Consider the following 72,089-nt stretch of genomic DNA (forward strand, 5'->3'; position numbering starts at 1 on the left):
AAAATATATTACCTATTAATAGGTAAATATATTTTATAATTAAAAACTTACACTGAAGCCAAAAGAACTAACTTGAAATATCTTATTTTACAGTTAAATAACTTACTAATTTTCTCTAGTAATTTATTAAAAACACTGACAGCAAAAGATTAACTTGCAATTTTTTTACCTCTAAGTTGTTCTCGAGTTTATAATTAATGAGCCTGAGGAAACAAACCTGTTTTGTTTTGCAGTATCAGTTGAGGTGTGAGCTATTAAAACGTGAACAATCAATCATTTAATTTATCATCTTTCTCACATTATGTTCCATAGATCACTGATGTGAGATCCTTCCATTCAAGCTTTAACAAATATTTATTGAATGATGCACAGAATGAATTTGAGTATTTAGAGGAGATATGTGTCAATGTCAAAACTCCCTCAACCATGTCCAATTGTTCTGGGTCCTCAACAATACTCACTTCATTTCTCTTCAAGACATCCATTTCAAGAAAATCAGAACTTTACTCTGCTCAGCAAACCTAATGGCTGGGTGTGTTATCTTTACCATTCCCATTTTGTTATTAACAGTTGATTCATCTCCACACATACAATTCACAGATTAATAAGGGAAAAGGCTGCCATTAATAATTAATGACATTTTCTTTATTTGCCAAAGACTGAAACTCAATGAGCTGAGAACTTTTCCTAATCTTTTTAAACAATATAGAGTACAATTCTCTGTGAGTTCCATTACCTTGTATTCCTATGATATTTGAAAGCTACATACATCTTGTCAAAATATTTTGAATAGGCTAATCAAATTCATCCAAATTTCATTAAGTCTCCACATTAAAAAAATCTGGGTAGACTACAGAAATGGAACATGTTATTTTTTTTTTTCTCCTCGGGAATTTCTTCAAGGAGCACATGCTGGTTTATTGCTTGTGTTCACTAATGTGTATGCTCAGCAAATGATTCTGTAGTTCTTACCTTCTGCTAGCACCCTTCTTGGACCTGAAGATGATACAGGTGTCTCTGTTGTTTAATTGTCCTCACACTAAACAACAACAACAACAACAACAACAACAACAACAACAACAAAGAAAATCTGAAGGTCAGATATGAGTTTTAATAATGAATAGATATTTTAGTTTGAAACAGGATATTTTTAAAATATAACATATCTGGAATTAAATGTCTTTGTATAGTTACAGTATTTGAATAGTTACAACATCTGATGATATAGCTAAATGATGAATCAGAGTCTGTTAAAATCAACAATAAAATAATTATTTAGCTTTTCAAGGTTCTATTTTGGACTAAGAAGAACTCTGGAAGTTTCTCCTCCCAAAATGACTATATAAACTTTTTGATTCATCAAGTACTATCAGAGCCTCATAAATAATTTTCATATGCAAGGAAAAACACTGGTTTGTGATTTTAAAAGTCACAGTGTAGCATACTTCCAGAAAATATGTATAAATGACAGTTTTAATACTCACTGGCTCTCTTAGGACAATCCCTTGGCTGTTCGTTCTGTCATTCTTCTGGATGGGTTTCTATGTGATTTTCCCTCTCTTCAAAAACTTCTTTAAGCTTCTATGAGCAAGTGATGGTTTTCTTTCCTGTCTTTCTGAAAAAAAAAAGCCAACGTCAGTATAAACGATATTTCCCAAGCATCCATCACCTCTACAGAGGCAGCTGTGAGCCTCTTTTTCTCTCTCTCTATCATGAACGAATGGCTTCTGTCTCTAGCTATGGTGTATCATCTTGCTCATGAGATCCTATCCTCCTGTGCTTGCTAGAGTGTATTCTATCAATAGCATTAGTTTTTAATCGTGAATGCTTATCTTTAACATCCGTGCATATACTCTATTCTCTCTACTGTATTTCCCTCTGGCCTTCTGGTCTTTTCCTTTCCCACAGAGCAAAGTGCTCAAGAGCCTTGCCTACATTTGATAATAATTCCTTTCTCTCCATATAGGTTAAACTGACTTAAGTGGAATTTCATTTCCAATGGTCTCCTGAAAGTACTTCTTTGCATACACAATAACTCTTTTGTAGGTTTCCTACATTAACCAATAACAGCTATACCCATATATTTGTAGAGACTCAACCAGGGAATTATCTTTGTCTTTATGCTTTCTCCTTTGCCACATGGTCTACCTATAGCAAATTGGTTTTCTTTGCTCTCACACTGAATGCACAATTTAGCTACATTTAGTACCCACACTGCTCAGCCTGCACCTGGTGACCATCACCACTTAATTGATCCTGTCAAGTGATTTGCCAGTATGAGACATTTCCACGAGCAATGTGTCTCGTATTCCCTGTGAGTTAGTATAATCAGTCTTTTATGGCAGACATGCAATGATATTTTATTACTATTTACTCTATATTACCTTGATTAGTAATACATTTTCACCAATTTGTGTCTTTTCCAATTGCATATATTATTTAAGTGAAGTTTTGTTGAACCTTGGTTGCATTTCAATATTTGTATATTTGCCCATTGATTTAAAGACTTTTTTAAATAAATTCAAGAAATAAAATTTGTTGTTTACATGAATGGATTTAGTTTTTATTATGATAATTATCTCTTTCAGGAGTGGTAGGTTTTCCCTTTGGCAGTCAAATTTACAGTTATTATTATCTACCTTGTTTTTCATGAGTTTACGTTATCTAAACAGTGGTCCTCATGTCTATAGGGCAAGTGTGTTATAGACTGCATCATCCTTCCATCCCTGCAAAGGATTTTTGCCCTCAGAATATTGGGTTATGAAGATGAGTGCAGCCTGGCTATCTCATATTCTATTGGCTATAACAGGAATGGCATACCGTTCAACATGCATATTTATTTTGTTCTGGTGTTTGGATATGCTTGACAAGTCCTGTGAAGATAGAGTTCATTATAATCCCAGGTAACTTATGATGTGAGTAAGACAAATATAAAGAGCATTACTTGCTAAAGATCAGAAGTAGTAAAATTTTTTTAAAGGCTGAAATTTGATCCTAGACAAACTGACTCCAAATGCCAGATAGCTCTTGACTAAATTTTACTGCCTTCTATGAATACCATTCATTGGCATAGTTTTATCAATACACTGTTAGAAATAACACAAATGCCATGGGATAGAGAAAAAATATTTTCGACTATCTTTCTGCAGGGGGAAAATCACCTAGAGAAGAAATCATTGGTGAAAGGAGCTACAGTCTGTAGATCAGTATCTATAAAGGCACATGAGACCTCATGGTCCTGAAGAACTCAGTGACATATCCTGAAAGCCTAAAGTCAGATGCAAACTTATTTTGCATCACCCTACACACAATCCAACCTGGCTTTGTTTTATTGTTTTATTTTTTGCCATAGGCACGTAAACCTAAAATTTTAAAAATGTGAAGCCACAGCTAACCAACTCTTACGGGGTCTGTGTCCACCCTTGGGGCTTATAGCAAATGTGGTGGTTGTAGAGGGAGTTCTCATCCATCCTTTGTGTGCCTTGGATGTAGACTCCTGAGAACTGTGCCCACGGGAGATGAGGTATGGGTACCAGGCTTTGCTTTACCTTTGTCACTGAGTTCTCAAGATAACAAGTGTAAATGTAATGATGTCCATGATGTTCCAGAGACAGCTGATGCAAGCGGCGCTGAGGGAGAGTGCTTACTGCCGGGGTCTGTCGTGCCTTCCAAGAGTTCTGATCATTCATTCCTCAAAAGAAATGTCAAGCTGCTCATGCTGTCAAGAGAGCAGATGCTCTGCTGACATCTTTGAGGAAGTGACTGGAAAACGGATGCCAAGCACCGACTAAAATTCTCTCCCTCATTCCAGCATCCCATGTTTGCTCTGTCCTGGTGTGAGGTTATCAGCCCCAAGCATCGGTGTGGGTAATGTCTTCAGTTGGGAGCAATGCAAACATATGATATGGAGTGTCTCAGTCACTTCTGCTGATGCTGTGATAGAGGACACTGAAAAAAAAATTAACTCATGGGAGAAAAGGTTTACTTCGGTTCGAAATTCCAAGGTACAGTACATCATGGTAGGAAAGGCAAAATGGCAGGAGGCTTAAGCAGTGGTCACATCATATCCACAGTCAAGCCATCAAAGAGCAATGCATGCTTGAGCTCAGCTCCCTTTCCTCTACTTCTGCATTCTAAGATCTACCCCTGGGGAATGTAATAACATTTCTACTTGTAGTGTGGATCTTTGTATATCAACTAACCTAATCAAATGATCCCTTACAGGAATACCTGGAAGCTAAATAATCTCTTGTAGGTGTACCTGGGGAATGTCTCCTAGGGGATTCTAGACCCTGTCCAGATAACAACGAACACCAACCATCACTCTGGGGCTGCAGAAGACTATGTGTTTCTGTTGTGTTGCTCTTCAGTTCAATGTTCTCTTTGATGATCAAGATTGGTCTGTGTCAGTTCTTCCCCTTTGCAAAGGTTATCTTCTTGTCTGAAGGCTTTTATTGTTTTCTTGTTGCTCAGACGACATACCTGACAAAAGCAATTTATAGAAGGAAGAGTTGATTTGTCCAGGTGGAGGGTACAGGCCATCATGTTGGGGGAAGGCGTGGCAGCAGGTCCTTAAGACTTCTCATCACAATGTAGCCACAGTCAGGCAGCAAAGAGGAATGACTGTTGGTACTCAATTCACTGTCTCCACTCTGTTGATTTTGGGAAACCAGCCCTAATTGTGGGGCCACCCACACTTAGGCTGCATCGTCCTATGTCAATTAACCTAATAAGAATCTTCCATACAAACATGCCCCGAATTTTTTTCCTATATGATTATGATTCTTGATTCTGGCAAGTTGGCCAAATTAGCCATCACCACATCTTCTTCCCACCCATATGTATTAAACAAGAATCCTGTATCTTATTTTTCTCTGCTTTGTTCTTTTTTTTTTTTTAAAGATTTATATTTTTCATAGAGGGCCTTCATTATGAAAAAATTAAATAGTTAAAAATCACAGAAAATCAAGTGAGAAAATAAAATCGAAAGTAATGCTGTCCTTAAAGCACAGAAAGAGGACTGGGCAGAGAGTTCAGTGGATAAAATGTTTCCTGTGTCAGCATAAAGACCAGAGCTCAGATTCTCAGAACTGATGTAAAAGGCAAGCAGGTGTGGCAGCCTTCTGTAATCCCAGCACTCGGCAAGTCAACACAGTGATTCCCAAGGCTATGCTGGCCTGGTAGATAGACTCTGCTTTAGTCACTAAAATGGACAGCAATCAGTACTTGTGATACAAACTTTGGGTTTCCATACATAACCAGATTAGTGTCCACACACTTTCAAACATGAATGCATATGTGCACTTCTACCACACATTTATACATTCTGGGAAATTAAAATGCAGAAAGGTAGGGGACATTTGTTCCATATATCTAATAAGTTCCAAGTAGAAGATTAACCTAAGATAAAGATATTTTCAACAAATCAAATAGTGGAAATATTGGATGACTAGGCGTGGTAGTGCAAACCTTTAGTCCCAGCACTCAGGGAGCAGATTATGTGGATTTCTCTGAGTTGAGGCCATCATGGTTCATATAGTGAGTTCTGGGAAAACCAGAACTACACAATAGACTGATTCAGTCTCAAAAAAGAAAAAAAGAATTGGTTCCATGTGTATATGTGTGTGTGTGTGTGTGTATGTATGTGTGTACATAGGTATGTATGTATTTACGTACACACACATATACAAAATTGTGTGTAAACGTTGTTCAAAGTATGCAATGCTAATCCTATGGAAGTTTTCTTAATATATGAAGAGTGAAATTGTCAATATATTAATAGCTAAAGACATTTTCTCACTTGATTCTTTTTCAAAGAGACCAGAGTTTATAAAGCAAGACAAAGGACTATCCACTTATTATGAAGTTTTCATTAGATATAAGATGTAAGATATTAATAGGGTAAAAAAGAGGAAGAGATATGCTGTTGTAATACTAGCCTCATAACCTGTGTAAACAATAGATGATAATAAACTCCAGTTCGCCAACATTTGGGCCAGTTCCCTCTCCCCCCAAAAAAAGATGATAGTGATTTAGGAGCCAATGGGAAAAATTATGAAATACTACAAATAGGATCAAATAATGGGGAAAGATGAATATAAGCTAAAGGAAGAGATGGAACAAGAGAAAATAATAACTGTGGGGATAGTAATTACCTTCAGCAGTAATCTTAAATATAAAAAAGCATTCAAAGTAAAGGAAAAACCACTGAAGTATGTAAGAAATGGGAACACAACTGTAAGTTTTTTTTAATGTAAATTCACATGTCTTCAGTGTTAAAAAATGAAAAAAAATAGACATACCATGGGAACAGTAGCCATAAAAAATGCTGTGTACAATAATATTGGATAAAGCAACTTCGCGATGAGGAAGATTTCCGTAAGCGTGCTATTATCTGAGGACAGTGAAGTGTCACATTCTTGAAGAATGCAGGATGCAGTGTAAGAAGAATGTATGAGCCAAGCAAAAGCTGAAGGTGAGCAAATGGACAATCATGTCTGAACATTTACACTTTCAACTTTTCAGTGGGTTGGAAAGTTAGAAAACCTAAACTGCATGGACTTACAATCATCCCTGCCAAACACTGCTTTACATGCAACAATGGCTGACACACTATTTTCACTTTATAGAGGACATTGCTAGGATTAATTCATGCTAGACCATAAAACATGCCTTTGAAAATTTAAGAATCAACATTTTTATAACTTCTTTGCTGTAAATGAATGAATCCAAGATTTTTCAAACATTGTAGAACTAAATAAAACATTATTAAATGGTTCCTAGATCAAAGGATGTATTTTAAGAGGGATTGTGAAATACATTAAATTGGAAATAATAGCAGCCATACATAAACATGATTTTCATAAAAATTACAGAGGATATTTTTAGACATTCTATAAGACTAAGCAATAACCACAACTATAAAGAATTAAAGTGTAGAAGTTATCACATGATCGTGGATGGGAAGACTCAATGCTGTTAAATCATCCATAGTATTCAAAGTGATCTACAGATTCAATGAAAAACCAAGGACATTCTTCATAAAACTGAAACCAAAAATCCTTAACTTTGTATAAAACTACAACACACACACACACACACACACACACACACACACTCTCACACACACTCACACATATGCACACTTACGCACATGCTTGCATGCACAAGCCCCAAATGCCAAGGCAAAGCAAAGTTGATAAAACAAACACACACAGACCAAAGCATGAGATACTGTGCTACCTGTGTGAAATCATGCTACAAAACCCTTATAATCCAAACAGCATGATACTGGCATTAAAACAGACACGAAAGAAAACTTAAGAGCCTAAAAGCCAAACCATGAATTCATACCCAGTTGAGTTTCCAGTTTTAGTATCCAGATATTAAAAATAGCCTCCTGTAAAAGGTCCTGAAGGGACTTGATAGAGACAAACATAATAGGAACCAGGAACCTATTTTTGCCAATTTAAAAAACTCTCATGGATTTAAGAGTTATGTGTAATCCCAGATACAAAAGCTAATAGCGAAAAGAAGGGTATATAAAGAATGCTCAAGTCACTAAGTATCATGGGAAGGCAAACCAAATTCACACTGAATAATGACAAGGGTGAAGAATAAGTCAGTCTGTCACTGTTGGTGGGTCTGGAGTTCATTGTAGTTATTATGGAAAACAATGCAAGTGTTCCTCAACAAAATAAAAAATAAACAAAACCTACCATATAATTCAACAATCTCAAATTAAATTGAGGATAAAGTGTTCCAACCAATGATGTTGAATTTACAAGTAGTCTATACAATAAAAAAAAAAATCAATACCATGGATGACTGGAATCACTAACCAGGGTCAATTCAAGAAAATTCATAGAGACACTAAAATGAATTTAGAGCAATCAAATTTCTAGAATTAAAAAAAAGGAAGATCGTATCCATGGCATTGGTAAGAGCAAAATTTTCTTACTGGAGGGACTAAAACATACTAACTAGAAAATAAAATTACGGTATAAAAAACTCATTGAAATGAAAAAATCTAAACAAAAGGCAATACATAAGTAGGGAAGTCAGAAAGTAACAGACTATATCCACATGTCTCTTGACAATGGTTTATTCCAGATATACAAATAATTACCTCACAAGAAGCAAAATGACAGCGTACAAAATTCTTTCATAAAAAGCTTAAACAAGCATTTTACAAAGGAAACCTTTGTAATATGGCTTATGCACAAAAATGTACTCAAAATCTTTAGTTATCAGAAATGTGCAAGTCAAAACAACAATGGAATATCACTCTATATTCAATTTAAATAGTATTGCTACACATTTTACCAAGAGTTCTGAGCTACAGAAACATGCATATACCCCGCAGGAGTATTCATACTACCTCCTACCAATCAGGCCGATTTATAAACCCCTACTCCAACAAATAAAAATGTAGGTATACCAGAGGGTGTGTCTGTCATAGGAGATTTGATAAATAATTGCGTTTCCCAACAATAGAATTCTATTACAAAATAGAATGAATAAGCTAATGTTTTATGCAAAAGCACAGAGTAAATCTCAGAAGCACTCCTCTGGATGAAAGAAGGCAACCACAACAGAGATACAGGCTGTATAATTTCACTTACATAAAATTTCAAAGCAAGCAAAACTAATATGTGGTAAGTAAAATCTCAGCAGAGCTTTATAGGATTAACCAGAAAATAGTACTTGGGCTCTTCTCAGGAATTTAGAAGACAAAGTTTTGACAAGGAGGAGTTATAGATTGTATGCAGTTCTCAAAACCAATGGATAAATACTTCTGACGTTGAATGTAAACAATTGCTCCTTTTTAGAACCAAAATATTTATTGTGCACTTACACACACACACACACACACACACACACACACACACACGTGGAAAATGATAGCAGTAGTCATTTCATGTAAATACCAATAATGGTGTTGTAGTTTTGTCTTCTGTTGCTATGGTAAAATACCCTGACAAAAACAAATCAAGGGAGAGGGGTTTATTCAGTTCAAATTTCAAGGGTGTAGTCCATCATGGTGGAGTAGCCAAGACGGCATGATCATCAAGCCCCTACTCACATTACATTCATGGTCAGGAATCAGAGAGGACTGAATATCTGCTGCTGTTGCCCTTTCTCCATCTGTATGGTCCACGACCCCAACCAGGGAATGAATAATCCCACCCACACTGGGCAGATCTTCCTACCTAAATTAAAGTGATCAAACCTAGATAATCCCTTAAAGGGATGCCTTTGAATAAGGTCTCCCATTGGTTCTAAATTCTGTAAATTGACAGTTAAAACTAAACATCACAAACTTGCATACATGTATTATATTCAGTTCATTGTTTTGAAATGTATATATTATGTAGTGGATAAGTGCATATAATTTACATATATATGTTACCTCAGGCACCATATATACTTGAGAATATTTAAATTTTATTCTGCAGTTTTTAAGGCATATAATACATTGTGATTGATTATACTTCTTTGTACTACATTTTATTTCTTGAACTTACTCATCTTATCTAACTGAAAATTAGTGGTTTTTGACTATCTTTATTTTATCTCTCAATAATTCCACTCTAGTCTTTATTACTGAAGTTTAATAGAGTCTACCCATAAAATATTTTTTAGTGCCTGGGAAATTTCCCTTAGGATAACTTCCTCCATATCCATCCGTATTGTTGCAAAGGAGTAGACATTTCATTTTGTAAGGCTTAAGGATATTCTGTTGCTTGTGACATCAACAAATTCATTCTCAGTTTACCTGTTGATACACAAGTGTCCCATATTGGCTACTCTGAATAGTGCTGCAATACACGAAGGCAAAAGTCTTTTTGATATAATGATATCACATCCTATGAAAATACATGTACCCATATGCCAATATATTATTGCTAGAGTTTGGTGATTTATTTGTGTGGTTTTTTTCCTGTGTTTATTTTGTTTTGTCTTGTTTTGTTATTGTTTTCCATAATAAATGGCTGTGCTAATTGGGGTTATCTTGCCACAGTGTGCAACGGCTTGTTTTTCATCATGGTCTTTACCATCCCTTTTTGCCTACGTCGTTTGAATAACGCTTCAGTTTTAAATCATTATTTTACTAATGATGAGTAATGTTGAAAGAGTTTGCTTTTTTTTTTTTTTTTTTTTTTTTTTTTTTTTTTTTTTTTTTTTTTTTCCTTTTCCGAGACAGGGTTTCTCTGTGTAGCTTTGCGCCTTTCCTGGAACTCACTTGGTAGCCCAGGCTGGCCTCGAACTCACAGAGATCCGCCTGCCTCTGCCTCCCGAGTGCTGGGATTAAAGGCGCTGTTTCATATGCCAGTTAGCCTCTTAAGCATGTCTTCTCCTCTTCTTCTTCCTCCTTAATCCCTTCCCCTTTTCTTTGAGACAAGCCTTCTCTGTGTAGCCCTGGCTGTCCTGAAAATAAGTATGTAGAGCAGGCTGGTCTTGAAGTTGGAGATCCACCTACCTCTGTCTCCCAAGTGCTGGAATTAAAGGGGTGAGTCGCCGCCGCCGCCACAACCGCTGCCACCCAACTAAGAGTCTATTCTTATCCTTTGCCAGTTTTTGTTCAGCTAATTTTCATGAGATGAGACAAATTTGAATTTCTTTTGTATTTTATACATTAATCTTTAATATGATGCACAGCTTGCAAATATTCTTTCTCATTCTCTACTTTTCTCATTTTATTTTGTTGATAATTACCTTTAATATGAAGATGATGTTTAATTAGATTCAATCCCGATTGTCTGTTTGCACTTTTAGTGCCTGTATTTTGGGGGTAAATTCAATAAAAGTTACTGATTTCCTAGACAAATGATGTAGAGATTCACATATTTTCTGTATGGGTTATTAAATGTTTTTTGAATTATTTAATGTTTTAAAGCTCATATTCAGCATTTGACACAACTTGATTCATTCCTCATAAGGTGCAAATTTTCATAGCTTTGTTGTTCTTGCAAAGAAGCTAAGTTTGATGCCCAAAACTTAACATCCAGAAGCCCACAATTCTCTTTCAACTCCAGGTCCAGTGAGTGGAGTATACTCTTCTGACCTCCTAGGGTAAAACACACATACACACACACACACACACACGCACACATGCACACATACACGCACACGCACATTTAAGAAGAAGGGAGAAGCTAGCATAGGATACTAAGAAAAAATAGCAAATAATATTTTTTAAATCAGTACTGAAGTACCACATCAAACATCTCTACCCAGCCTGATCTCCCACATTCTTCTCCAAGGTTTGATTGTGTGTGCGTGTGCGTGTGCGTGTGCGTGTGCGTGTGTGTGTGTGTGTGTATGTGTGTGTGAAAGAGAGTCTGTGTAGAATGTGATGGACAGAATCCTGACAACACATTGGATGTTGTCCAGCAATAACCAGTCATATCAATGCAACTCAAATCATACTCATGAGACGTGACAAGAAAGTTGGCTGTCCTTTAGGATGCAGTCACCCTGCTGCTTGCTCTAAAGAGTGACCTCCTTTCCTCTGGTAATTATTGAATCCAGACCTAATGTCTAGTCTCATTTAAAAATCTCTGCTTGCAATGTCTAAGCCAAGGCCAAGTACAGTAGTTAGTGAACCACTGGGGCTGCCAACAATTAGAACTTTGAAGCACATCCTTGCCAGCAGATTATCATGCCTGCTCCCGTTAGAATCAACATTGCTTTTTTTGGCTCATAATGTAAAATGCAATTCAGTTTCAAAGATAACTGCTTTAATTCAGAAACGGTTGACAGCAACAGGATTATAGTGTAGGCTCTGAGCTTAAAAATAGTTTGGGTTTGGTTTTAAGTATCTCTGTGTTGAGTAGTATCTCACAGGACAGCAACAGAAAGAGGGTAACAGTACGTGGTTTTATCAGCTCAGGAGTAAAGACATACCGAGCTTATGACAATTGAGTAATTGGATTTGGAACTGAAGTCATGAGCTTCTATTTCATGTTAGGAAACATTTTGAAGAAATAATGTATAAGTTTCATTAAAATTTATGCTGTGATTTATTTGATTAAACTTCTATAGTGATTTATTACGCATAATTGCAAAGAAGAGGTAGTTCAGTTTCTCCCCATTTGGGTAGAAGTTAAGTACTCTTGAGTCTAAACTTGGGGGACATGTCCTCAATAAAGTAGAGCTTATAATTAACATTTCTGTGCATTTCCTATAACGCAAACATGCAAGAGGGAATATTTAAATGCCTCGCAATTAAAATGAAAACATTTTACTTGTACTGGCAGCCTTTTAACTTTTCAGTTCATCGTATTTATGGCTATCATTATTAGACATCTGGAAAAATATAGTTATGCCTGCTATTTATATTGCAAACTAAAGACTTTGAATCATTTTGTAGACATGATCTCATTAATGCTCTCTGCATCTCTGTGAGGTAAGTGCAATTATCTTCATTTTATTGAGTTTAAATTACTTTCCAAGGTGTCAAAGAAAATCGTGGCAGGATGAGGGGGGAAAATGTAGAGGTCTCTAAGTGTCCACTGTAATGTTAAATCCTGTTAAGTAAAATTGGAAAATTAAGAATCAAGTTTTTAGTGGCTAAAACATAATTTTCTATAAATAGTGATTCAATATAAGCTTGTATGACATGTAACATTTTGTGGTTATGCCATTTCCAGCATAATTTAACAGCCTGACTCATATTCTAATATGTTTGTCAAACCAATATTTTATATAGCAACATTACCCAAAGTGGTTTTTTTTTAAATCAAGAAAAGAAAAAGAAAATTCCATGAACACAGTGAATTGTCTAAATTGTTGTCACTTTGCTAATTATTTCATTTTTTCCCCCTGTCTCTTATACCCACAGACACACTGATAATTGTTTTATAAGTTTTCTTTTCAGGTCATTATTTTTTGGGAATGGGGTGGTATTATCAGTTCTCATGTTTGTTGGTAATTATTTAACAGTGTTTGTCCCTACTCTAAATATTTCTCACTCTTAGATGTCACTGAAGATAAAATTCGAGGTTGTTTTATTCCTCTCAAACTTCACTTTTGTACATTCAAATATAGGAGATACTATAACAAAACAGTCTGTTTGGGCTTTGCTTTTCCTTTTATTTTCAGCAAGAGTTCTGAGAGCATTCCAGGAAGCAAGAAGTGGTTCTTCAACAGACTGTGCTGAAATTGCACTCATATGTAAAAGAACGAAGCTGAGCACTTACTTCAAAGAAAATCTAAAACTAAACCCAGAGCTAACTCTTCTCACACGTTTCCAAAAACCAAATAAAAGCAAACACAGGTGGGGAATATTCATGCTTGGATTTAACAATGACTTCTTAAATTTGCAACCCAAATCCAGAATAACAAAAGAAAAACTGGAAAGCTAGACTTCCCCAAGATAGGCAGTACTAACTGGACTCAAGAGGTTATTAATAACAATAGGAAACGATGAAGTTGGGAGGGTAATGGGGTGGGTGGCATTAGGAGAATTTAGAAGGAGGTAATGGAAGATGTTATGCTCAAAATCCTTTGTATGAATTCATGGAATTTACAAAAATTAAAAAAAAAACCACACACCCACATTACACTGTATGGTTAAAACTACTATTAAGACTGAAAAAATAAGTGATAGAATGGGATTAAATACTGGCAAACCAGATTTTGATAAGGGCTCAATGTTATGAATATAAATAGACCTCCTATAACCCAAATAAAATCCCTAAAAGCAAATAATTTAAAAAAAAAAAAAAGTAAGCCAGGAAGGGTTGTGGCTCTGTGGTGGAGTACTTGCTTAATATGAATGAGATTTTAGGTTCCAAACTCAGTACTGCTCACCCCCCTAAAAGCCACAAATAAATAATAATAAGCAAAATATTTGAATAATTTCCTGTCAACTATGTGTCATATACAAATGACTAATGAGAACAGAACTCATCACTCACTATCAGCAGTTATTAGGAAAATCACATGATACTGTTTTTTACTTTATATTCCAAAGAAAAGCCAAAGTAATGATTGTGATGGTGTTGACAAGGACAGAGCAGAGCTGCAAAACTGGACCACTTGTACAATAATAGTGTGCATGTGAACTGGTGCAGACCTGATGAATTCCCGCCAAGAACTAAGATAGCATGCGACATCTCCCACCGCTCTTAAGCATACATCTCTAAAGAACTGGACACAAATTCAAATAGAAACTTGGACACTAATTTTATTTCTATGGAACCATTCACAATGGTGAAAATTTGAAATGTTCCCAGTGTCTATCAACCTAAGTGTGCATAGTGAATATGGTAGGTTACACAGTAGATCATATCATTTAGTCAGTCATAAAAATGAACTTTTAAGAAAAATTTTATTTTAATTAAGAAATTTTTTATTTATCTCTCATCCCTCCTTCTACCATTCTCAGCCTTCTCCCCCAACCTTCTCTCGCTTCCCTCCTCCAAAAAGGTAACAAGTCCCATGGGGAGTCAGCAGCACCTGATACATTGTTGAGGCAGATCCAAGTCCCTCCCCCTGTATCAAGGCTGTGCTAGGTGTCCCACCATAGGTAATGGGCTCCAAGAAGCCAGCTCGTGCACCAGGGATAGATCCTGATCCCTCTGCCAGGGGGCCCCTTGACCAAGCTACACAACTGTCTCCTTATGCAGAGAGACTACTCCAGTCCCGTGGAGTCTCCACAGCTGTTGGTCTAAATTTCATGAGTTCCTTCATGGTTAAGTTGTCACTGTAGGTTTCTCCATCATGATCTTGACCCACCTTGCTCATAGAATCCCTCTTGTAATAGTGAAGAGGGTGCCTGAGCTGGCCTACCCTGGTAATCAGATTAGTGAATACCCTAATTGTCATCATAGAGCCTTCATCCAGTAACTGATGGAAGCAGATGCAGAGATCCACAGCCAAGCACCAGGCTGAGCTCCAGAAGTCCAGGCAAATAATGTACTTATTATATACACACATATACTGTAACATTGATAAACCTTTAAAATATGCTAAATGCAATGTTAGAAATTAGTAACAAATATTTTATGATTCTGCTTAAATAAAAAGTTCAAATAAGGCAAATTTATGGAGCTAAAGTATGGAATATCAGAGACAAAAGGTACAGAAAAAATAGGAATTATTGCCTAAGGTGCAGTGAGTGATTTTGGAGTACTTTTGTAGTTTTGGAAATAATGGTGATGGCTACATGACATCTTGAATGTAAATTACAAAAAATTACACAGTGAAAAAATACCAAATGAGAAATTTCATGTATATATATACTTTACCACCACATTCCTTTTTATGTTGTGTATTTCAATACAAACTAATCTATAATACATACAAATAAAACACAAGTTATTTAATTTTATGATTCCTAAAAAAGAACCTATTATGTTTTTATTTAATAAGTTTAATTTATTGACTGTCCAAGGCATATCTGATAATTAAGAGTACAGAAATGTCTTTTACAGTTATGTCAGATGGTTCTGAAAGCCATTCTTCCACTGCAAATCTCTAAAATCTCTAAAACATCACTTAATATTTAGGGGGAAAATAATTCTAGATTTTATTATAAAAGCAAGCACTTGCCAGGCAGTGGTGGCCCATGCCTTTAATCCCAGCACTCAGGAGGCAGAGGCAGGCGAATCTCTGTGAGTTAAAGGCGAGCCTAGTCTACAGAGTGAGTTCCAAGACAGGCTCCTAAGCTATACAGAAAAACCCTGTCTCGGAAAAAAAAAAAAAAGCACTTAGTATAGGTAGAATGAATCCATACACTCTTTTTAAGTGAATACTTAGCACATACTTAAGGTAGTCATTCTGATTATCTCTGTTAATTTGAATGTAAATACAATATTATAATGAAAAATCTCATTATGTTAATGTATGTACACAGATATCCAAGTTGAACTTTTCAGGAAATAGTTAAGAACCCTTGACTATGTCAGGGGCTCACAATGGTATTTTTACTTTTCAATATATTCCTTTATGCTTTGTTTTATAAAAATAATGTCACAGCCTTCATCCATTAATAGGTCATATTACGCTGTTGCAAAATGTAGAACAGGTAGTCTAGGAGGTATCAATCCGATTATGAAACTAAAAAGATGTGTGTTTTCTTGATTTGGATGCTCTCTCTCTGTCTTTTGGTTAGATTGGATAAGGGCTTGTCTATCTTGTTGATTTTCTCAAAGAACCAACTCTTTGTTTCATTAATTTTTTTGTATTGTTCTCTTTGTTTCTATTTTATTGATTTCAGCTCTCACTTTGATAATTTCCTGGCATCTATTTTTCCTGGGAGACTTTGCTTCTTCCTGTTCTAGAACTTTCAGGTGTGCTGTTAAGTCACTAGTGTGAGATTTCTCCAGCTTATTTATGTGGGCGTTTAGTGCTATGAATTTCCCTCTTAGTACTGCTTTCATAGTGTCCCATAGGTTTGGATCTGTATGCAGAGATCCATGACTAGGCCCCGGGTGGATCTCTGGGAGTCCAATTAGCGAGAATGAGGAGGGTTTATATGAGCGAGAATTGTTGAGACCAAGGTCGGATAAAGCACAGAGACAAATAGCCAAACAAACGGAAACACATGAAATATGAACCAATGGCTGAGGGGTCACCAACTGGATCAGGCCCTCTGAGTGGGTGAGACAGTTGATTGGCCTGATCTGTTTGGGAGGCATCCAGGCAGTGGCACCGGGTCCTGTGCTCATTACTTGAGTCGGCTGTTTGAAACCTGGGGCCTATGCAGGGTCACTTGGCTCGGCCTGGGAGGAGGGGACTGGACCTACCTGGACTGAGTCCACCAGGTTGATCTCAGTCTGTGGGGAAGACTTTGCCCTGGAGGAGATGGGAATGGGGGACGGGCTGGGGGGAAGGTGAGGGGGGCAGGAGGGGGGAGAACAAGGGAATCTGTGGCTGATATGTAGAACTGAATTGTATTGCAAAATAAAAATTAAAAAAAAAAGATGTTTGTTAAGTGGCTGATTGTCTTTGCATCATGATAACAAATGACATTCAACCCAAACATTATCAGGATGTTTCACTGAGTGGCTCTTGCATCTATAGAGCCTGTATGAAGGAGAGATTAATGTAGTTCTCCACATACATTTTTATTATCTGTGAAAATCAAAGTTTTATTGTAAATGGCAATCAAGTTCATCAAACATAAAGGAAATAAGTATCTTTAAAAGTGCTTTATTTGGGTCTTCCACAAAGGGGATGAATTTTGCCAGTTGGTACTGGGACTGCAGACACAAGATAAAATAGTATCGCAGAAGACAATATGGCTATCGTCCTTTTGTCCCTTCCTTCCTGTCTTTCTCCCTTCTTCCCTTCCTCCTCCTCTCACTACTTCCTTCCATCCTTTCTGCCTCTTTCTGCTATTGTTCCTGTATCTTCCCATATTTCCCTGTCTTATTTTTTTCCCTATGGAAATATAAAGTGAAGAGAAAAGAAATTGGTCAAAACATCGGTCCAGTTCTCTGTGCTGCCATACTGCAGTGCCTAGCATTTCCAACCAGTACTAAATACATGTGACAGAGCGAAAATACTTTAAATGTGAGAGGAAAAACAAACCCTTTCATCCATTAGCATTGCAAGTAGGTCTCCATTTCGTAGACTGAGCAAGGGTCCCTTGCTGATTCTGCTGCTGGCTATTTAGGCTAGCTTGGCTAGCCAGCTTGCCCTGAGTCTTGTCCATCTCTGCATCTAACATTCTGGAATACAGCTTGCCTACGACACACACAAGGTTTTTGTGTGGATTCTAGGAATCCAAATTTTGTTTTTAGCAATTATTGGTCAAGGGCTTTAACCACTGAATAACCTCCCAGTCTTATCCATTCTCTTAGCTACTAATCACAGTGAGGATCCTATGTGCGTATTGTCAATTTAATGCATTCTTGGAAACTGGTGCAACAATTTATTTGAAAATAATTTTTTTTTATCTTTTTCTTGGTGGAACATTTAGATTTTGTTATATATTCTGGAAACTAAGCTTTAACAATGATCATTCACTGTTTCTGATTTTTTTTTCTGTTTTAGGACATTTAATTGTATTTTTAGCCCTTTAAAGATGTCACCATATCTGTGCTACTTTCATATTTTGACAGGGTCTCTCATGTCATTTGTATGGCTCATCTTGTGTAAGATGTTTCTTATCTCTGGCTGCTCTTTACATGAACTCTCCACTATTGTTTATACAAATTCTGATGATATATTTGTCTTGGTGTGCTCAAAAAGCAGTTTCCTTGGTGTTCATTGAGTTTCTGGAGCATATTAAACTGATTTTCAACAAATTTTGAAAAGAACTTAAACATGATCTCTTCAAATACCTCTTCTCTGGCTTAGCTCTTCTCCCTACGTACAATCACATATTCTGTGACTGTCCCATAAGTCACTGCTCTGTCAGCCATTGTTTTCAGTATATAGTTTACTTTAGAACATTTATCTTCAAAATACTTATTTTTTTCCTTCAATGCCTTAATCGACTATTTACTTGATAAAATTGGTTTTCATATAAGGCACTGTTCATTTCATTGACAGAAATTCTATTTTCATCATTTTACCAATAATCCTTTCTTTGCTTATATATATATTTTTTTCAAAGTCTGGTATAGACAAGGGTTTTATAATAGCTTAAAAATAATTTTGTCAGAATTTCATTTTATATATCTTCACTTTCCTTACATATAATGATTTATTTTCCCCTCTTATTATGGATCATATTTTTCCAAGCCTGCTAATTTTCTAACACATGCCAGACATTGTTAATTTTATAGCAGCAGAATCTTTATATTCTCATCCTATAATTAGCACTGCATTTGGCTCTGTCATGCAATGCCATGGCATGGAGTAATCCTGACCCCTTAAAGACTTCTCTTCTAATGTATTAGGCATCAAAACCCAGAAACATCACTGGTGTAGAGCTACCATCACTGGTCTAGAGCTAATTTATTAACACCAATATTAGAGTAATCTTTTGATAATTCTAAACAATGCCTTGTGTGCTATAGCTCTTCTTACTTTGACTATTTTGAAAACAAGTCCCAGTTCTTTGTCATTGCTGGAAATGAGCTTGAAAGGAAGTTATCTAGAAGTTAGTTCCCTTTTCAGAGAGTTTTCTCGTAATCATTGTCAGATAGCCAGGCATAGGGATGCATGACTTTAATCCTAGCATTCTGGAGGTGGTGGTAAGCCGTTCTCTGAGTTCAAGGCCAGTCTGTCCACATAGAGTGGTCCTGGTAAGCCAAGAATTCACGTGTGACCCCCATCTCAATCATCATCATCATCATCATCATCATCATCATCATCATCATTTTAGATGGGTATTCCGGCCAAGTTCAACGACCTCTGCTCAGCCCTCCCTCCCTGAACATCCTCTTCAGTTGCCTTTTCTCCATGACCTTGCCCTACAACATGGTCAAAGTTCCTTATGTGGCTTTATTACTATGCTATTAGTTGATCGCTACTTGTAGACACTTATGGGCTTTCCTTGTTACACTGTGGCTTAGAACCCTTTTCATACAGGCACCAGAGCTAATCACAAAGACTGGTTTTGGTTTCTTTCTCGTGGGACTCAGTTCCCCAATGCTTTTTGTCCATTGTCTGAATGTTGGTATCTTTGTTTTTACACTTTTCTTAATGATTGGTGAAGAGAAGTCAATGTGACCTCTGTTCTTCCCCTTTAAATGGAAGTAAGCATTGTGTAAATAATATCAGTTTGTATTTGTTATCCTTTAAAATTATTATTTAATTCTACTGTGGTGCTCTGTATCAATTTATTTGTCTAGCATCATGTTGTTGAATAGTTGATTTGGTTTTGACCTTGGTTGTTATAATAAGGGGTGCTAAGAACATCCATGTGCTCCTGTTATTGTGGCCATGTTCATGGAATATAGAAATGTAATTAGTGTTAATATTGATCTTCAATACAGTGATTATTCACAAACATTTGTTAATTATGTAGAGATACTTTTGGATTTATAGGGTTATAATTACAGTATCTATGGAATAGTTTCTGTTTTATTGTTGATTCTGACTATTTATATTTCCTTCCCAATCCCAGAGTTCATTGCTGAAGTCTGTTGGTAACAGTAGGATTACTAGCAATGTATGTGACATAAAAAAAAAATCAAATAATTTATATATGGTCTACCTTAGTATTTTATCAAATTGACAGAATAGCTGTTAGAATTTTTTAAGCATTTAGTGCGTGTATGTCTGTATATGAATGTGTGTGTGTTTCTATGTGTTTGTAAGAATATGTGTATGTCTGTGTGTATATCTATGTTGTGTACATAAACATATTCACTATGTGGGCTCTAAGAATTGAATTAAGATCATCAAGCTTTATCTGCTTTGTTATAAGTAATATATCCTTTGAATCATCTTGCCCTCTTGTTAACCTACTCACAATATACTACGTGGTCAATATTTTTGTCACCTTTTAAATACATTGAAATGATAATGTAACTTTTCTACTTGCCCAAAATTCTTGAAGAAGTGAGGAATAGATGGGATACCATGTGTTCATCAGCCTTATTTGGAGAATTCAATTCTCTTGAGAATTTATCCTTTTCCTATTGCTCTCCTAATTTTTACATATTTGAGAAACAGTTTTCACAATAACCATGGCATCTACTTGCAGTAGCAACAAGTCCCAGTACAACCAGTGGCATGCTTCTCTAGATGTGGATGTTACCTTTAACCATCTAATCAGTAACTTACTAATTTTATTATTTTTATCTAAATTTTGCCCTGTGAAAACAAGGTCTCATCTTTCTTGCTGTCCAAGGCTATTTCCTTTAAAACTATTCTGAAAATTCAATCATTCCACTTATGCGTTTATATATACAGATGAAAAACCGTTTGCCATTTTCAGTATACCACAACATGTGGTACTCTGTCACCATCATTATCTTTTAAAAATCGATGAACATTTTCCCCAAGTCTTCATGGAGGATATACAATAGTCATGTTGACAACACATTAAATCACAGAGATCTGTAATAGCTTTCCACTTTCACGGCTTTGAGCGCACAGACTTGGGTTAAACAGTTTGCTTTATGGAACTTATCAATGCGTTTCTGTGGGTTAATATATATTCCATTTGCACAATTTATATTTGGGGTATTATCACTGCTCTTCAATACATGCACATGGTCTTACTGAGTATACTTTGGTTTTATTCTGATTTTTCCAGTCATTGTCTAACATTAGACTCAAGGTAGAGTGTTAAAGTGTCTCACTGACTTACTTCTAGGCTTCTTATCTTCAGCAATCTCTGTATTACTTGAGGTGATTTACTCCTAGTAATTATAATTGCATTCCCAGTGTGCTCTTTAGATTAAAAGATGCTTCTTTGTGGGTTTTTTTTTTTTTTTTTTTTTTTTTTTTTTTTTTGCTTTGCCCAACCTGAGCTTATCCATGTCTTTCTCACTTTCTGAATCATGGTGTTTGGTGTGAGTATCTTCTATGTATTTTCCCCCAAGATATGGGTCTCACTGTTCAGCTCAAGGCAGTCACAATCTTGCAACCTACCCATCCTTGGCTTCCAAGTTTGAGGATTATAGGCATGTGCCACCTCGCTTGGCTTTTACACTGTTCTTTAGTGAGACCATCTGGTTGTGTTCTCTTAGAAGGTGCTTAAGGCACAGTCACATGTGATGATAATCTTGATACGTCTCATCTCATATGCCCTTGTAATTTCCTTTGTGTGCTATGCTTTTGTGAGACTAGATATTTTAAATGACTTAATTAAAGTGTCTTTGGCATTGAACAAACACATATGTTTAATACATATAATTTTATGAGTTTGGAGACCTGAAATATGATGGATATATATTAAATTGCTCCTGAACTTTCCTTGTGTTCCTATTCCAAATTTAAATTCATGCTGATTTTTTTTGTATGTATAGTATTAGTATTTAACATGAGATTTACCTCTTATAAACCATGCAGTTGTGAAGAATCTATACTATATTATAGACCATATATTTATATTATGTAGACCATTCCAGTATTTACACATACGGAATACCTGAGATTTTATACCTTTGGAGGACCCTATCCTATCCACATGTCCATGACTCTGATGATTGCTGTTGAATTATCCATTTATATGATTTGAAATATTGCAGATACAGTACATAAATGGTTATATGTACTGTGTCCTTCTCTGGTAAGCTTATTTAGTAAATATTCTTTAGGGTAATCCATGCTGCCACCTTTTAAAAACTGAATATTATTCCATTGTATGCATGTACTACATTTTCTTTATCTATTACGTTTATATGCTTATGCAACCAAAGGTGAGGATACAAGATCCTATGAGGCAGCATTGTCTTAAATTTTTGAGGAATCTCTTCACAATTTTCCATAGTTATGACATTTTATATTTTTATGGAACATGCACAGAAGTTTCAATTTCTAAAAGTACATCATTACCAATGTGTTTTTATGGTTTAATTTGATGATAGATACACTGACATATGAGAGGTGATGTCTCATTGCAGTTTTGATTTGCGTTGCCATATGAGTATGGCTATTGAGCATTTTGTCGTGTAACTGTTGGCCGTTTGTACTTTTATGAAGAAATATCTGTTTGAGTCCTTTGCTGCTTTTAAATCAGCCTTGTAATTTATTTTTGCTGTTGGAAATCATTGTGCATTTTAAAGATTAACCAATTTTTGAATATGTGTTTTAATTTTTTTTTTTTTACTCTTAACAAAACCTCTGAGGTATTCAACCTGTTGGACTGAACAACTACCTGATTCTCATTATTTCCAGTGAACAGATGGCCACTGTTGGACTCTCCAGTCATTATTACCCAAGCCAATCACTATAGTATACTTTTATTCTATTAATTCATTCCTCCAGAGAACCTCTGCTAACACATTGTAGCTCTTTAATACTCTTTACATCCTGGTAGTGTGTAAAGCTTTTTATCTTGTTTTTCAGATTTTTGTAGTTTTATAAGAATATCATTTTCAATTTTTGCAAAACAACCCATTGGGTATTTTATCATTGTGATAGCAATAATATGTGTAGATCATGTTGGGTTGCATTGACATTTTAACACCATGTTTGTATTTAACATCTATGTTAAATTTTATTTCAGAGGAAATGCCCTTTGTGGGTCAGTAATACTGATCTCAGAAGATAGAGATTATTCAACAAAATCCCAGAGCCAGGGGTGGAATATCTCCCTAGAAGTTGTTGGAAAAGGAGGGAGGGCGCTGAGACCCCAAAATGATGCATGCTATTGCTGTTGTGCTTGTTCATCCACATAAACTAGAAGATAGTAAGACTCCATTGCTGAAGACAATTTTGAGGTGTAGGACATAACACAATCAAGCTGGAATTGAGTTGGAAGCTTCTTTAATGCCGGGTAGCTTTCATGATACCAGAAGGTGCTATTTAGGCTGTTGGGGAGAGAAAAGCACCAACTATCTTACCCTTGTATGTATTTAGTATGCTGTTAAACCAAACCAGTAGGTAAAATGAACTTACTCATGCAATGGTGGCGTGATTGTTATTGAGGATAACAATTTTCATATTCAATCTAAGACCCGTACTTGGTCAAACACCCATGTTTATGGAGGTTATAGATTCTGGGATAAAGCTAAAATGCAATTTCACTAAATGAATATATTGTGCTCCTCAAGCCAAGCTGCCTTCTAAATGTCTTTGCTTTTTTCCATAGATGTGAGTGGGTCACTCTTGGTCAGAAAAGCCTCATTTTGTAGTGGACAGTGATTAATGCAGTCTTACAACTGGTCTACATACAAAGAATATGTGACTATTTTGCACTCATCCCTAAGTGGGACATTAATGTCATTCTTTCCAAAGCTTAAAGACAATCAGAGAAGAGACAGAAAGAATGTTAGAGTTGGCAGAGGGAAATGAATACATTGTGGATATGACAAGGTCATTGAACCCCACATAATCTGTATGCACAAGAACTAAGTGCGATTAGGCCTGTCGACAACATTTTATGGATTTGGTAGGGGCTCATGAGCTCTCTGAACCATCATTGAGGTCAATGGTTGCTGGGAAAGTTGGGAAAAGATTTTATTTAGTATTGTAGCCCCTGGCAAGTTGCCATACTCAAGCAAATGATCCCCAGCCTATGTTTATACGAACAACCTCAATTAAATACAGTGGCTCACATACACCAAAAAGACATGAAATGTGAAGAAACCTAGCTGAGGAGAAGAGGGGTTCAGAGAGAGTTGAGAAGGGAACAGGACAGAGATGGATACAATATGATCAAAATATATATGTATGAAGTTGCCTCAATACAAAAAATTAAGAAAATTTTAGAAATGAAGGCATGGTGACACACACCAGTAATCTTGCCACTCTGACTGATGAAGAAGGAAGATTGAAATTTTGAGGCTAGCGTGGGGATATCTGAGATCCTATCCCCCCAAAACAAACCAAATACCAAGGATATAAGAAGAATTAGCAGCTGCAGGTTAAGAAACCCAGTATACAACTGTAGAACCCAAGATAAACCTGCAGCATCAGGGGCATCTTTGTGGATTTCTGTGGGCCTCTCTAGCACTTTGCTTCTTCCTATTCTCATGTGGTCTTCATTTACCATGGTCTCCTATTCTTTGTTCTCCCTCTCTGTTCTTGATCCAGCTGGGATCTCCCACTCCTCCAAGCTCTCTTTCCCTCGACCCTCGCCCTTCATTACCCCCACTCACGTCCAGGCTGTTCATGTAGATCCCATCCATTTCTCTGTCTTTGGGCGATCACTGTGTCTTTCTTGGGGTCCTGTTTTCCAGGTAGCTTCCCTGGTGTTGTGACATAAATCCACAAAGATATCTCCACAATAGACTACTGGCAGTGGTCTAGAGACAGCCCGAACTGACCTTTTCTAGTGATAGGATGGCCAAACACCCTAATTGTCCTGCTGGAAACCCCATCCAATGACTGAGGGAACTGGATGCAGAGATATACGGCCAGGCCCTGGGTGGAGCTCCGGGAGTCCAATTGGCGAGAAAGAGGAGGGTTTATATGAGCGAGAATTGTTGAGACCAAGGTTGGAAAAAGCACAGGGACAAATAGCCAAAGGAATGGAAACACATGAACTATGAACCAATGGCTGAGGGGCCCCCAACTGGATCATGCCCTCTGAATAGGTGAGACAGTTGATTGGCTTGATCTGTTTGGGAGGCATCCAGGCAGTGGGACCGGGTCTTGTGCTCAGTGCATGAGTTGGCTGTTTGAAACCTGGGGCTTACTCAGGGACGCTTGGCTCAGCCTGGGAGGAGGGGACTGGACCTGCCTGGACTGAGTCTACCAGGTTGATCTCAATCCTCGGGGGAGTCTTTGCCCTGGAGGATATGGGAATGGAGGGTGGGCTGGGGGAAAGGGAAAGGGGGCGGGAGGGGGGAGAACAAGGGATGTAGAATTAAATTATATTGTAAAATAAAAGAAAATTAAATTAAAAAAAACTACAGCGTCAGATATGCAACCATAGAGCCTAATAGACAACTCCAGAGGCCAATATACCCCTGTAGGATTCAAAATATGATTTCAGAAGCCAGGCTGGTATTGCCATAGGCACCTGACACTACCCATCCCTGTTGGTTACTAGTTTACAAAGCTTTTCACAGTTATCTGTAGCTATCAAGATATTTGAGCAGTAAAATATTACTGGTGGCATGGGAAAAGGCCCTTTTGTGAATGGGTTCATTGAGAAACAGTTTGAACCTTTCTGCATCTGTGATTTGATACTTGGAAAAGGGAAGAATGTGTTTTTCTAGGCATCTGCTGCCTGCCATATCAGAAGCTGGCCTTTCAAGGATTCCAATTTGTGGGGAGTCAAACTGTAGACATTATAGGTGATAGCTAAGAGAACCTGTTCATCTGGGAAAGAAAAAGAACATTTTCTGATCCCTAGAATACATGAAGAATACTTCTGCTTCTTTTCTTCCCTTTTATTCTATAGGAACTGAATTGGACTGTGTTTAGAATTCTTGGACCCAAGTGTTTTTGTTTTTTTTTAAATGATATAGTTCCACAGACATTAATTCATTTGTACTTCACATTTTTCAAGTGCACAAAGTATTATGACTATCTATAGTGATCACATTCTATGGTAGCCCACCAGAATTATTTATTTACTTACTCATATCTCCTGTTCTGTTTTTCCCTGTATATATCACTGGTTTACGTGAGAACATTTTCTCCAAGTATATAGTGTGCTTACCTACCCCAACACTTCTCTCTCTCTTATCCCTGTTTCTCCAATTTGTTTACTTTACCTGCTAGACAGTTTTCCTTCTACTTTCAATACATATATACATTTGTAATTGTAGGTACACAGGGGACTATGAATCTGTGACTCACAGAGGAGAATGAACATGTAATCTTGAAATCTTTATTTCAAGGTGATGACTGACTGGGTAAGAGTTAAATATTCCCGTAATGCTAAAATAATCACCGTAAGTGAAGACAAGCTTTTCCATAAGAAATTTTGCTTACTGACATTACATGAAGGTAACTACTAAAATTCCAGACAAAAAGAATTACGTAGGCAGTCACTACAAGTTTCGGAGCTTTGAGAGATTTCCCACTTTCCATAAATTATTCAATTCCAAGAACGAAGTTGAATTCCACACTAGAAGAGCTGGCCAGGGATCAGAGGTACAATTATTGGCTGATCACTGTGCAAAATCATGAACAAAAGTTATACTAGGATTTCTAACTAGAGCAATAAGACAGGTGAAGAAGATAAAGGAGGGACAAATAGAAAAGAAAAAAGTCAGAGTCCCTGGGAGGGGGAGTTGGGGGGAGGGTGCACGCCTTTAATCCCAGCACTTGGGAGATAGAGCCAGGCAGATCTCTGTGAGTTCAAGGCCAGCCTTAGGTTTACGGAGCAAGATCCAAGAGAGGCACCAAAACAACACAGAGAAACCCTGTCTTGAAAAAACAAACAACAACAAAGCCAAAGAGTCCTTATTTTCCAGTGGTACAATTCCATAAAACAATTCTACCTGGAAACTCCTATAGCTGATAAACACATTCAACAAATAACATGATACAAAAGTCACACACAAATTCAGTGACCTTCCTATATGCAAAAGACAAACATGCATAGAACAGAGTCAGGGAAGCTTTCTGTTTCTTTAAACATGTCTAGGGATTATGTTGGCTTAGTAAAGTGGTGGTTCTACGTTCTCCTTCAAGATCCGTGAGCTCATTAGCCCTGGGTAGTTGGCTAGGTTTCCAGTACCAGGCATGATTTCCCTCTTGTTGAGATCTTAAATCCAACTAGAGAGTTGTTGGTTCCTGCCATGTATGAGTGCCACTACTGTACTTATAAGGTTATGTTGCCATGCCTGACATTGTTGCAGATCATAGGTATCATATTTAGGCACAACTTCAGGTTGATGGTAAAGTAGTCAGGGTTAAGCCCACAAGGCCTCAATTTCACCCAAACAACTATAGGCAACAAAAGGTTTCTGAGAGTGAGAGAAATAGTATTCCTCATGGAAAAGCACACCAACTGGTTATCTAATAACAAAGAATCATCCCTGAAGTCATACATACAAGTAAATTGCAACAACTGATCAGATTGTATTTATGTATTTAGGAATATATATGTATATACATATGCATGTGAGCATGTGTATTAGTCAGGGTTCTCTAGAGTAACAGAACTTATAGAATGAATCTCTTCATATACATTGAAGGAGGAATTATTAGAATGACTTACAGGCTATGGTCCAGATAATTCCACAATGACTGGCTATGAAAAGAAAGTTCAAGAACACAGTAGTTGCTTAGTACATGAGGCCAAATGTCCTAGCTGGTCTTCAGTCTCTGCTAGAAACTGAAATAATTAAGTTCTAATGCTAGGGAAGGAAAGGACTTACTAGCAAGGCCAGAGAAATCAAGAAAAGAGCAAAGTCTTCCTTCTTCCATGTTCTTATATAGGCTTCCAGAAGAAGACATGGCTCAGTTTAGAGGTATTTTTTTCCAGATCAAAAGATCTGGATTAAAGGTGTATCTACCCATGTCATAGATCCTAATAAGAAGTAGATCTTTATACTTCAAATTAAGCAAATATCCCTCTAAGTGTGCCCTCAATTTTTGAATTTTAGTTAACTCCAGATGTAGTCAAGTGGCAACCAAAAATGGCCATCACAGCTTTTTACAATTAGTGAAAAAGTAGTGATGAATCTGAAAGAGAGCAAAAAAGTGTATATAGGAAGTGAAGGGGGAAGGAAAAGAAGGGGCAGAGCGCTGGACAGTGGTGCCGCACGCCTTTAATCCCAGCACTTGGGAGGCACAGCCAGGTGGATCTCTGTGAGTTCGAGGCCAGCCTGTTCTACAGAGCGAGATCCAGGACAGGCACCAAAACTGCGCAGAGAAACCCTGTCTTGAAAACCAAAAAAAAAAAAAAAAAAAAAAAAAAAAAAAAAAAAAAAAAAAGGCAAAGCAATGTAATTATATTTCAATTTCAAAAAGTTGAGGAAAATAATAACAAAAATGTCTAGAGATCTATAAGATGTAAAAAAAAACCCTGTATTTTGGCCCCAACATTATACAATGGCTGAACATGGAAATATGTCTTTCAGAATGGAAAGGTAGGAGAGCTGTATCAGTTACTACTTCCTAGAAATTTTGAAAGTTTATTTGGTAATGCCCCTTTTCTACTTTTTCGTAGGTAGGTTCTTAATTTTATTTGTTGGTAAATTTTCTGCAGAGTCTTTTATTCTGCTATTCTGTAATAATCTTCCTTTGCAATGGTTGTATAGGGCCACAAGTAGAGACAATAAATAAGCTGGTTAGGGGACTGGAAAGACTTATATTTTCATGGCCTATCTCTTTTAAACTCTGCAACAAGTTTAGGCTAAAAGATATGCTCTCAAAACTATTCTGAGTTTTAATGTCCTTTTTTTTAAAAAAGTTTTATTTATTTATTGTGTATACAGTGTTCTGTCTACATGTGTGCCTGTATCCAGATTTCATTATAGATGGTTGTGAGCCACCATGTGGTTGCTGGGAATTGAACTCAGGACTTCTGGAAGAACAGCCAGTGTTCTTAACCTCTGAGCCATCTCTCCAGCCCAGTTTTAATGTCTTTAATTCATTGGCGCCAACACCCTTCATGAACTCTGAACATTAGATTCTTTAGAAGCATGCTTCTATCGTAAATTTAATTTCAAATTACCTGAGTTTACACTGTCCTCCACTGCACATTGCAGTCATAGAAATAGCAGAAGATGAAGAGAAGAAGCCCATATGCATGAATACATCTCAGGCCCCTGTTTATATGATATGCATGAATATTAGGTTGGCCAAGTGTGTTAAGAGTTTATACACATTCTCAGAGAAGCATAGAAATGGCTTGTCTGTGCATAGGAAGTTAATCTGTCTGTGCTAGAGAATACTTTAATAAACTCCAACCACCAGGTTAAGAGTAAGCAAGATATCTTAAACCCAGGACTGTAGGAAGATCAAATATCTAGTCTCTGTAAACTCAATGAATTAAAGAGTGGACAAATCCCACATTTAGTGATTTCACGTTTAGTGATAGTGATTACTTACACAATGAAGACCAGCAATTGTCAATTCCTTGTTAGCACTATTGCCTGTAAGAATGGAATGTGGAACATAACCAACTCTAAATCAAATAGTCTGTGTATCGATTCACAGTTATAAAACAATTTGCATGAACTTCTGTCCATTAAAAAGATATGGATATGGCATTCTTTACAGGACACTATATTAAATCCATATATTTTCCTATCTGTCTATAGAAAGAGGGAACCTATGTCTGATACACCTACATTGTTTTTTCTCTTATTATTTGAGAGACAATCAGCCATTAATGAGAAGTTTTGTCAACCCAAGAGGATACAGTACAATGTAGTTCCAACAGGGGAGTCCTATCATGTACAAGTTTTATAGGATCTGGAATAATAATCCCATGTGGTAATACACAGTATTGATTATACTCTGGATTACCACCTGGAAAATACATCAAATACCACTGAGCATGTTCAGTGTACATCTACAGTTCATATTTACACTGGTTTTAATTATCACACCAAAGATTTGTAAAACAAGTTTGGTATTATATTCTTTCTCCAGGTGAGGGAAAGAAATTTGTTAAACTTGGAGACAAATACAAATCTATGAACCAATTTTCATGCAAAAATTATAAAAATCCTGGGAGAAAAATCTACAAAATACATTTCAAAACAAATCCACTAGACTTGTGTATTAGGAAGGCAATTTACACATGACCTAAATCTTCCTTTCCTATTCTAAATAAATAATAATGCCATGTAAAATACATAAAAAACAAACATTTAAAATATATACCTGCATTCAATGAAAGAAATAGAAGAACAAGAAGTACTTACTGATTTGCGGATTTTAAGGCTTTCTTAAGCTAGAAATTCTCATAGCAGCACAGGGCTGGTAACTATGGGACAACTGATTGCAAACACAAGAACCATGGGCAGTAGGATGCTAGGTTCTTGGATTTCTCCCCACTTCTTGTTGGGACTCTGTAGGGGAGGTGTACATCTTAGTTATAGAAAGAATCAGATATATGTGAGTGGAAAACAAAATGAGGCTGGCATTGAGGGTATTTTTCTGAGACATGATAGATTCTAGTATAGGGAAGATTTCCCAATGTATTTCAGTAAGTGTTTCTCAGGAAGGTGTCATAGCAGCAATCAGAAGAGGACCCTTAGGGTCATCGTTTGCAAGCAACCAATTAAGATTTATACAAAGTATTTCTCGTACCAGAATTAAACAAAAGCAATGAGTCATAACAAAATGAAAGCAAGAAAATAAAACCCTATACAAACAAATAAAAACATAATATAATGGGTCTGAAGTATCCTTGGGTTAAGAGAGAAACTCTAGTGAAATTTGTGAAATTTCTGTTTATCTTTGTTTGTAAAATGTCTTTAAGTTATTCAGGTTGAGTGCATATGGTAATTAGAAATAAATACCTTTAAGTACATTTTTAACACAGGGGATATTTGACATAAAATTACTTAACCACTATAATAAAGATCTATGAAAAGTTAACAAGTTAAATTTAAAAGAAGTAAAAAAAGAAACAAATTTATAATACTGAGACATAATAGAGATAGATACATATATCAATAATACTATAGGACAGACAGGTATGTAGATAAGCCCATCTAGTTATGTTCAACCTTTCTACAAAGGCTGAGAGCTAACAAGTAGGGCAATGAATTATGTTTTAAACACTTGGAGCTGAAATAACTATGTATCTATATAAAAAAAATCTCCTTTGCATGTTTATCGGTCATCATATAAAATACCTAAAATTAACCAATCTATAGATTTAAGACATAAAGTAATAAAACAATGTGAACAAAAGTGGTGTAATTTTCATGAAGTTGACTTAGATGAATTTTTCTCTTAGATATGACCCTAGAAACACAAGTATGGCAAGACAAAAGGAGATAAACTGAACTACATAAAAATGAGGAATTGTTTGGTTCTGAAGAACATAGCAAAATCAAATGATACTGAAGAAAATCTGAGAAAATACATACAAGTCAAATATCTCGTAAGAGAATTGTCTCTTGAACATATAAAGAACTCATACTCAATGATAAAAACGAAAATAAGTGGAAAAAATACTTTCATAGGCCTTTTTAAGAGATGTACCAAATTACTACTGATTATACAAAAATGCAATGTCATTAATTGATATGGAAGTACAAATTAAAACCATGCTAACCTAACACCTGCCATTCACAAAGATGACCGTGATGTAGAGACATGCTGATAATTTTTCACAAAGGTGCTGACAGATGGAAACCATCAAGTCTTGCTGGTGGAAATGTGAATTGACATACACATTTGGGGAAACAGTGTGTCAGAGCCTCCATTAGTCAAATGTGTGATTATCATGTGATGCAGGAATTTCACTTTTAAACATTTGTGTAGTCAAGTTAAATAACACATAAATTGACTCAAGTACTGTACATGAACATTTATGATAGGATTGCATATACTTGTCGAATATTTATAAAATGTTCATACATTTTAAAAGGTTCTGTAATCCATACTAAAATGTAAGAAATCAGTGATCAATATTATAACTTACATTAACCTTAAAACATCTACCAAAAGAAAGAAGTTCATTATAAATTATATAGATGTATTATGCTATTTATAGAACTATGTTATAAACCTAAGTATGTAGACATACTTTAAACATGTTGTCCATGTTGTTTTATTATATATTTGTATAAGTGGAATTATACAATATGTAAGTTGTATTGTATTTGTATATGATTGTGTAAACAATATGTTTATCCAAATTATTATAAGATTTCTGTGTTTTTCAACACTGTAGCTTGTGTTATTACTTAATTCCTTTTCATTCATAAATATCACTTCTTAGCATAAAAATGAATATTTTATAGAATTCCAGATAATGGGTGTTTGGATTATTTTCAGTTTTGTCTGTAATAAATGTTTTGAGGATTCTTTGCATTTTAGTTTGTGCACGGATATAACTTTTATTTGTTAGTTCGTTTGTTAGACTATTAGGAATGGCATTTTTAGGTTTTATATGTGTTAAATAATGATGCTCATTCTCTATCTAAACTTTATATATTCTTAGTGTTGCCTATCTTCTTGAAAAATCATGGCCAATGAGGACTTCTTACTATGGTTTTACAGTAATTAGAGGTTGATGATCAAATTCACATTTTCGTATACCTATCAGCCACTGTATACCTTATTTTTATGAGGTATCTTGAAATAGTTTGCTCATCTTTAGTTGGGTGATTTATCTTGTTATATTGTAAGTAGTCTTCAGGTTTTTGAGTTCCAGCCTCTTTTCAGATATGTGAGTTAAAAATATCCTCATCTCATGAACTTTATATTTACTTTATAATGGTACATATCAATTTCCACCCACTTTAACTACAATACTCTTTATGTTTTAAGGTGTTCTGCCTCACCTGTTTGCAATGTATGGCCTCTTCTTTCATTGTTATATCTGTTATTTTATTTTATTTTATAATTTAATTTTACATATCAGCCATGGATTCCCTTGTTCTCCCCCCTCCCAGGCCCCTTCCCCACATCCCGTCCCCTATTCCCATCTCCTCCAGGGCAAAGACTCCCCTGGGGATTGAGTTCAACCTGGTAGATTCAGTTCAGGCAGGTCCATTCCCCTCCTCCCAGGCTGAGCCAAGTGTCCCTGTGTAAGCCCCAGGTTCCAAACAGCCAGCTCACACACTGAAGACAGGTCCTGGTCCCACTGCCTGGATGCCTCCCAAACAGATCAAGCTAATCAACTGTCTCACTTTTCCAGAGGGCCTGATCCAGTTGGGGGCTCCTCAGCTACTGGTTCATAGTTCATGTGTTTCCATTCATTTGGCTATTTATCCCTGTGCTTTTTCCAACCTTGGTCTCAACAATTCTCGCTCATACAAACTCTCCTCTTTCTCGCCAATTCGACTCCTGGGTCTCCACTTAGAGCCTGGCCAGGGATCTCTGCATCCGGTTCCCTCAGTCATTGGATGGGGTTTCTAGCACGACAATTAGGGTGTTTGGCCATCCTATCTCCAGAGTAGGTCAGTTCGGGCTTTCTCTCAACCATTGCCAGTAGTCTATTGTGGAGGTATCTTGGTGGATTTCTGTGGACCTCTCTAGCACTTTGCTTCTTCCTATTCTCAGGTGGTCTTCATTTATCATTGTCTCTTACTCCTTGTTCTCCCTCTCTATTCTTGATCCAGCTGGGATCTCCTGCTCTCCTAAGCTCTTTCCCTTGACCCTTGTCCTTCATTACCTCCACCCACGTCCAGGTTGTTCATGTAGATCTCATCCATTTCTCTGTCATTGGGCGATCCCTGAGTCTTTCTTGGGGTCCTGTTTTCTAGGTAGCCTCCCCGGAGTTGTGAGTAGCAGTCTAGTTATCTTTGTTTTACATCTAGTATCCTCCTATGAGTGAGTACATACCATGTTTGTCTTCCTGAGTCTGGGTTACCTCACTCAGGATGATTTTTTCTAGATCCATCCATTTGTCTGCAAACCTCATGATGTCATTGTTTTTCTCTGCTGAGTAGTATTCCATTGTGTATATGTACCACATTTTATTTATCCATTCTTCATTTGAAGGGCATCTAGGTTATATCTGAAATCTCTGCCTGAGTAAAGATAAAAATGATTTGGTTCTTTCTCTCTCTCTTTCTCTCTCCCCCAACCCCTGTGTGTGTGTGTGTGTGTGTGTGTGTGTGTGTGTGTGTGCGTGTGTGTGTGTGTGTGTATGTATGTATGTGTGTATGTGTGTGTTTCACTTAAAGTTTATAGTTTCAGAGTTCGTACTTAGAAACTTTGATCTACTTTATATTCATAGTTGTATAAAAATTAAGATGAGTTGTATAAGTTTGTTTGGATTTACACCTGTATATCAACACCATTTACAGAAATGGTGGTTGTTTCTAACTGGGTCACAATGATTCCTTTGTTAAAAATTGTCTCATCATGGAATTCAGAGTTGAGTTGTTGACTTGGTGGTTTTACAGAGGTCTTATCATGCATCATGTCTTCCAAAATGTGAGATTCTATAGGATAATTTTGCTACTTCTGATCATTCCTGCATGCTATAAGATTACTATATTATTTACTGCCAAATATCTTGCTAAAATTGGATAAGACTTTCATGTAATCTATAAATTAGGAAAGAATTTTTCTTTTCTTGATATTTATTCATATATTAACAATCTTGGAAATCGCTTCATTTATATAATTTCTTTCAGTAGTACTTTGCATTTTCAATACACATATATTCTACTTCCTGTATTATCCATCTTTAAAACTTTTATTTTAACATTGATCTTAATCAAATTATTTTCTTAATTTTATATTCTTTAGCTTGTTCAGGACTAGTATATCAATTCCTCTGAAAATTTCCAATTTTCTATAAAATGAAATATATATACATGATTTAAATATATATTTTATATATTGTCTTTCCACACATATGCATTAACATGAATTTATTTTTATATTCTAAGACATCTGGGTATAGGTTAAAAATATAATGAGGTCTATTGTTTTAGTGGTGAGTCATTAAGTTTCATGGTTAACTCTCAGGCAATCTTATGTACTTATTCTACTTTCCTTAATTTCATACACTTTCTATTTTGGGCCATTATTAATTGTTTCTCCTGTCTATTCAAAAGTACAACAGAATATGCTCATAAAGTCAAGATGGATATAGACTTTGATGATATCCTACCAATAAAACTTTCTGCTGTTCTATGAATGTCAACACTGCCTACTACCAATCTACCGCCATAGAATATCTTCTCCCTTTGATTCTAATTCCCCTCAAACAGGAAGAGTTATAACTATCTTAAGTACTTTCCCATGTCTCAACTGAGGACTTACATTGGGGATAGAATAAGAGAACAGTCCCTCTTTTTGATAAAAAAAAAAAAGACTTGCAAATTTAATAGGTAAAGAACTACTTTGCAAATGGAACTGCCAGATAAAATGTACTACAGAACTATTTTTGGAAGTCCCAGAAAATTCTCAGGCATATGATCAAATTAGAGCTGAACTGGAAGTCAGTAGACTTACACTTATGTAACTCAAGAAGTAACCCAAGAATTTGCTATGGTCTCAGAATCCCTAGAAGCAAGACTTGGGCAAGATAATTGGAGCAGAGCCCATAAGAATCCAATTTAATATTTTTAAGCTGCCAGTGAAACTTTCTCAATATCTTTAAAAACCGAGGCAAGGAAACTAATCAGACAATAGTAGGCTACATATTAAATCTAGAATAGTATTTGAAAAAATCCAGATACATTCTGTATATATCCCTACAATATACTAAACTAGTATAGAAATAATAATAAGCATCATGCTCAAGACTATATTTCGGTTAAAACCATACAGAAAAACTAACAAAATTCTTATTTTCCTTATTGGTAATGCTAAACATATTTATGGTAATTAGATTGTCTCTGTAACCAAAATCTTTACTACAGTAGTTTATACTGTGTTGATTATGGTGACCAATATAGTCAACACTTGTTTTTACTTCAAAATGTCAACAGATTGCAGAGTTTTATCCCAGGGATATACCAAGCTCTATGCTATTCACACAAGTATTATATTTACTTCTTCAATGCTCTCATCTAAAACATCGGTAAAGCTTCATAAACTACACTGACTTTGTCATTGGTAACACTGGCCCTGTCAATTCTTCATTGATGTATGGGCATAGAGATTTCTGGAAAAGAAGCCCAAACTGTTCAAATAGGAAATGTGTTATTTCAGTCTGCATCTATGGTAGAACAGCATTATCTCAAGAGAGATTGTAGATTATTCCAAATTATTCAAGTGAACTGACTCTGATGTACCAGAGTGGAACGAAATCTTTATGAAATAGCAAGGCATCTTTTATATTTTACTAAAAAGACATCAGGGTGCAAATCCCACAGATACCATAAACATGATACTTTCAATAACCTATTCTTAGATTGTGTAGGAAAGTTGTATGTGATTTATGTAATATTCTTGACAATGTTGCAGATTGATGACTTCGTCTCTGTCTTTGTAAATTCATTAGCTTTTGTGTTAAATAAAATGTTTCTAATGTATCCAGGGAGAAACATAGTGAAGCAGTCTCACATACCTGGAATAATGTGCACATGATCTGTGCATGAAATTCTTCTTGTATCTATTTTAACACAACTTACTCATATTTTAGTAATGCTATTTGTGTGTCTGCTCACGAAGGAAGTTGCTAGATAGTTTACCTTTCAATGTTTTTTTTTAACTTCTTCTAATATTAAAAGAAAACTGGTCTCTCCAAGTGAGTTCTCATGCTCTCTCTGCTTTAGTGGGCTGAAAAATACCATAGAGATATTATATCAATTCTTCTTAAATATTTGGCAGAATTTACCAACACAACCGTTTGTGCCTGATGGCTTTATGGAGAAAAATTTGGCTCTATTTAATTTCATTCATATATATTCAGATAATATTTCTTTCTGGTGAGAATTGTGTTATTCTATAATAAATGGAATTAGTCCATTTCATGGTTATCAAATTTGTGAACACATATTTTTAAAGTATTCTCTCATTCATGATTAGTGTCTATAAATGAACAATATCACCCCTCTTTGATTTCCATTAGCTATAATTTTGCTCTCTGTCTCTCTCTCTGTCTCTCTCTGTCTCTCTGTCTCTCTTTCTCTGTCTCTGTCTCTCTCTGCGTGTGTGCGTCTCCACCTCACTCTTTTGCTAGTTTCATTTACCATATGATTGATTATTTCTAAGAGTAATCTTTTGATTTTCTATTTTAAAATATGATACTATTTACTTAATTTCAAAAATATTTCAGCATTTTAACCATATCAAAGTGATACCATTGCAAATTGTGTGCAGCCACAGAGGCTCTAGAGGGTTTGTTGATACAGTAGTTCTTTGCTTTTCCGACAATGCAGATTTCTACACTTGGTTTTCAAACAGTTTAAAAATCTACCACAATTAGCTGAAAAAAAAAATTCCAAACACTTTGCATGACACCTGTCCCCTCATACCTTTTCCCATGGTCAAAAATGGCAGTTAATTTACCAAATTGAATAGTAAAGAAGGAAAAAAAAATTACTTGATTATTAGAGAAATGGCATTTGACAAATGCCACAAGCAAATTATAATAAAACTATGCAGTCCATTTTAACAGGTGGGGGCTTCCTCAATGTGGTAAATGATATTTGTTTTTAGATTATTTAAATATGAGTGTATTTTATGTCTGTGAGTATATATATATATATGTGTGTATATATATATGTGTGTGTGTATATGTATACATATGTGCACTGTATGTGTACATAAACTTTCACTTACTAAGAAGCAGGCTCTCACTATGTGGCCCTGGCTGTCCTAGAACCTGCTCTACCGATCAAGCTGCCTTCAGTCTCACAGAGATCGGCCTGCCTCTGCCTTCCCAGTGTTGGCACTGAAGGCATCATGCCTGGCTAGGAAAGGATATTTATAAATCATATACAAACAACACCATGTATAACAACAACAAACTGGACAACCTCCTGTATCACTAAAGAAAAAAAGCAGTTTGATTCTTACCATCCTGCCTGTTGCTGGAGATTGAAGACTAGCAGTTATAGTTACAACTTAGTAGATAGAACATATTAAGTATTAGATTCAGGTTCTTTAGGATAGGACACCTTTTGGAATGATCTTTGTAACATGCCATTTACCTATGCTCTATACTTCTCTGGATATGTGTTTCTTGCTTGATATTGTTTGCATTGGTTGTAGTTCCATCTTATCTAGGTCATTATCCCTCATTATTCCTGGACAATATTTGATAACCATTCCTTTGTATATAGTCTTGTATTAGGTTAGAACTTTCTTATTTAGACAAAAAGGGGGAGATGTAGTGGGTAGCCATTCCAGCTTTGTTCTGGAAGTTCCAACCCCATTGAGACTTTGGCAACTGTCACTCCTACAAGGCGGGGCCAAGGGAGGCGCCTGGGGACCCGAGATCGGGATCGGCGAACGCTCTCTTGGTTCCAGGACGCTGGATGGTGGAGGTGAACAGAGGAGAGCTCCAGAGAACACTGCTGGACTGCGATACACCTTCCCCAGACCCCGCGACCTACCAATCCCTTAATTTGTAAGTTACGCTATTAAATAAATCTCCTTTCAACTACGTGGAGTGGCCTAAATAATTTCACCAATACTACCCTTCTTAGCACTGTACTGGAAAGCTGAAGTAGTGTTACAAAGCAAGGCGAGGAAATAAAACATTGTACTGTTTATGTAAAATGCTTTTCTGTGCTTTCAAGGAACACGGTTGACTGTGCAGAAAACCTCCAGAAAAACGGGCAACCCCCCCCAAAAAAAATGACTGAAATAAATGTGTATGGAAATTTAAGAAAGAAAAACAAATCACTTCCCTACACAGCAATAATTATGATAGAAGTTTAAATATAAAAATGCATCATGGCCAGGCGATGGTGGCGCACGCCTTTAATCCCAGCACTCGGGAAGCAGAGGCAGGTGGATCTCTGGGAGTTTGAGGCCAGCCTGGGCTACCAAGTGAGTTCCAGGAAAGGCGCAAAGCTACACAGAGAAACCTTGTCTCGAAAAAAACAAAACAAAACAAAACAAAAAAATGCATCATGTATAATACCAATAATATTCAAAGAGCAGAAAAAGAAAAGAAAAGCTTAGGTATAATCCTAGAAAATGTACACAGAATTCTATACTGAAGCTTGCACTATGCAGATAATATAAGCCAAGTACAATCTAAGTAAGATGAGAGTCTTCCCATGTTCATGGACTGAAATGTTACTTTTCTTGTTTTTTGCTTGAGAGAGTCTAAGGAAGTACAACCAAAATTCCACCAAGCCATTCTGTGTTAACAAAAGGGTTTTTTTTTGTTTTGTTTTGTTTTTGTTTTTTGTTTTGTTTTGTTTTGTTTTTGTTTTTTAAAAGGACGAAAAGGCAAACGAAATAAAAGAGAAGGGGGCTGGTGAAATATCTCTGCTGTAAAAGTATTTGTTGAAATCCTCTCCTTAAGTGGGTAGAGGATGACTCTCTACACTCTACCAAGTTTGGGATATTGGATCCTTCCAGAGAGTGCAGCGTGGAAAGTGCTCAAATCCTGACATTCATGCCTTAAGTAGGGCGTGAGTTCACTATCATGTTGCTTGGATAAAATCCAGGAACAAAAGCCACTTAAAAGAGAAGGGCTTATTGTGGTTTCCCATTGTGGAAGTCCATCATGGTATGTGTGGTGTGTGTGTGGGGAGGTGGTGGTGCAGGGGGAGTTCTATTGGCAAAGCATGAGACTACTGATCACATTTCACCTGCAGTCAAGAAGCAGAGTGATGAATGTTTGCATGTAGCTGGCTTTGTCTTTATGTAGTTCAGGTCTCTGGCTTATGGAAGGGTGCTGCCTTTATTTATTTATTTATTTATTTATTTATTTATTTATTTATTTATTTATTTATTTATTTATTTATGGATTTTCAAGACAGGGTTTCTCTGTGTAGTTTTGGTGCCTGTCCTGGATCTCACTCTGTAGACCACGCTGGCCTTGAACTCACAGAGATTCTCCTGGCTCTGCCTCCCGAGTGGAGTGCTGGGACTAAATGTGCATGCCACCACTGCCCAGCCACCTACATTTAAAATGTTTCTTTTCACCTCAATTACCCTATTCTAGAGAATCCTTCGCAGACATGTTTAGAGATATATCCCCAAGGAGATCCCAGATCCTGGCAAATTGTCAATCAAAGCCACCACTCTTCATTTGGTTGAATGGATGGTATAGCCTCTTGGTGTAAACTGATGAATGTGTCAATTTGATCTTTCTCCAAAAGTTCCAAATGATGATTTAATCATAAGTGTAACATCATGTGACTCTCACATTGAAGACATTCTAAATAACACCTGATCTTTAAAATGGTCCAGTTCAGGGCTGGATTGATGGCTCAGTAGTCAAGAGCACTGGCTCCTCTTCTAGAGGACCCCGGTTTGATCTGTAGCACCCACATGAACACTCATATCCGTCTGTAACTCCAGTTTGCTCTCCAGGACGACTCATATGTTAGAAGGACAGAATTGGCTTCCGTCGATTGTCCTTTCACTTCCACATGTTCAGTGGCATGTGAATCCCCCCAAATCAATTAACTTTAAAACATAGGAAAAATTAATATGTGAACAAATTATACACTTCAGTGAGAAATAAGGCACCTGGTACAACGTACCAAGAATAATGGGAACAGGATGCAGGGGATATGGATATCCTATACTCTCCTAGGATAGGAGGGGATAGGATCCCCTATACTCTCTCAATGTATTTTTTTTTTGTTAATATGCTCAAAATTCAAGTTTACTTTTTAAAAAAGAAATCAAGAGCTTTGCATGATACTTGAATAGTCAATTTTTTGAGCAAAATGCCATTCATCAATGTTAGACAAAACATTAAAACACTTAAAATAATAGTACCTGTAAGTACTTTGGTCCTCAATGAAGACAGCTGCTAAAAAGGTAAAGCAGATGAGAAAAAAATAATTATTTCACTCTGTTGAACAAGAAACATGTATATTGTAATGGGGCAGCAGGATGCTAAGTGGTTAGAGAACGTGCTACACAAACCTGACAACCTAGTTGAATCTTCATAGGGAAGGAATTGAAGCACAGAGTTGCCTTTAGACCTTCATAGTTGCCTATACCTACACTGTAAAACATGTGTCCACAGCATACAGACACAGTCATAACAATAGTAAAAGCTTTAAATCAGTGCTTCTCGACCTTCCTAATGCTGAGACCCTTTAATACAGTTCCTCATGTTGTGGTGGCCCCCCAATCATAAAATTATTTCACTGCTACTTCATAACTAATTTTCTACTGTATGAATTGTAATACAAATATCTGACATGCAGGATATCTGGTATGCGGCCCTTGTGAGAGGGCCGTTCAACCCCCAAGGGCTTGTGACCCACAGGTTGAGAACCACTGCTTTAAACCCAATGCATATTATGAATGTGTTTACATATTCATGGTTTTGTTCTTGCTGGGCAGGTGGATCATGAAGTTCCTCTGGGAGAATGCATAGTTAAGGGTTGTTAGGTGAATGCATTACTCAGTCTGTGAGACATGAGGATGAAGAGAACAGAGAGAGAAGGGCACAGCCACAGTCGTGTGAATCCCTAATATTGAAGACTGCTTTGTATGTACTTCACAGAATGAGTGCTCAGTTTGTCTGACAAGGATGGGGATAAAGGATGAAAATCATTGCTGAATCTTCAGGGAAGCATTGGCAGAGCACAGGGTAGTGTGCAGACAGAATATCTATGTGGGGGTTATGGATACATTTGTGACTAAATTATATCAAAACAATTCCTGTCCTTTTATTATATGAAATGAGAGCATTTTTCTAAGATACCAGTTTAAACAGAACCAAAGAGGTTTGTCTGAGAAATCTGAACAGATATTTTCAATGACATTGATTTTTTTCTTTTTAAGAAAATCTAAACAGTTTAAGATCATGGATTCCATTGCTATGATCTACTTCTTGTAGATAAAGGCTTTTTCCTTTGATATGTCATGGTTTTATGTTTTAAATGTTAAAGCATATTTTTTAGATTGATTGGAGGGTGATGGACAGTAAACTGTTGCCTGGAACCAAACATTTAGACTTTTAAAGTTGTTTCTGTTTTCTTGATTTTTTTTCTTTAAATGTGAATAGAATAGTCACTATAGAACTAAGCCTTTTATTTGTGTCTTGAATGAACCTTGGTAACTCCACAAAAGCTACTGAGAGCTGTTAAGGAACAAGAGAACGGCATGCCTCCAAGGACTTGTCAGCAGTTAGCATTGCTTGTTTTCTGTTCTTTGTTTTCAGCAAGAAACAAACTTTAGAATTTAAACACAGAGAGCCGTCCTTATTACCTAGGAGCCTGTGTAGGAAGCATATGAAGAAAAAGCCTTTGCATAGGACTTGAGGCCAGTGGAGAACAAGATGATGTCAGTTCCAGAGTAGCAAGGATATGTCACTTAGGGATTTATGTTCTCAAGGAAGACTATCTGCAGGTTTATAAATCAGGGTAAATCTAAGAAGTTTGAGTCTTGGTTGATTTCCTTGACTTTATTTACCACATTGAAAGAGATGTATGAGATTACATGAAAGATGTGTTTTGTGAGTCTATGGATGGGTAGTCTATACAAAGGCAAGGGGACTTTAGTACAGTTACTCTCACCCTGTGTAACAGTATACTATTTCATAGTGTGGTGCGGTTATGTAGCATGCTTATAATTTGAGCACACCTGCATATGTATGATGTATGTGAGTTTACCACTTCACTATTTTTTCTTTTCTTACTTACTCTTTTATATATTACATCCCAACCAGTTTCCCCTCCCTTCTCTCTTTCCAGTTCCCCCATTCTTCCCCTATCCGCTCTTCTTCTGTTTCCCTTCATAAAATGGCAGGCCTCCTAGGGCTATCAATTAAACATGCCTTATCAAGTTTCAGTAAGACTAGGCACCTCCCCTCATATTAAGGCCAAATAAGGCAACCCATTGGAGGAATAAGGTCCCAAAAGCAGTAAAAGAGTCAGGGATAGCCCCACTCCCCCTGTTAGGAGTCCCACAAGAAGACCAAACTGCACAAACATTACATATTTACAGGGGCCTAGGTTAGACCCATGCAGGCTCCCTGATTGTCCGTTCAGTCTCTATCACTTCACTCTTAACAATTGTTCTGGTTTTACATCAACCAAATGCCAAATCAAAATCCTCTCTGTATCCTTTAACTTCTAATGCGTAGGTTGCCATGGCGTGGCTGTCCTTCAGAATCCACCAATTTGAATTTGAAATGTAATCCCTAATGTAGCAGCCTTGAGAAAATTTGCTTTTCAGAGTTTATGAAGTCATGAGTTCTCTGTCCTAATGAATAGAATTATGTAATTTGTACCAGAATGCATCACTCATTTCAGGACTCAACTTCTTTTTTTTCCACACAGCTCTCCTACCTCAAGGATCCACTCCTGCTTCTGTATGAATTTCATCTCCTTTGACATGTGCAGAGAATGTGATACATTCACAAGGTCCACTGTATCTTTAAATGACTCTCTTATATTGGGAGTCACCCATCCTCTTTGTTTCTCTGGTTCCCACTCCTTTTCTATCTTCTTAATTCAATATGATTTTTTTTTTCTGTTTTTGATTTGGTAAGGCTTGATTTTTTGCCCTTAGCTTTCTGTTTCAGTTTGGTGTCGTGTATCACTTTGATCCCTTGTTTTGAATCCAAATTGAGCCCAGCAGTCTATCATCTTCAAAATCTTCTCACCACAGTCCTTGGACATCCGCCCCCTGCTTGTGCCAAAGCCTCTTCCTGTAAGCAAGCTATGGTCCAAACAAAGACATCAACTTTTCACATAAGCCTGCTTGCTGATTTTATCTGAGCAGATATCATTCAACCACTATGCTTGAAGTCACAACTCTACCCTGATCTTTCTATTATGAAACGTTTTGCCATTTAGTTGGTTACAGGGTTGTCTTGATTCTTACCACATAGGGGGAAATTGCCCCCAAATCCCTCTTTACCATTTCCACTGTCATATTGTTCTAGTTCATATTCTGGGAATTGTCATCCTGGGCCCCAAAGTGCTCCAGGCCTTCATTCTGTTTGCCTTTCAGATGGCTGGTGGCTTCTGATACATCTGAGTGATCACTTCTAGAATAATGTTGTCCTCTATCTAGAAAAAGTAGTGCTTATTTCAAAGGTCTAGTGAAGGTGCTATGTGGTTTGTGAAGTTCACTACAGTGCATTCCTCAGTCCTCTTGCCAACATGATATAGAACATTCCCGACTGGCATTTGTCCTCTCTACTAACCCATCATATGTGTTACTTTTAGAGTCATACTCCTACACACCTCTATCATTTGTTCTTATGCCTTTTCTCAATATGGGGAAAATTGACAGCAAAAACATCTACCAGCTGATCTTTTCTGTGTTCTTACCACCTAGAGAGCTTCTCGTGGTTTGCCGGCACACAGATGCCTCTGCAAATCATAAGCAGGTACCATATTACCAAAAGGTAACCACTAAATTGCACCCATCTATATCATCAGATTCTTAATGGTCAAATTCTTTCAAAAGCTCCAGTATATTTATGAAACTTCCAAACAAAGTAGAGCAGTTCACCTCATCAAAGAAAATAAGAATATAAAATAAAGAATATGGTGGCTGTAGGGCCATGTGTTAATCTGGCTTTGGATTAGGTAAGCACTGGGCATTGTAACATTGTATTGTATAGGATACATATTACGTGTCCCTTGTCTTTCTTACATGCTATCTTCTGTTTTTTGTTTCACTTTCTTCCCTTCTACCTGATTCCATTGCTGATATTTGTTTATGAAATAGAAGTTACCAGGCAAACAGCAAGCAATACTGCTTGATGTAAAAGAAGGAATAGGATGAACGAAATCATATGTATTAAAAATACAAGGTGCTCAGTTTCTATCAGTTCCTTTTCTAAGAATGCTGCAAAAAAAAAAAAAAAGGTATGTATTGGGGCTGGTGAGATTATAATCCTGTTACGCTACTGACTTCACTGTTAAGTGGCATGGTCCCTTGTCCCTATGTTGGAATAAAGGAGTGAGTAGGGGCATTGTTTTAAGTATGGAACTAAAGTGGCTAAATACCACACAGAGAAGTTTAAGCATTCTGGGCATATCAAATGTGAGGACAGAAATAACTCTGGAACTATTTAAAGACATTTCCCTTTTCTACAAATCATTTTGTGGAAACCAAAATTATCCTTGAGATAACCACTTATTAATATAGACAACTTAATCATAGTCACTGACCCATGTGTTGTTTTTGGAAAGGACAGTGAGTCTACTGACCCAGAACTGAATTCAACCAACAGGTGGCTTGGCATGAATGAAAATAAACCTGACACTATTTCTGAATCAAGGAGTCTAGGCTTTGATATGAGGTGGCATTCAGGACAAAAGGTCCTTTAGCACCTACCCTACACATTGTGAATTTCCAGTGCAAGTTAGATGATTCACAGGATTTGTAAAAAGGCCAAATTCAGCTTATGTGGATCTTCTGAGCCTTATTAAAATCTCTCCCTGTTTTGCAGGTTACCTTCTAAGCCCGCTTTGTTTTGTTTCTTACAGACATATCCTTCACCAAGCAAATCTATTTAATAGGATGGTTCTGTGTCAGTGAGGTCTAAATATCATAATAACTGTGACGTCTTTGATTTTCCTTCTCAAATGTTGGTATCCTTATTAACAGTAGACAGACTATGCTCTTTATGATTAACTGTAGCTCCAAAAATGTAGATAAAACCTTTATAGAAGCCCCCTTTTCTCTTTATCTTTGTAGGTTATTTTCTCTCTTTTTTTCTGCCTTTCATTGTCCTTGCTTTTCTTCAAAAGTATCTAGGTAGTAGGTCATCCTCCTCGTGGCTCTTTGTGTATGCTATATTGTCAAAAGACTGTTGGGTGGCTGTATCCAGATTTCCGCTTCAACACACATAAATGTAAATCTTCTGATCATATGTTTCCAGGCTCACTCTTTCTAGAACATTGTATGACATTGTCTCCACTTACCTAATGGACTACCCTGCACTTGATAAACAAACTTAAATTTGTAAGAAAGAAAAAAAAAAGATAAAATTATGGTTGATGATATGCAAAATAGGAAAGGGATATCCACTGCAATGTGGAGTGTCAGGAAGATTCCAAGAGGCTGATAAATCGAGGGTGAGTCACAGGAGCCAGCGGAGAAGAGCAGAAGACAAGTGGATTCAAATCCCTGAAGGCCACAGAGTGGAAGTTCATGAGGCTCAGCCTGTCAGCAGGATAATGGGTGAGAGGATAATGCAGAGAAATGTGGCTTACGGGGTAAGCAGAGGCAAACTCTAAAAGGCTTACCCTTTGAATGTTGTCAGATAAGTACTTCAGAAATATGACTCTCAGGGTGGCATTAGAAATTAGATTTTAGAAAAGCAAGACAGGAGTCTAGAAGACCAATCATGATGCTATTGAAGTAGGTCTCATGACAGAGACCGACTGAATTAGGATAATTAGACATAAGGTTAGAGATAAGTAAATGGATTCAAGAAATAATTTAAAAGGTAAAACTGACATGAATTTTCAATTGGATGCATGTTATATGCAAAGGAATATCTCAAAAAAATGACATAATTATGTGGGGATTGAGCAACTAAGTAGATCCACAAAGAGATTACTAGAGTTTTAGTTGCACATGGTATACTGGTTAGTTTTTGCTGTTAACTAGTCTTAACCTAGAATGAACTTGGAAAACAGTTTCAACGGAGGGGTTGTGTAAATCAGGCTGGCCTCTGGGGATGCTTGTGAGCAATTGTCCTGATTATTGATTGATACAGGAAGACACAGCCCACTAGGGTAGTACTATATCCTAGGCAGGGGTTCTGGACTGTGTAAGGTGGGAGATAGCTAAATGAGTACAAGTAAACAACAGGAAAGGGCATCCCTCTTCTTGCTTTGCTCTTGACTGTTGATGTGATGTGACTAGCTGACTGAGTCTCTGCCTTGATATTCCTGAAATGTGGGACTATGACTTGGAATGGTAAGTCAAATAAACCCTATCTTCTCTGATGATGCTTTTCCTTGGGGTGTCTTGTCACAAGAAGAGAAATGAACTTAGAATGGATTGGTATTAGGATTCTATTTGATGTTTGCAGGACAGGATCCTTCAGTACAACAACGAGGTTGAGATGCCTAAGAATATACTTAGGTTTGGGAATCTGGGAAAGAGAATGGAGAATTGACTATGGTTCATGGTTTGGTGTCTGTGAAAAGAATCTCATAAAAACATGTATATGAGCATTGGTTGTCCATCAACAAATGCCCCCCATGGCTGGAAAAAAAAGGGCAATATATATATATGAAGAACATGTATATATTTACTATAATTAAGTATGTGAATATGTGGCATATATGACTTCCTAAGTCCCTCATAATGTAGACACTGATAGCATCTACAATATGACAAACAAGTAAGACTGAAGTATAGCTTCAGAACAGTAATGAGTTTGGGAATAATGCTTAAAGTGATGGAAAATAGGATAAGGGAAAGTTGAGTGTAGATGTAACCAACCGTCATTTTAAATAAGAAACCCAAAACCAATGCAAAGAAGAAAGCCAAGAGGTCAGAGCTAAGAGCTAAAACCTTACCCTTCCTCCTGCGGTGGTCCTACCTCTCCGAACCAGAGCTACCCCTGTGTTAAAGTCTTTATATAGAGTTCCTGTTCTGCCTTCTCACTGGTTGTAAACCCAACCACATGACTACCTCGTCACAGCCTGTCTGTATAGACCTCCAGGTTTTCTATGATTGGTATTGAAATTAAAGGCATATGTATCCAATACTGGCTGTATCCCTGAACACACAGAGACTTACCTAGCTCTGCCTACCAAGTGCTGGGATTACAACCATACGCCACCACTACCCGGCTTCCTATGGCTTGCTAATAGCTCTGACCCCTGGGCAACTTTATTTATTAACATACAAATAACATTTTAATACAAATAAAATATCACCATAGTTGAGTGTGTCTGTTGAAGTTTAAACACGAATTATCTCCCAGAGTTCCAGATGTTTTGTGCTTGTTCTCAGCTGGTGGCACTGTTTCAGAAGACTGTGAATGTTTTAGGAGATGGGGCCTACCTCGAGGAAATAGATCAGGAAGGAAGGGTCATTAGAAGACTCATATCCTTATCTTCTCCTTGGCTCTATCTATGGTGACTGATATGAAATGAACAACTCCCTTCTGCCACGGGCTCCCACCAGCATTGTGTTCAACCCAAGTTGATGGGGCCAATTAATCATGGGTTGAACCCTCTGGAACAGTCAATCAAGTAAATCCTTCTTTCCTTGAGCAGTTTCTTTCAGATATTTTAGTTAGAGTTACAAAAATTAAATTATGCAGTTTCTAATGGTATTCAGGGTCCAACTGAGTGTTGAGTGTAGGATCGCATTGTGGTACTTACTGATGACAGGCAGTAACATGGTCCATTATTGTGGCCAGGGCATTTGGTTAACAAGGAATCTTTGCTTAGTCTGGGAAAGGCAAGGCAAAGGAGCTATAACATGAGCCAAATAATTTATAACATAAGCAATTGCTTCAGCCCCTACTCCAGCACTGCAGAGTTACACAGACATCTTTGCCAATCTGAAGATAAAATGAATGCTATTTAGAGAGAATTAGTTTGATAGTATAACCCAGAATATGGGGGGTGGGGGGAGTACAGTCAATGAAGCAAATGATGAAACTGCGTTTCCTGTTCAAACAATTTTTAAGTTTGTTAATTTAAGGCTGTTTTCCTGAAGGGACTTCCCTCCTGTGAACCGCATCGGTCATCATGCTCTTGTCAGAGGCAGTATCTCAGCAAAGGCTGGTGACATCAGTGTGGAGTCACCAAGGGACTCCTGCCAAGGGTAGGGGTGGCTTAAATAATCTCTGAAGCACCTTCTAAATTTGAAATTCCGAGTATCCTCCCTCTTTAAAATGCTAATTGGTTTCTAAGTTTCACCTCATAATATAAAATTCGAGAAGCGTCTGAAATTTTAAGTAACTTAATTGCCATACTCACTTACTGCTAAAGTGAAATATGAGTTAGTTTGGTGGGGGGGGGGGAGAGGGGCATGTGTGCACGCACGCACACACACACACACACACACACACACACACACACACACGCAAAGCCGGCGCTTTGACTTTTGCTCTTTATTGCAATTCTTAAACTAGCTGCACCCGGCAATTCATTTGCATCCATAATTGAAAAGCCATCAGTCTGCTCCTGTCTTGCACTCTTTGCTTTGCACACTAATGACATGCATGCTTGGCTCTTGCCGTAAAAATGCACCATAAATTTTTTTTTAAAAGATAATTCAACTACAGAGAATGAATCAATATGAACTACAGGGATAGCGTATGAGGGGCCCATTTCTAATGCTGCTTAAAAGTAGGTAGCACTCGCTGACGGGAGCCTGTCACTGTCTCCAGCTGGAGTTTGAAAGCAATGGTGTTGCACTGCCTTCCTGAAGAACTTGCTAACGGAACTATGTTCTCTCCACCCGTGTGTAGGCCACTCATTATAATTTGTTTGGATTTGCATTTTCCGGTTTCTGTTGCTTCCAGTGGCTTTCAAGTCAAAAGAACCCACTGTATGTTATGCCTACCATCAAGTGGCGCATGAAATATGGTGTCCAGTCAACCGTTCATTTCACGCTGTCATTTGTTTGCCCTTAACTGAATAGTGGTCTCATTTATTAGCACAATTTATGAGAAGGCACATACCTCAATAGCAATCTAAACTAAGGGCAATCTTAAGTCTGGGTACATGCTCAGAAGTACAGTATCAGAACTGAATGATGTAAGCTGAGTCCACTACACATGATCATTGAATGTACTTGGTTGTCTAAAGCTGGAGAAATATTATCTGAAGGACATCCATCCGCCTGAGACACCACATAGAGAAAAGTTAGAGGGCAGGCAAGACACGAGTCTCACCTTCGTTTGGGCCAGTCTCTTCAGAAGCTGAATTTCACAATTATTTCACAATTTGGGTTATAAAAGAAGTGTGACTCGGCTCCAGGCACCTTCCCTACACAGGTGTTTCCAGATAGCCTCTCGAGATGGACCTCAACAAAACATCATTAAGTCTGCACCGAGTAGGTACCCTGCATATCAAGACTCAGCAGGGGTAGAATGGAGTTACGGTTCTAGGTCAGAGTTGGAAGCAAAGCTTTCGGTATTTTTCTTCAGCCCCACAGAAGAACTTTCTCCAGAAAAGCACATGCACCTCACATGCACACACTAACAAACTATGAAACTCCAGGAGTAGAGGTGTAATTTTCCCTCTAGAAGCATTTTCAAGTATTAGAGTAAGACTAAAACTTGTGTCTGGAGTGGGTTCAGTGACTCACCTTAGCTTCAGCTCCCTGGATGTTTGTGTCTACAATTTTGTTATTAATCTGAGAAAGCATTGTTCATGTTCTCATGATGTTCCTTCTGTTTCTGAACTGTTTTAGTTAATTTCCCAACCAGGGTTGCCAATGTAAAGTGTGTGTGTGTGTGTGTGTGTGTGTGTGTGTGTGTGTGTGTGTATAATACTGTCATGTATGTATCATGATACATACAAATACTTACATTGCAAAATTTTATTTAGAATGTATAGTTTTGCTTGCATAAATGAAGAAACCACAGCTTTCATAACTTGTTATGTTGGATAGATAGCACATTGCTTATCCATCTCCTACTATTTATCCTTAATTACAATAAATGCACTTGTATACACACACACACACACACACACACACACACACACACACACACACACACACATCATTGCATTTAACTACTTTATACAGGTCCCTTATTGAAATTCTCTGCAATATGTGCTCAGAAATGGGAGTGATTAATTATAATTATAAAGCGTATGCCCACTTAATTTCATGAAGGACCATGAGCGTAATTTCCACAGTGTCTGAGGACCTTGGTATAATCAATGCGGTAGAGTTCTTATCTGAGCATATCTTCCCCAGCATGTGCCATTATAATGTATTTCCATTTTTTTTTTTTTGCTATGCTAAAGAGAGCTGCCTGCCATTACATTGTTGCTTATATTGCATTTTTTTCCTGATTTCTAAATGGTTTGAATGATTCATTGGAGAAATTTAGTGCCATCTCTCTGAGTTGATTTCTCTATTTTTCCTTTTTGAATTTCGAGCACCTCCCTCTCCCATCTCCATTTCTAGGAACAGCTGTTTGGTGAAAGGCGATAAGATCAGGGGCAAAAGGAAGAGATTTGGGAGGCACTTAGATTAATTCCTCTATCCCCTGTTTACTGTGACATTAGGCAGGTTGTTTAAGCTCCTGTTTCTTTTCTTGCTTGTGAAAGGATAAGCCCTTAGTAAATGTTAAATGCAGTAATGCATTTATTATGAACACTGAACAGCCAAAAACTAATTCTTTGAAACATTGACTGTCACTGTTTACGTTAGAAATCCTTCTGATCTCCACTTCCCTACCTTGTGGAACAACTTTGCCCTAAAGGTAGAGCTAGGTAATAACAGATTAATTTATGTTTATTGTCATGGTGACTTTAGGTTTTCAATGGATAGGATTCTATTTGATTATAATTCATATCTAATAAAATGTATAGATTTTAGGAAGTTAAGTTCATTATTTCATGTTTTAAGACTTAGTTTTGTGTGTCTGTAGGTGTATATGCCATGTGTGTGCAGGTGTCTGCGGAGGCCAGAAGAGGGTGTTGGATGACCTGGAAATATAGTTACAGGCTTCCCTGAGCCAACTGATGTGAGTGCTGCGAACTGAACTCCAGACCCATGAAAAAGCAGTGAGTACTCCTGGTGCTGAGCCATTTCTCTGGCTCCAAGGTCCATCATTTGTTACAACTTAATGGATACATATAACCACTGCAGTAAACAGCATTTAAGCATTGTTCATGTCCATTGTGGCCCTCCTCTCTTATTTTCTGTATGCTAATCCTGAGGCAATATTTATTATTTCAGGAACCACACAATTGTCCTTACCATTCTTGAGCTTCATATCCATAGCATTATACTATATTTACCCTTTTGTATCTGATTTCTTTCGCTCAGTGGGCTGCTTTTTAATTCATTCATACGTTGCCATTATCAGTAATTCACTCTTATACACCCTTAGCACTTGATCATATTAATGCACTACAAATGCTCAGACATTCTCCTGTTGAGAGTATTTAGGTTATATTTAGCTTGGTGACATTTTGAATAAGGATGCTAAGAAGGTATTTTGAGAAGTGTGCATGTGTGCTTGTGGACAAAGGCATAGAAGTAGAGTAGCTAGCTAAGAGAATTTACAAATAACTGCTAACGGTCCTTCAACATGCTTCTACCATTTTCATACTCTCATCAACAAGGCGATGATACTTGTTTTTAATGGGCTTGTCGGTAATTGATTTTGTTCACCATTTTCCTCCTACTTCAGCTACACATAGTGAACAGTATTTCTCTGTGGTTGTGATTATATTTTTTAATTTGTTTGACACACTATCTCATGTAATCCCAGCTAGCCCAGGACTCATATGTAGCTGAGAATGACCTTGTTCTCTTGATCTCCCTGCTTCTTCTTCCTGAGTTCTAAAGTCACAGGCCAACCCCTGTGTGTCTAAAATCAAACTCATAACTCTCTGCAGTTGAGGTAAGTGCTCTGCCAGCTGAACTACACTGCCAGCTCCGTGGTGGTAATTTCATTCCCTGATGATAGGTTCTCAACCTTCCTAATGCTGCGACCCTCTAGTATAGTTCCTTTTCTTGTGGTGAACCACAATTATAGAATTATTTTTGTTGCTACTTCAAAACTGTAATTTTGGTATTGTTATGAATCATAATGTAAATTTCCATGCTTTCTGGTGGCCTTAGGTGACCCCTGTGAAAGGACAGTTCAATCCCAAAGTGGTGATAGTCCACAGGTTGAGAACCACTGCTCTATACAAGCATTTACTGTTGTTTCATGTCCTTATTTGTGAAATATCCAATACTTTGTGCATTTTTCTTTCTATCTTTCCATTTCTGTTGATTGACTTTTCCTCTCTTTCTTCCCCTCTTTCTCTTTGGTCCTGATCACAATTTTCCTTCCTTCACCTCTAGACTTACAGTTCTTTAAACAGTTATATAAAATATTTAACATATATATGTACATATTACATAATAAGCATTACTTGTTTCAGTCTATGGATTACTGTTTTAGTCTCAAAGCTGCCTTTTGAAGGGGAGAAATTTTTAGCTTAATAATACTTTATTCTTTTAAAATTCTTTTTGACTTTCTGATGTATTTTGTTTAGTGCTTTTTTTTTAATATTCTAATGTTGTGAACATATTCCCTGGACCATTTATTTCAAGCAATTATTGTTCTAATATTTATGTTAAGATATTTACAAATGAGTATAATAGTCATTTATTAAGACAACATTTATAAATTATAAACAGAATTTTGGAGGCTCCAACATGCTTCAAATTTTTTTAAATTTGTTTTTTCTTTTCCTGCTGAACTGTTTGAAACTTGCCAAAAATTAATTTAAATGAATATTTATAGAAGATTGCAAATTCCCATTATTCTTGCCTCAGTACTACACTGTCATTGTCACTAGATATTAATGTTTGAAATCAGGTAATATAAGCCCTCCAATTTAAATCTTTTTTTTTCCAAATTATTCTTGGGTACTTCAGATAATATGCTTTTCTCTATAAAGCTTATAATCAGCTTAACGGTTTCTTCAGGAACAACAACAAAAGCCTAGTGGAGCTTAACTGCAATTGGGATTTATTTATAGAAAATTGCATGAGAATTGACATCTTAACAATTCTCAATCTTCCGATCTATATACATGACATATCTTTCTACCTTTTGAGATTTTTAGACTTTTCTATCAATACGAGGTAGTTTTCAATTTTGAGGTCTTGTATGCCTTTCATCTGCTTAATTATTGACTTTGTACATGTTTCAGAAAGTATTAATATACAAACTACACTGTAACTTATAAATAGTTGGTGGTTTCTGCAGATGTTTGAGACTTGTGATGCATTTATTTCCCAATCAGTCCATGATTTGCAAAAAATGTCATAAATTTAAAATGCATTTCATTTACCAAGCATTCCAACTTAGCAACACAACATTAGAGAGACTGGAAGGTTTTTCTCCCCCACTGTGAGCTGACTGGAGGCCATGGCTTGCTATGGCTGGGCAGTATTCAGGAAGCATCTTTCATCACATTGCCAGGCTAGGAAAAACCTCCCTTTTCTACTGAGTGCATCTTCTTTTTACTGCTTATAGGTTTTGCATCACTACCGTGTCAGAAAATTATGAAGTAAGGGCTTGTCTGTTCAAAGGAATAGACTTATTTTTTTATGCATTGACCATGTATCCTTTTTTGCTAAATTCAATTATTCATTCTAGACTATTTTTGTACATTTTGTATTTTGTATTTACACTGAAGAGTGATGGTTATCTCTTCTTTAGCTCATTTGTACCTCTTGTTCTTCTTTCTTGTTTTAATGTGCAGCAAATCATGATACTTAGGAGAAATAAAAGAGCTTTTCTCAAACTTAGTAGAAACACATCTAATAATTTAGTAACAGTGAATAGGTTGCCAAGTATATTTCTTATAGATAACCTACATAAAATTAGAGAACATTTTCTGTTTTACTTATATCTATAGTTTGAGGTGTGTTTTCAAATGAGCAGCCCTGAAAACATGCCTACAAGTGACGTTATAGCAACTGAGCAGGTTCTATTTCAGAATGTACACATATGTGTGCAATAACACAGTGAAAAGAGACTCTATGCATTTGAAAGAGAGTGGGGAGGGGCATATGGAAGTGTATGGAAGGAGAAAAGAGAAAGGAGAAATGTAATCATCTTATAATCTCAAAGAAAGATACAACAAATTGTTTATAATGTGTTTTATTTATTTTGCTAAGCATATTGTATAGACATATTATATAATATATGTCTCTATTTTATTGCATTCTATGTTTTTTAATGGAAGAGAGAGAATAGTGTGTACAGAGAGTGACACAAAGAGACAAAGAGATTTCTGGATTCCATTGACTTTTCTCTTTTTTCAGGAAAATATGGGAGAAGGAGTTTTGGGGCAGTTCTCCTGGGTTCAGTTTATTTACTTTACCTCTAATTTCAAATTCTTGGTAGCCATATTTGGATGTTACCTTTAGAAAGTCTTGGAGATTAAACCATAGAGATAATTAGGAGATCTTTTTATCCCTCAGAAGTTAGTTGTCTTTTTTCCAAAAGCTGGTGTCTTAATTCATAGATAGACTTTTGGGGAGATCTGCTGAGAAATTCTTTATGCTTTTGCTTCTTTTTTGTAGTGCAGTTTCTGAGGATCTAGGAGTCTCTCTCCTTTTTGCTCTCTCCTATTCAAACGTTCACAAGACAGTTACACTGTACCCATAAAAAGAAGGTTCTGTCAACACCCCTGCACAGCATAGATCCCCACTGACATATTACTCATTTTTCCTTCTGTATGAGAGTAAGATTTTCTTTTGCAGCATCAGTCTGTAGCTTGGGCTCTTTCAGCTCTAATCCATTCGTCAGGCTCCACATGCATGCTCTACATTGGCAGAGAGTATTTCCTTTCATGCCTTGGCCTCCAATGAGTGTACTCTTGTGGTTCTTTTCTGCTAGTACCTTTGAGTCCTTTATCTCCTAGCAAGCACCCATAATCTTTGGGAAATTAGTTTGTTTAGGTTCCCTGCTAAATATGGACACAGTTTTTTGTAAATTTCTCCACTGTGCTTCTATTTATTATACATACATGTTCATATCTAAGACAAGTTTCTTCACGAAGCCCAGACAGGAATACTCTGCTTTGAGGTTTCAGAAACTTGTTAGAATTCACAAAGACCATTTTTTCAGACTAAGATCTGTGCATGAAAGTTTGCTTGTACTAGGGGATGAGGGCAAAGTTTATTCTCATGTGTGACTATGTCTAAAAGTATATAAAACATTAGATCTGTTCATTTTCTGGACTATGAGCCATCTGAGTCTACACAACTGACACATTGATTCTCTGACTGCTTTATGAACTACATATTTCTTCTCTTACATGGACATAGTCTGCAATCCCCCATGATATCTCTAACATATGTTACATGAGGGCTACACTTGTCTATGGGCATAGAAGTAAGTATTTAGAATGCAGTTAGAAACTATACTGGTTTAGGGAAATGACAGTAATAGGTTCTCCTCAGCCTTGGGTAGGAGACTAACTTTATAGAATCAGGCATGAATTCCCTCTTGTGAAGTGGGCTTCAAGTCCAGTTAGATGGCTGTTGGCCACGCCCAGGATATAAGTACCACTACCTTCCCTTTCAGGATATCTTGCCATTTGGGGGTATTGTTGTGGTTTGTAGGTGTTACAGCTGGGTCCTATTATTTATTACTGTTTCCCTTGACAGCTTGCCATAGCTCCTTCTGGTATCAAGAGCTAGTTGTCAGGGAGTAGGCTGCCATGCCTGATCCATTTTAATTCTCCCAAGTTCTTGGTCTGAAGTGTATGGTGTCTTCAGCAATAAGATCTAACCTTTAATTTCTGGGAGGCACCCAATCATCACGGCAATATTCATATTTTCTTGGGATACTCTTAGCTTCTTCTAGCCAACAACTTGAGAGGAGTTTTCCTATGTATAGCATAAGGGTTTTGTTAATCTATGTTTGTGTGTGTGTGTGCAGGGGTGAGCATTATCACCTCAAGTGGCACAATGTGTGTGTATGTGTGTGTGTATGTATGTGTGTGTGTGTGTACATGTGTGTATGTGTGTGTGTGTATGTATGAATGTGTGTGTGAGTGTGTGTGTGTGTGTGTGTGTGTGTGTGTGTGAAGTAATTTTAAGTTATATGGGATAATATTATATATGGCATTTTCAAACACCCTTAGTGGTATTTGTCCTTCCTCTCTCCTGTCTATTTCTCTTCTATATTCCTTCTCTCCCATGCCCAGTTAAACTCTTTCCCTCTTTTCCCCATATTCCCCTTCACAGCATCTATGTTCTTTTATGACTCTCTCTAGACGGCCCCTACCCTAGTCTCTTTTTACTATCCTGGTATATCTGTTACTTCTTATCAAGGATGCTTCTTTTCACAGCAGATGAGACGATTACAGAAGTTTACAATTGTTCAAAGTGCAGAGAACAGTAGATCACATAGTGCCCAGTCTCAATCAACACAACGCCTACACATATAGCTCAGGAAACATCATGGAAGAGGAGGAAGAATAATTGTAAGAGACAGAACACCAGGAAATACCCTATGAAATAGTGTTTTATTTATATGATATATACATGTGTGTATATATATATGTGATATATACATGTATGATATATATATATATATATATGTATGCACACACTTAAATATTATATGACAGGAAAGCAGTAATCATGAAATCTCAACAACATGGTTATCTAAACAGGACCTGAGAAATAACAATACCAATTGACATGCGCACATGGATAGGGGAAATCTCACAGGGTTCCATCCCTAGGTGGACAGCTGCAGCAATTAATGGGTGTTGAGAGAAGGAGAATCATTGTACAATCATGAGCCTCTGATAGGTGATCTAATCCCACGTTGTCAGCTCTAAACACACACACACACACACACACACACACACACAAAACAATAAATGGAGACAACACAGTGTGTGCATGTGCATCCATGTGTGTATGTGTGTTTGTAACAATAATAATTAAACAATAAGAAGCCATGAATTTTAGAGAGAATGGGGGAATATGAAGAATTGAAGAGAGGAGAGGGAGGGGGAATGATGTAAATACAGTGTTTGTGTATTAAGTCTCAGAAAATAATAAGGGAATGATAAACATTTGAAAAGGGGGAGAAGGCCAGAGAGGAAGAGGATGGTGTAGAGCCAGACGCAGAAATAGAAAAGGAAAGAGAGGGTGGCTGAAACAAAGAGAATCAGAGAGTAGATAGGAGACTCTGGAGAAAACCCTGGCATGCTTCCACAGAACAGTCTGGTGTCTAGAGCTCAGAACTCAGAGTCCATGCATGTTCAGTTTCAACTATGGGGAAAGACAGCCAGTGGAGGAGCAGAGGAGGCTGGCCCTGTTCCTGTAAGTTATTTCTGGATGCATTATTCATATTTGATAAATCATTTAGACACAGATATTTTATTAGCTTATAAAGCACATTATATGGTTTTAAATTGTTAATACAGGCTGTTGTGATGCATATTGTACCTCTGAAAAGCCATGCATCACTTTAATTCATAGCCTCATTATAAAGCTTGTTACAAAGCGCTGCATTATTACATGAAGGATAGCGGGGTAGCATTTCTGTAAGGAGACTGAATGTTTTATTTACATCATCAGTGGCTTAGATTAGCACCTCAGAAATGCACTGGGAGATGCAATGGAATCAGAGCTTAAAATTAAATACAGACTCAACATTCTTTCTTGAGAGTTCTCACAAAGACCTGGAATATGGGTCTAGTCTGGTTACATAATAACTATTCACGCCTTGGACCAATTGACTTGTCTACTTCTCAACAATATCTACAAATGTTATTACAAGACTAGACATAGGTTTTCATTTATTACATAACATCTACCTGCATTATTAGAAATAAAATAACAGTAAGTGCTTGTCCATGGAATCACAGAGTTTAGTAATACTTCTAGTAAAGTAGAGAAAAGAGAGTGCTGGGGGACTGGAATTATCTACTTTGTAGATAATAAAGGGTATGGAACTGGAAAGAACTAAATATCATGAGTCTAAATCATCTGTAGATCTTTAATCAACCTTGACAATGATTTTACATTGCCTAAATCTGAATCTTTGTTCACTCATTAGATGTTGGCACTTGGGCAGATCACTTATTCCCGCTGGTTCTCAGTTTTCCCATCTTTAGAATGAGAATAATTGACAAGTTTCTGAGAGTATTAAGTGAACAAATATATAGCCAAGAGATGGAAACATAGAAGTTGTTTGGGAAACACTTATCACAATTATTAGGTACTTGAAGACAGGAGGTGGGCATGTGTCTCAAGCTTATGTGAAACATTCCCAGTTAGCATTGACTGCAGTAAAGCAACAGAGGTTTAATTGCACTTTATTGCAATGAAAAAGTTCTTTTTGTATCAAGTATAATCCAACTGAGCACTCTGCCTTGGTATTTTTGGACTTGTGAATTGTACAATGTGTACTTTTCTGGACCATAAAATAGTGTCTTCTCTTTCAAAATCAGCATTGAGTACACACAAGGAAAAAATGAGAATAATTTTGGTTATATGAAGGGAAGCTCTGAAGAGCATTGAATTCCAAGCTGATGCCCAAGACCTGCACTAGATCAAGGCAGCCACGATCCCAGCATGGAAGAGAGAGGGGAATCTTAACTCCTCATCTCTAACTGAGGTAGCTAATGACAGTTGATGGCCTCTTGGGAGGGAAAGTCAGCTTTCTTTAAGGGTGTGGCCTCTGGTAGATCACTATGTTCCTCTGAGTGGACTCAAACATATGAGTATATGTGCACTGAAACTTTGATTTGGTGGATTATTAAAACAAAAAAGATTCAAATTTGTATGGGACTGAGAGTGTAGGAGGTGGGTCTGAGAGGAGACAGGGGAGGAGGGGGGCTAAATATGACTGCAAAATATTATATGAAAATCTCCAAAAAATTAAAAGATATGAAATAAAAGAATACATGCTGAAATGTTTCAGTGTGCATTGGGGAGGGACTCATATCACAGTAGAGGAGATATTGTAATTGATGTCTGTTAAAGGAGAGAGTGTTGGTTTACTTTGTATACAGCCCCTAATATGCTTTGAATGTTCCAGTGATGCTCCTATGCCTTTGCCAACACTGGTAGCACTGAGTGGACTAGTTGGTTAAAAAGAGAGCATGTAAATTTTGGAGGGAAAAATGTAAGGTTTGGAAAGAGGTGTGGAGGAAGTGGAGTACTGGATCTGAGCAAAATATATTACATTAATGTGAAGGTGTGTAAAAGAATTAAGCCTGATGTGCAGAAAATAATGAGTCCGTGCTGATTGCCAAAGGTTTAAAATGCTGCTTTCTCAGAGTCTGGCATTTGAAAGTCATGAATCAATGTATATAAAGTAAGTTAGCACTAGGGTAGATTAGTGGGAAGACAAACTGTCTATATGTTTGAACATTGCAATTGGTATATCATACTCTGGGCTGTAATCTTGAATTCCCTTTATTTTCTTGACATCTCTACCATCCCCAAGTTAAATGGAGAACCATAGTTTCCTGTTGACCCTATTTTATCTCTATGCTTTAGAAAACTATGTTAATATGTGAGCTCTTTAGGAAATACTTGCTACTGTCAATCACCTAAGGGAGTCTAAGGACAGCAGAGACAAGACATCTTTTGAGAGGACAGCTCAGCATGACTTGATGGAAATAACCACCTTTGAGCCCAAAGATGTTTCTTTCATGTCTATGAAGAATATTCAGTGGCCATTGTCCTTCCATTTAGTTATTTTAAAGAATGATGGAATGCAGAGGGCTGTGTCCCAGATCACCTGCATGCTGTGACTTCAGTCTTTGCTAGAAATATTTTTTCATAATTTAAATAGCATTTTTCACCATGCTGGAAACAGAGAAAAAGGAAGACAAATCTCACATATTTCAGTTAATGAGGTTGGGTGTTAGCAAGTCATTTACATCAAAAGTAAGCACAAGAAGGGGAAGAGGGATCTGTATCACTCCTTTTAGATGAAGTCTGTTCTAACAGGTGAATATCAAGACCAAAGAAGCAATGTCATCTGGTACTCTTTGATTTCTGAATGCATGAGAAAGGTGAGCCCAACCATGCCCCCAGAAAGGGAGTTGTGAACACCGGCTGACATTCTTCTAACTTTATGTTTACAAAAGTAGCACCTGCATGCCTTTCCTCGGATTCCAAATCCCTGACATTTTTACTAAACCAGGAAGCAGGGGAGTGATGAGATCTTCCTTCATTCACTTGGCATCAGGTCTGGCCAGAAAGCAGAAGAATCGGTGATGTTTAAATTGGCATGTACGAACTCGTGGGTACACAAAGGAACTGGGTCATCATCAGCAGTATTAAAGTGGTCAGTATGCACAGAATGAATTGTATTTTCAAAATGATCAGGTATGTGTGCATCCTTTAGCAGCTCCAAATTCGAGTCCCATGTGTTTCTAGAAAATGGTTCCCAAGGGTACCTTGGAACCTATTAAACGGATGTAAACTTTTATCCAAGTTTTACTCAGAACTGCTTTTCAGCCCCCTTTCTCTGTCTAAAACATGGTGACCTTATGAACTTACATGCGGCCTCCTGCTTTCTTTTCTAGTTCTGTCTTTGCCAAAGAAGAAAAACAAATAGGGCATGGTTTCTCTTTTTAATTTTTTTTAAATTAAATTACAGTTACATCATTCCCTCTTCTCTCCTCACTCCAAATCCTCCCTTATATGATATATGATTTCTTCCTTTTTTTTTTTTAATTCATGGACTCTCCTTTTTTTTTATTAATTGGTGTTATACACACACATACATACATACACAAGTACACGTTATATTATTTCTCAAATTTCCTTGGAAAAAATTAAACAAAGCATATAGGCTTCTTTTGGGACTTACATAATTAAAACAAGGAAACAAAAGGGTTAAGAAGTAACATAACACGCGTGTACATGTTTTCAAATATACACAGTATATGCTTACAACATACAAATATGCAATCCCTTGCATTATTCACATATTCTTTATGGGAAGAGTCTGACTGTCCCATGGGCAGGATTGCACTGGGAAAAAGCCGTGACACTTAATTCTACGTTACATATACAAGATCAGGTGTTGAAAGCTTTAGCCTTACTTGGTAGCTGGTGACGATGCTATGATGGGATGGTGTTATTTATATCCCATTTCCTGTGCCTGATTCATTCTAACACTGTATGAGAAGTACTCAAGGGTGCCTTGATGGTTCATTTTTATCTGCTAGCTTTCTACAACCTAGAATCACATGTTAAGAGACCCTCAATTGAGGTGTATTTTTAGATCGGGTTGACCAGTGGGTATACCTGTGGGGGATTGTACTGACTGCTAATTGATGTAGGAAGACTCAGCATTTTGTAGATATAATCATTGTCTACACATGGAATTTCTGAATTATACAAGACAGAAAATAGCTAATAGAGAATAAAAACCGAGGATCTATTCATTTCTCTCTGTTGTTTACTGGGAGTGTTACATAACTCACTGCTTGAGTCCTGGCATGACTACCTCAAAATGGCAGACCGTAACCTGTAATTACAAGCCAAATAGACCCTTTCTTCCCCAAAGTTTGCGTTTTATTAGAGTATTTCATCATAACAGCAAAATGAAACTAGATCACAGTTCACCATAGGTTCTGGAGAATTGCTGACCTACTTGTGGTCTAAAGCATATTGCATCATTATTACCATTCTAAGCATTCACTAGTTGCCAAATAAAATATTAATATGTAACTATTTGGAAATTTTAGCCTAAAAGCAAACCTAGAAAGGAGTTATTTTCTTTATCTTAGTTTTATAGAGCGGACTGTTTCATTTCTGAGTCATGTGTACATTCTCTGTCTTTCCATGACCTCTAGACCACTCCCCAGGATGAAGAGAACAGAGGGTAGAGCACAGCAACCAATCCTTCCATCACTCCCTGCACACAGCCCACCAGGCTCTTTTTAGACTCACCATCTTCTTGTCTTCTGATCATCTCACTAGATGGTTTGAGTCACCTTGTGCCCTGTCATGTGGCCCATGGCTGCCTTGTAAACGTGTGCTGGTCGTGCACTGAAGTTCTTGAAAAACTTCTGGCGTTCACTTCTGGAGTTACAGCTGATGGGTCTTTGCTGACAGATGGCCACGAACTGCCTGAAAAACAGGTGCATTTTCTTCATTACACACATGTTCCATTTGAGCTGCAGGGCTGGGGATAACCTGGTTTGACTGTACAGTCTCAGGGAAGGGAACATGTGCAGTCACCTGACCTTGATTCCTGCACACCAACTTCTTCTTTCTTTTAATCCTCTGCATGTTTCATGGTATTCATTCCACATAGATGTTCCATGTAAATATTAGAGGCAATTGAGTGTATTATTCCTGGCGGATGACTAGTTTCAACATTTCAGTCAAGTCTAAACAAGAAACTTCTCAGCAGAACAAACTGCATTGTGCTTGTTAACTCTATTCATCTTTTAAATATTTTCTTTCATTAAAAATTTCAAACATGATATCTAGGTTCTGTAAAGTAAAAAAATATTAACTTAACAAGTAGAAAAGAAGGGTATGCCTTTTCTGTCACATTCCCCACAACTTTTTGATAATTGACTATTTTAGCATGACCATGGTTTTCCCTCATGTCTCTAGTATTCCTAGGGATGAAGAACTATCCTGTTCTTTTACATGAACATTAAGATATGAACTAACCATCCCCTGCTACTGGGCATGCACACAATCTCTTTTCTATTCTTATAAACACAACTGGCATCATTTTATATATTTGAAAAGTTTCTTGTTTTCTTTAAGATAAATGTGAAGAAATGGAATATTTTGGTAGAACCAATGTAGGTTTAATGTTCTTACAAATCAGAACCATACTGACTTGTAAGGAATTCAGTGTTATTTTATCCTCATCACAGTAGTGTTTGAAAAAGCATATCTCACAGCACTATTGCCAACCTTGAACACAGCACTATTGCCAACCTTGAAATGATTTGATAAAGAATAGAGTACCCACATATTTCAATATGCATTTTTTGTACTTCCTAGAGAAGTTAAGTATTCCTTCATGTGGGTTTTAGTGACATTACACTTATATTTCCCATTTAAAATCATTTGCTTTTGTTCATGGACCATTTGTCTATTTTTCTGTTAGTGCTTTTCATATTTGATTTCAAGGACACATTACTTATTAATGACATTATTGCTTTGCTTATCATCTTTTAAAAATATATTCCTGAGTTGAGACTTTTAATTAGCTTTCTTTACTCTGAGAGAGCCCACAATCCTCTCATTGGTAAAATATTGAGTTATACATTATTTTAGAGTTTCATACTTTGCTTTAAGAAATGATGTTATTTTTTCTGAAGTTTGTGTGTCTATGGCAGTTGGCTTGGTCAAGCATCTTTACTGTGTGCAGCTATACCCAATGCAGTTGGTTTGTGACACTTGGTTGACTCTTCAAGAACCAAGTTCCTAGATGCCCACTTGCCACCGACTCACCAGGCTCTGAAAAAGCCATTTCCATCATTTTGATTGCACTCAAACTTCCCCAATTATGTTCTAATTAAGAAATTAAAACTATGCTATGTAGCTGAGGCAAACTATTACAGCCATTTACATATTTATCATTCTATTTTCATGCGATAATACTAGTCCTTTGTTTTAATAATAATCTTTGGCAGCTGTAAGAAACAGAAAAGTAGGAGCATCTTGTTAGGACAGAAAATATCTGCACATTTATCTATGGATGAGACTACAAAAGGAAAACTGGTAATGATGAGGGACATTTAGGATATGTTTGTTTTCTGAAGCCACCAATTCCTATAAAGCATCTGATTTTCTTCAAGAGATAAATCCTATGTCATTATAAATACGAAAACATGATTGGGGCCTGGCAAAGACTACATGATTGTTAGAAGAGTGGTCAGCTTAGAAGAAGGGCACAGAAAGGAAGCTGGGTTCAGGCCACATGGCAGTCAGAAGTAGATGTTGGGGTATGCCTATTCCTCCCTTTTAAATTAGCCTATTGACTTAAAAGTGAGTTTTGGTTGTTTCTTATCATTTAGCTCTTAGAATAATTTATATATATATATATATATATATATATATTTGTTTCTCTATTTTAATTTTTTATCATATTATGAATTGTGTTTATTCAATATATCAATTATACCTGTAAATTTCTAAAGAACAAATGCAATTTTAAAAGATATTTTTCTATCCCCCACTTCAATTTATCCCCAAACTCCCACTTTTAACTTCATAACCTCCTTGGTTTTACTTCTTTTAAATCCATGAAATCCAGTTAACGATGACACGATGGATATGGGTTCAGGCCCATCAACTAGTGTATAGACAACATACAAATGATCACGTCCTACAGAAAACTAAAATTGATCTATGAGACAAACTAGCAAACACTAATATAGATCTTCAAACTCACAGACAACTGAGCTTCAGTCTGAAAGTGTGTGTCTAATCATGGGAGACTGTGTTATATAAAGGGAAGGAATGTGGACAACTACTGTGGTTCAATACATTCATCTGCCATTTACCTGAGCAGTTGACTTGCTCTCTGTGCCTCAGTATCTGCTGAACACACTGTGAGATGAGGGGGTGATCAACTCTGCATAATCCAATTGTTTGGAGTGTGTGTGCAGAGAAAAATCTCAGTCATATCTCCTGTGTAGCTCTTACTAGTCTTCTGGGCATGGAACGAGAATTCACTGCACATTTGCTGTTATAGAACAGAAGTGATGTTCCCTGGGGAATGTTAGATGCTATCCAACTGGAATGTGGAAGACATGAAGATTACCTAACCTCAAGGGCATAGAATCCTATTACTGCAAGAAGAAAATTTGATATGTATGTGTAGATATAAATATATCTCTCTATAAGTTGATTGACAGTCTTATATGAATTTTTATATTTGTCACCCACTCACCAAACTCTATAAGTTGAGATGTGTGCCTCTTATGTGTGCCTTAACCAGACACAATCTAGAATCAATCACTGAAGAGACAGGCCTCTGGGATGTCAGTGAGAACCATCTAGATTAGGTTAATTAAAGTTGGGAAGATGCACCCTGACTTCAGGTGACACCATTCCGTGGGTGAGGGTCTAGGATCAAGTTTGGCATTCTGCTTCTGACTGGTTAAAGTGTGATCAACTTTCTGCTGCTGCTGTCATTGTGACTTCTCCACCGGAAGAGCCAATACTCTTGAACTGTGAGCCAGAGACTAAGTCCTTCATTCTTTTTCTTTTTAAATAATTTTTTATTAAGAGATTTTTCTATTCATTTTACATACCAACCACAGATTCCCTGTCCTCTCTCCTCCCCGCCTACTGCCTTTTCCCCCAACCCACTCCCCATTTCCACCTCCTCCAAGGCAAGGTCTCCCATGGGGAGTCAGCAGAGCTGGTACATTCAGTTGAGGCAGGTCCAAGCCCCTCCTCCCTGCACCAAGGCTGCACAAAGTGTCTCACCATAGGCACTAGGCTCCAAAAAGCCGGCTCATGCACTAAGGACAGGTCCTGATCCCACTGCCTGGGGGGCCCCCTAAACAGTTCAAGATAAACAACTGTCTAACTTATCCAGAGGGCCTAGTCCAGTTCCATGGGGGCTCCTCAGCTATTGGTCCACAGTTTCATGTGTTTTCACTAGTTTGACTAGTTGTCTCTGTGCTTTTTCCAGTCATGGTCTCGATGTCCCTTGCTCATAGACTCCCTCCTCTCTCTCATCGATTGGACTTCTGGAGCTCTGCCTGAAGTCCTTCATTCTTTAAGTTGTTCTGTCAAGAGATTTTGTTACAGAAATAAGGATATTGACTTTTTTTTTTTTTTTTTTTTTTTTTTTTTTTTTTTTTTTATTTGGTTTTTTTTTTTGGTTTTTCGAGACCAGGGTTTCTCTGTGTAGCTTTGCGCCTTTCCTGGAACTCACTGGTAGCCCAGGCTGCCTTGAACTCACAGAGATCCGCCTGGCTCTGCCTCCCGAGTGCTGGGATTAAAGGCGTGCGCCACCACTGCCGCGCGGATATTGACTTTTATAGACATGTATCAATTATATTGGAAAGGACATAAATTTGTTGAGAGGTGAGATAGTTCTGGTTTCCCAGCATTCAGAACATAGTATGTGGCACTTATTAGATGATTAATAAGTTCTTGTTAAACTGGGAATTAAAATTTAATGCATTTTTGGTATTGATAAATAAACATCTGTGGGATTTTACTGGCTCTAAAAATTGGTTTGGGGCACTGAAGATTTAATTTTCTTCGTTTTATTACTTTATCAAGTTTATTTTTATTTATTTTCAAGCTTCTAGTTAATAGCTAATTTTTATAGACCTAAATGTGAGGTGAAGTGTGTCTATTTTTTTAGGTAAATTCTCACTGATCTCAAATTCTTTGCTTAGAAATATGAAGATGGCCATAGAGCAGACTTTAGCTGAAGGTTTTTCTGTGCTCAACCGTCACCAATGACCCCACAGCCACTTATAAAATAATCACTCAGAAGCTTATATTAATTAAAACTGCTCACCCATTAGCTCAGGCTTAGTACTAACTAGCTCTTACACTTAAACTCAGCCCATTTTTTGTTAATGTATGTGTTGCCACGTGTTGCGTGGCTTTATCTGTGTGTCATTACATGCTGTTCCCTATATGGCAGGGCATCTCCTGACTCAGCCTTCCTGTTCCCAGAATTCCTCCTTGTCTATTTACCCTGCCTATTACTTCCTGCCTGGCTACTGGTCAATCAGCTTTTTATTTATCAACCAATCAGAGCAACACATTCACAGCATACAGAACATCCCACAGCAGCAGACAGTCTCTAAATCCCAGCATTTTGGAATGGTAATATCCTCAGACTTTCTATCCTTCAATTTCTATGCTTAAGGATGAAAAAGTTTGTTCTCTGAAAACACTAAACACAGTCACAAAAGCTGGAGCTATATGTCAAAGGGAATGTCTCCCAGCACAGCATCCCCTGCCCCAGACTTGAAGCATAATGCACATGATTGTCAGCCTTCTTCCCTCCTCACATAAACGGAGTGTGGTGGTATTTTACTTGTACTGAAATGTGATTTTAATTGTATGTTAATAAATAAAGTTGCCTGGGGGTCAGAGTTATAGAGCCATAGCAAGTGCGTGGCGGTGGTGGCGCACGCCTTTAAGGACCTGGAGGGCGGTACATACAGGCAATGACAAGGCAGTCACGTGTTAGTTTACAACCAATGAGAAGGCAGAACATCTAGAGTATTTAAAGACGTACACACAGGAAGTAGGCCTCTTTTTCGGAGAGCTCTCTTGGCTGAAGCAGGATAGCTGAAGCAGGAAGGGTAAGGCTCTTAGTTCTGACCTCTTGGCTTTCTTCTCTGAATCGGCTCTGTGTTTCTTATTTAATAAGATGGTTGGTTACATCTACAACGGAGTACTGACTGCTGCATTCCCAGTGACAACATAAGCAGAGCATTATATCCCAGTCACTTTTAACAGCCTTTTGCACATTTGCATAGAGCTTAACTTTCATACAGCCATGGGTAGCCTCATAAAATCTCAGCCTGCACTGACCATTAAAAAAAAAAAAGGTATTTTTGTATATTGCTGGGTTTGTACACTTCCTTAAACTACTACAGGAATACGGCAGCCTTTAAAACTAATTAACAGCCCCCTATTGGGGACATAGCACTTGGCAGTGATTTATCCTGCTTGGGAGGGCAGCCCTGTGCAATAAGAACTTCTAAAGCTGTGTGCAGATCTGAGGGGATTTACTAAGTGGTGTTATTTATGATAGACACCTCCCATTATCCAGTTCTGGAGTGTATACTGGAATAGAATTCGTTTATATATCTATATCCTAATAAGTGGATTTTCCCCACTTCTTGAAAATGGTATTGCATTTCTTTAGACAGCGAAGTTAAAGTGTTCTCTCTGCCAGAATCTGCTGTACTCGGGACATGTTCTAAAGCACGTGTGACTCTGGGGTCTAGAGTAGTTATTGCTGCCGCAATGATTTGGGTCCTCAAATGTTCTCTCTGTAATGTAATACGACACTATGAAGCTCTCCCTTCTAGTAGTATTTTCCCCCTTGGCTAATTTTCTATCTGTGTAAGCAGAATGATTTGCAGTGGCTAAGTTCCCTTCAGAAGGCCCTTAAAAGGGAGCTGTTAGGAGCCTGGGGGAACAGGCTTGTTTCTGTTCTTACCAACTCCTCCTTGGTGATCTTCTCCCAGAAGACAAGAGAGTTCCTAGGGGACCTCTAGGAGCATAAGGGCTGGAAGCTAACCCAGAGGGACAAAATAAGCAATCCAGTAGGCAGGCAGGCAGGAGAGAGAGAGAGAGAGAGAGAGAGAGAGAGAGAGAGATAGAGAGAGAGAGAGAAGAAGAAGAAGGAGGAGGAGGAGGAGGAGGAGGAGGAGGAGGAGGAGGAGGAGGAAAGAAGAAAGGAATTCAGAACACACACACACACACACACACACACACACACACACAACACATACACACACACACTAGAATTTCTGGGCATGAGGTGAAAAGAATCCAAGAAAACTTTCGGCTGTGGATCCATTCTGATTCTCACTGCAGCTGAGTAAACACTCAAAACTATTAGAGCTTCTCAATTTTGGCTTTTGACCGATCTCAGTTGATAGGTCAAATAGAAATGTTTCATTGGTAGGAATAACACTACTATTCTGCATGAAGAGAAACGTTGTCTCATAAATTGAAGAAGCATTGACTGTAGAAATCCAGGTGTTAGAAGCTTCTAAACCCATCTGAACTGCCTCCAGCCCCTCATTCTCTTACACTGGAGGAGGGACTTCGGGAGGGAAGAACCTGCAAGAGCGCATGTCTTAGCTAGGTTCTGGGTTTATTAGATCTCAGAGTAAATAAACCCTGCGAAAATCAAGCATGTGAAGGCTTTGACCATGGTTCTCAGCGTTATAGATCAACCTGGGATGTCAGAATGATAACTAAGCAGGCTTTTGGCCTTACATATCATCTCTAAAAAAGTGTTTTGTCTGTTACTGCTTTTTCCTCACCTGTGCCCAACGTGAAGTTCACTCCAGCTCTTAGTCTGTATCTATCGTGTTTACTTCTGAGAGGCTAGATAGGAATACTCCCCCTTTTTTACTCATAAATAAACATGCATGTGATTATAAATATATATATATATATATATATATATATATATCTGATCATAATTTCCAAACATTACCAGTAAGTTAATTTTACAGGAGCCCATGGGAACTGTGCTACAGCCATACTAATATATAGACACCTCAGGTAAGCTACCATCTTTACCTGTGAGAGGGAAGAGCTAGAGTTTTCTCCTCTATGAAAGTTCATTAAAGTCCTTTTTTTTAAAATGTCTTATACTCTTCATGTACTCACCAGCTCCCAAAGAGACACCTCCTGCCTTTGACTGTCCAATTTTAGTCCTGAGGTAAAAGAAGCAGGAACATTAATCTGACTATAATGCCAGGAGCCAACAACTTCCACATTCTGCAGAATCACATCAGAAGGGAAGCATTATACTCCTTTGGCTATTCAGAACCCTTTCTGAGCTATTCATCTCTACGGACTCTCTTTTCTTTTGTAACAATGAGCTGAGACTTGATCTTGAATAAATGAAATATTGATGGAACTTAGGAGGTTAAAAAAAAAGGTATGACTTTGGAGTCGTGTCTCAAAACACTTTCTGAGATTCAAGACCCAGACTTCTCACTTGCTAGTTTTATGAATTAAGTCAAGAAGCTAATAGTTCTCTACTTTAGGTCCTTCCTCCTGGAACTGTGGTAACTACTGTCTAAAGTTTCATGGACAGCTGAAGCGGTAATGCAGAGTGCCGTAAAAATGATGTCCAGTGAGTGTGCTCTTAAACTTGATCTCATTAGCAATTTGAGGGCCTGACAACTCCATTGAAAACCCTAGACAATGACAGTTGTGAGGACAGAAAAAGATGTGGTATTAATAATGAATGAGAAGAATTTGACAACTCAGAGGGGGAGGAGATCTTGGACAGTGTGGTTATTAAAATATCTTTTTGATTAAATAATCCAGGGATAATATTTCTAGGATTTGTTCTGTAGCTCATTGGTGCCATCAAGGATCGGGGGACTCCTACCATTTTGCTCAATATCCCCCAATTTTATTTTTTGTCCTATGTGTTTGCTCTTGGACCTCTCAGTGGGAGAAAGATGGTGAAGGTAAAAAGACACATATGAAATTTCTTTTTGTGAAGACAAACCAGTATCTTTCACCCCAACGATTTTGCTTCATATCTTATTGCCCAGATACACACCATAAATTCATAATTATGGACAATCCAGAAAGCAAAGATTTGGTTAATGTGATGTAGTTGATGGGCTTCATTCTCGGAAGCTGAATACATTGCTGTCTGAACAAAGTAAAGCCAGTCTGGGCAGTGATACAGAGGGCAGAGCACTGTGGGCATGGCATCTGATACACAAGGATGTAATTGGGAATAGAATATCAATGCTCCAGGGTTTACATTTTGGGTGCCACTTACCTTGAGAACATGATATGCCAAGGAGGGCATTTTTAGTAGGAGCCACCTGATGGAATGGCCTTTGTGGAAAGAGTGTTCTGATTGTCACTCATAACAGCTTACCTTGCATAGCTGGGTATAAATTCTAGCTAGTGCCTGCTTTTGGGTGGTACAGAGAAGTACCTTCACTAAAACAAATGCTTTTAATAACAGTGCTTGCAGAGGCAACGGCCAAATCATCTCTGAGGAATTTGCAAAGAACTCCAGATTTTATTTGCTTGCTTAGGTTTAACAGTGAAGTCTTAACTTTCTTAATTGATTTTATTACTTGTTTCAGGGAAATCTCATTTTGCAGTATTTTGCCCATTACCACATAGCTACAGTGCCAGAAATCACCTATGGTTTACATTTATGGGAGGTGATCACATATATTACAAATAGTTTTTTTTCCCTATGTCTAACAAAGTCTATTTATTTTACATACAGATAATAATATCTCTATTTTGGAATGTTTTATTTAAATCCATAATGATTTATGAGCATCACAGTTTAGATACCATATGCATTTGTCTGGCCCCCATAAAACATGAATTCTTTCCCTGAGCAAGGCTGAATTGGTGAATCTCAGTGATCAGCATTTTTCCATTTTGATATTATCTCTACTGGTGGGGAGGTGGTCTATTTAGTTTTTGTTTGCTTTTATTATTTCCTTCAAATCTCAGTCTGGTTATTGCATTTCTGTACCATT

The sequence above is a fragment of the Peromyscus eremicus genome, chromosome 22, assembly GCF_949786415.1.
Source record: "Peromyscus eremicus chromosome 22, PerEre_H2_v1, whole genome shotgun sequence".
In the NCBI taxonomy this organism is placed as follows: Eukaryota; Metazoa; Chordata; class Mammalia; order Rodentia; family Cricetidae; genus Peromyscus; species Peromyscus eremicus.